This window comes from Cricetulus griseus, chromosome 3 (assembly GCF_003668045.3).
Source record: "Cricetulus griseus strain 17A/GY chromosome 3, alternate assembly CriGri-PICRH-1.0, whole genome shotgun sequence".
NCBI classification, from domain to species: domain Eukaryota; kingdom Metazoa; phylum Chordata; class Mammalia; order Rodentia; family Cricetidae; genus Cricetulus; species Cricetulus griseus.
In genome coordinates this window covers 94,567,293-94,628,240 of record NC_048596.1, presented here as the reverse complement: position 1 = coordinate 94,628,240, position 60,948 = coordinate 94,567,293, and the positions used below count along the sequence as shown (strand labels likewise).

Genomic DNA, 60,948 nt, shown 5'->3' with positions numbered 1-60,948 from the left:
AAGGTTGGGGATGGTATATTGTCCTGGGTTGAGATATTTCTAAACAATAAGATTACATTGGAAACAAAACCTCCAAGATGCTGACACACAGCTGGCAGCTTTGGCAATTATTGACATATTGTACCAGACATACTCAGTAGGAAATGATTTCTACTATAGAAAAGAGAATTACACATTTGAGAAAGAAATCAATGCTCAGAATCCATTAAGTATAGTTTCAATGTTTTCTTAAGTATATTTGTACTGCAAAGATTTTGAACTATAATGTTTAGTAATGCTGTTTTTAAATCTGTAAATACTATTTTACCTGTATGTTACTGGCACAATTGTTTTTTTTTTTTTAATTTTATTTTATTTTATTAGTTCTAGATGGGGAACAAGCTTATTTCAAGTCCCTTCTCCCTCTCCCTCCCCTCACCCCCAAACTTTCTCCCCCACCCCCAGCCCATCCCCCCAACCCCATCCACCCACTACTCCCCAGGCAGGGTAGGGCCCTCAACGGGAGCTCAGCAAAGTCCACCAAGTCTTCCTATGCTGATCCTGGGCCCTTCCCCATGTGTCCAGGGCCAGAGTGTAACCCTTCATATGGGATGGGCTCTCAAAGTCCCTTTTTGCACCAGGGAAAAATACTAATCCACTACCAGAGGCTCCCTGGAGTGCAGAGGCCTCCTTATTGACATCTATGTTCTGGGGTCTGGATCAGTCTTGTACAGGCCTCCTGGACAGCATCTGGGGTCGATGTGCTCTCCCTTGTTCAGGCCAACAGTTCCTGTGGGTTTCTCCATCCTAGTACAGACCCCTTCGTTCTTCATTCCTCCCTCTCTTCAACTAAATTCCCGATTTCGGCTCATTGTATATCTGTGGATGTCTGTCTCTGTTTCCATCAGCCACTGGGTGAGGGCTCTAGGATGGCATAAAGAGAAGTCATCAATCTCATTTTAGGGGGAGGGTTTTTAGGTTATCCTCTCCACCATTGCCTGGATTGTCAGATCGTGTCATCCTTGTAGGTCTCTGGAGATCTCCCTGGTTCCTGATCCCTTCTCGGGCCTACAGTGGCTCCCTCTGATATCGTTTCTCTCATCTTGCTCTCTTTCCTCTATTCTTCCCCCAACTCAATGTTTCTGCCCCTCCATTTCCTCTCCTCTTCTCCTCTTCTCTTGCTCTTATTGTAGCAGCTCCTTCCCCCCCCACCCTCATGCCCCCAATTAGTTCGGGAGTTCATGCCATTTCCATTCCTGGGGACCATTTAACCCTTAGAGTCCTTCATGTTTCCTAGTTTCTTTGGTGAAGAGCATTATATACTGGTAGTCTTTTGTTCTATGTCTAAAATTCATATATCAGTGAGTACATACCTTGCTTGTCTTTTTGTGACTGGGTTACCTCACTCAGGATGGTTTCCTCTAGTTCCATCCATTTGCCTGCGAATTTCAAGATTCCATTGCTTTTTTCTGCTGAGTAGTACTCCATTGTATAAATGTACCACATTTTCTCAATCCATTCTTCAGTAGAGGGGCATCTAGGTTGTTTCCAGGTTCTGGCTATTACAAACAATGCTGCTATGAACATGGTTGAACATATGTCCTTGTTGTAAGTACATGCCCTATTTGGGTATATACCCAAGAGAGGAATGGCTGGATCTTGAGGTACACTGATTCCCATTTTTCTGAGCAACCGCCATACTGATTTCCAGAGTGGTCTTACAAGATCGCACTCCCACCAGCAATGGAGGAGTGTTCCTTTTTCTCCACATCCTCTCCAGCATAGATTGTCATTGGTGTTTTTTATTTTAGCCATTCTGACAGGCGTGAGATGGTATCTCAGAGTTGTTTTGAGTTGCATTTCTCTGATGGCCAATGATTTTGAGCACTTTTTTAAGTGTCTTTCAGCCATTTCAGATTCCTCTGTTGAGAATTCCCTATTTAGTTCTGCACCCCACTTTTTAATTTCGTTGTTTGGTGTTTTGGTGGCTAGCTTCTTGAGCTCCTTATATATTTTGGAAATCAGTCCTCTGTCAGATGTGGGATCGGTGAAGATCTTTTCCCATTCTGTGGGTGGTCGTTTTATCCTACTGACTGTTTCCTTTGCCTTGCAGAAGCTTCTCAGTTTCAGTAGGTCCCATTTATTAATTGCAGACCTCAATGTCTGTGCTTCTGGCGTAATGTTCAGGAAGTGGTCTCCTGTGCCAATTTGTTCAAGGGTTGTTCCCACTTTCTCTTCTAGAAGATTCAGTGTGGTTGGATTTATGCTGAGATCTTTGATCCATTTGCACTTAAGTTTTGTGCATGGTGACAGGTATGGATCTATCTGTAATTTTCTGCATGTCCGAATCCAATTGTACCAGCACCATTTGTTGAAGATGCTGTCTTTTTTCCATTGTATAGATTTAGCACCTTTGTCAAAAATAAGGTATCCATAGGTGCGTGGGTCGATATCAGGGTTTTCAATTCGATTCCATTGGTCTATCAGTCTATTTTTGTGCCAATACCAAGCTGTTTTCAGAACTATGGCTCTATAGTAGAGCTTGAAGTCGGGGATGGTGATGCCTCCAGAAGATCCTTTATTGTAAAGAGTTGTTTTGGCTATCCTGGGCTTTTTATTTTTCCATATAAAGTTGAGTATTGTTCTTTCAATGTCTGTGAAAAACTGTGTTGGGATTTTGATGGGGATTGCATTGAATCTGTAGATTGCTTTTGGCAGGATTGCCATTTTTACTATGTTAATTCTACCTATCCATGAGCATGGGAGATCTTTCCATTTTCTGGTATCTTCTTTAATTTCTTTCTTTAAGGTCTCAAAGTTCTTATTGTACAGGTCTTTCACTTTTTTGGTTAGTGTTACCCCCAGGTATTTTATGTTGCTTGTGGATATTGTGAAAGGTGATGTTTCCCTGATTTCTTTCTCATTGGATTTATCATCTGTGTATAGTAGGGCTACTGATTTTTTTGAGTTAATTTTGTATCCTGCTACCTTGCTGAAGGTGTTTATCAGCCGTAGGAGTTCCCTGGTAGAGTTTTTCGGGTCACTAATGTAGACTATCATGTCGTCTGCAAATAGTGAAAGTTTTACTTCATCCTTTCCAATTTGTATCCCTTTGATCCCCTTTTCTTGTCTTATTGCTATAGCCAGAACTTCAAGTACAATATTGAAGAGATATGGAGAGAGTGGACAGCCTTGTCTTGTTCCTGATTTTAGAGGAAACGCTTTGAGTTTCTCTCCATTTACTTTGATGTTGGCTATTGGTTTGGTATATATTGCCTTGATCATGTTTAGATATGTTCCTGTTATTCCTGTTCTCTCCAAGATCTTTATCATGAAGGGATGTTGGATTTTGTCAAAGGCTTTTTCAGCATCTAGTGAGATGATCATGTGGTTTTTCTTTTTAAGTTTGTTTATATAGTGGATTACATTGATGGATTTTCGTATGTTGAACCATCCTTGCATCCCTGGGATAAAGCCTACTTGATCATGGTGGATGATTTTTCTGATATGTTCTTGTATTCGGTTGGCCAATATTTTGTTGAGTATTTTAGCATCGATGTTCATGAGGGATATCGGTCTGTAGTTCTCTTTCTTAGTCATATCTTTGTGAGGCTTGGGTATCAAAGTGATTGTAGCCTCATAGAAAGAGTTTGGCAATATCCCATCTGCTTCTATTGTGTGGAACAGTTTGAGGAGTACTGGAATTAGCTCTTGTTTGAATTTCTGGTAGAATTCTGCAGTGAAGCCATCTGGCCCTGGGCTTTTTTTGGTTGGGAGGCTTTTGATTACTGCTTCTATCTCATTAGGGGTTATAGTTCGATTTAAACTGTCTATCTGATCTTGATTTAATTTTGGTAAGTGATATTTATCCAGAAAGTTGTCCATTTCCTTTAGGTTTTCCAATTTTGTGGAATACAGGTTTTCAAAGTATGACCTAAAGATTCTCTGGATTTCCTCAGTGTCCGTTGTTATGTCTCCCTTTTCATTTCTGATTTTGTTAATTAGCATGCTCTCTCTCTGCCTTTTGGTTAGTTTGGCTAGAGGCTTGTCTATCTTGTTGATCTTCTCAAAGAACCAACTCTTTGTTTCATTGATTCTTTGTACTGTTTTCCTAGTTTCTACTTTGTTGATTTCGGCTCTCAGGTTGATTATTTCCTGGCGTCTACTCCTCCTTGGTGAGTTTGCTTCCTCTTGCTCTAAAGCTTTCAGTTGTTCTGTCAATTCTCTAATGTGACTTTCCTCCAGTTTCTTCATGTGAGCACTTAGTGCTATGAACTTCCCTCTTAGCACTGCTTTCAGGGTGTCCCATAAGTTCGGGTATGTTGTGTCTACATTCTCATTAAATTCTAGAAAGTCTTTGATTTCTTTTTTTATTTCTTCCTCAACCAAGGAATGGTGCAATTGGGAGTTATTCATTTTCCACGTAAATGTAGGTTTTCTGCAATTCGTATTGCTGTTGAATTCTAGCTTTAATGCATGGTGGTCTGATAAGATACAGGGGGTTATTTCAATACTTTTGTACCTGTGGAGGTTTGCTTTGCTGCCAACTATGTGGTCAATTTTTGAGAAGGTTCCATGTGGCGCTGAGAAGAAGGTATATTCTTTTGTGTTTGGATGGAATGTTCTATAGATATCTGTTAAACCCAGTTGTGTCATAACTTCTTTCAGATCCTTTGTTTCTTTGTTAAGTTTCTGTCTAGTAGTTCTGTCCAGTGGTATAAGGGGGGTGTTGAAGTCTCCTACTATAAGTGTGTGTGGTTTTATGTGTGGTTTGAGCTTTAGTAATGTTTCTTTTACAAAAGTGGATGCTTTTGTATTAGGGGCATAGATGTTCAGGATTGAGACTTCGTCTTGATGGACTTTTCCTGTGATGAGTATGAAATGCCCTTCTTTATCTCTTTTGATTGCTTTCAGTTTAAAGTCTAATTTGTTAGATATTAGTATTGCTACCCCAGCTTGTTTCTTGAGCCCATTTGATTGGAAAATCTTTTCCCATCCTTTTACTCTGAGGTATCGCCTGTCTTTGAATTTGAGGTGTGTTTCTTGTAAACAGCAGAAGGATGGATTCTGTCTTCGTATCCATTCTGTTAGCCTGTATCTTTTTATGGGTAAGTTAAGACCATTGACATTCAGGGATATTAACGTCCATTGTTCATTGGTTCTTCTTAGTTTTGGATTTATTGTTGGTGGTATCATTGCGTGTGGATTTTGCCCTTCTGTTTCTTTTTGTGTTTGGTGAAATTCGATTAACTACTGACAGTGTTTTTGTGAGTGTAGTTATGTTCGTTGGGTTGGAGTTTTCCTTCCAGAGCCTTCTGTAGTGCTGGATTTGTTGATATGTATTGTTTAAATCTGTTTTTGTCGTGGAATATCTTGTTTTCTCCATCTATAGTGATTGAAAGTTTTGCTGGGTACAGTAGTCTGGGTTGACATCCATGCTCCCTTAGTGCTTGTAGGGTATCTATCCAAGACCTTCTGGCTTTCAGAGTTTCCATTGAGAAGTCGGGTGTGATTCTGATTGGTTTGCCTTTATATGTTACTTGGCCTTTTTCCTTTGCTGCTCTTAATATTTTCTCTTTATTCTGTAGATTTGGTGTTTTGATTATTATGTGTCGGGGGACTTCTTTTTGTGGTCCAGTCTGTTTGGTGTCCTGTAAGCTTCTTGTACTTTCATAGGCATATCCTTCTGTAGGTTGGGGAAGTTTTCTTCTATGATTTTGTTGAATATGTTTTCTGTACCTTTGAGCAGTATTTCTTCACCTTCTTCTACACCTATTATTCTTAGGTTTGGCCTTTTTACGGTGTCCCATATTTCCTGGATATTTTGTGTTAGGGTTTTGTTGGACTTGAGGTTCTCTTTGGTGGATGAATGTATATCCTCTAGCGAGTCTTCAGTGGCTGAGATTCTCTCTTCCATCTCTTGAATCCTGTTGGATACACTTACATCTTTAGTTCCTGATCGTTTATCCAACCTTTCCATTTCCAACATGGTCTCATTCTGTGTTTTCTTTATTGTGTGTATTTCAGCTTTCATGTTTTGAACTATTTCAAGAGCTTCCTTCACTTGCTTGGATGTTTTTTCTTGGCTTTCTTTGGATTCTTTAAGAGATTTATTTATTTCTTGAATTTTTTGGTTTGTCTTTTCCTCCAATTCATTTAATTTTTTGTTTGTTTTCTCTTCTATTTCTTTAAGGGATTTTCTTGTTTCCTCTTTAAAGGTCTCTATCAACTTGCTGAGATAATTTTTGAGGTCCATCTCATCTTCATGCTCTGTGTTGGGCTTTTCAGCTCTTGCCGGAGTGGAGTCCCTAGGTTCTGGTGGTGTCATGTTGGTCTTTGTGTTGTTGAGTGAAATCTTATTCTGTCTTCTCCCCATATCCTTTTAGTGGGTGCGGGTGGGTTCTCTCTATCTCCTCTTGTGGCCCAGTGGTGTGTGGGGGCTAGGAATTCGATGTCCACAACTCTAGATGATCTCGACGCTCCTGGTGGTCTCCTCGCTAGTTCCTAGTTTCTTGGTCGTTCGGCGGAATGGAAGAGTGGGGTGCTACCAGATTTGGGGCACAGGGAGCTCCTCCCTGCCTGGGCTTGTCTGGCCCAAGCCGGCAGGCTCAGGAGGGGGTGGTGGGATGGGGGTGGTGGGGTGTTCTGGTCTGGAGTCGGGAGCGGGCAGGAGCTCACTCACCTAGTTCCAGGTCAGTCTTCGGCGGCGGAATGTAAGAATGGAGTGCTAGCAGATTGGTGGGGCAGAGGGCTCCTCCCTCTCTGGGCGTGTCTGGCCCAAGCCGGCAGGCTCAGGAGGGGGTGGTGGGATGGGGGTGGTGGGGTGTTCTGGTCTGGGGTCGGGAGCGGGCAGGAGCTCACTCACCTAGTTCCAGGCCAGTCTGCGGCGGCGGAATGTAAGAATGGAGTGCTAGCAGATTGGTGGGGCAGAGGGCTCCTCCCTCTCTGGGCGTGTCTGGCCCAAGCCGGCAGGCTCAGGAGGGGGTGGTGGGATGGGGGTGGTGGGGTGTTCTGGTCTGGGGTCGGGAGCGGGCAGGAGCTCACTCACCTAGTTCCAGGCCAGTCTGCGGCGGCGGAATGTAAGAATGGAGTGCTAGCAGATTGGTGGGGCAGAGGGCTCCTCCCTCTCTGGGCGTGTCTGGCCCAAGCCGGCAGGCTCAGGAGGGGGTGGTGGGATGGGGGTGGTGGGGTGTTCTGGCCTGGAGTCGGGAGCGGGCAGGAGCTCACTCACCTAGTTCCAGGTCAGTCTGCGGCGGCGGAATGTAAGAATGGGGTGCTAGCAGATTGGTGGGGCAGAGGGCTCCTCCCTCTCTGGGCGTGTCTGGCCCAAGCCGGCAGGCTCAGGAGGGGGTGGTGGGATGGGGGTGGTGGGGTGTTCTGGTCTGGGGTCGGGAGCGGGCAGGAGCTCACTCACCTAGTTCCAGGCCAGTCTGCGGCGGCGGAATGTAAGAATGGAGTGCTAGCAGATTGGTGGGGCAGAGGGCTCCTCCCTCTCTGGGCGTGTCTGGCCCAAGCCGGCAGGCTCAGGAGGGGGTGGTGGGATGGGGGTGGTGGGGTGTTCTGGTCTGGGGTCGGGAGCGGGCAGGAGCTCACTCACCTAGTTCCAGGCCAGTCTGCGGCGGCGGAATGTAAGAATGGAGTGCTAGCAGATTGGTGGGGCAGAGGGCTCCTCCCTCTCTGGGCGTGTCTGGCCCAAGCCGGCAGGCTCAGGAGGGGGTGGTGGGATGGGGGTGGTGGGGTGTTCTGGCCTGGGGTCGGGAGCGGGCAGGAGCTCACTCACCTAGTTCCAGGTCAGTCTGCGGCGGCGGAATGTAAGAATGGGGTGCTAGCAGATTGGTGGGGCAGAGGGCTCCTCCCTCTCTGGGCGTGTCTGGCCCAAGCCGGCAGGCTCAGGAGGGGGTGGTGGGATGGGGGTGGTGGGGTGTTCTGGTCTGGGGTCGGGAGCGGGCAGGAGCTCACTCACCTAGTTCCAGGCCAGTCTGCGGCGGCGGAATGTAAGAATGGAGTGCTAGCAGATTGGTGGGGCAGAGGGCTCCTCCCTCTCTGGGCGTGTCTGGCCCAAGCCGGCAGGCTCAGGAGGGGGTGGTGGGATGGGGGTGGTGGGGTGTTCTGGTCTGGGGTCGGGAGCGGGCAGGAGCTCACTCACCTAGTTCCAGGTCAGTCTGCGGCGGCGGAATCTGGCACAATTGTTTAATCATCAATCTATCTCCTGTTGTATTTGTAGAAGCATAAAACATTTTTTAAAAATAGGCACACAAATCACAAGTTAAAAAGGGGTATTTATGAATGGAATGCACTTGACCTGAAATAATTAGACCACTAGCCAAAGCATAATCTTAGGAAAGGAATGAAACTCTCTGTCTCATCAATAAATTGATTTTCTGATGTGTTACATTATGAGTGAGATGCCATTCTCTGTGACTTTTTAATTCTTTTAGGGTTAGGTGATCACCTTCTGTGCAGATTTAGCATTTGTTGAAAGTTGTTGCATCCCCGTATAGACTGCTGTTGAATTGTGTGTACACTATGTCTTTGAATAAACAAACTTACACTTACTCATCTTCTCCTAAGATGTTCAAGTAAATATAAGTGACCTCTATTCTTTCTAGTTTGATCGGACTTTTTGTATTTTCAATGAGTTCTTTAAAGGCTGGTGTCTTAACACAATTCAAAAAAATTTTTTTATCTTGTCTGTATTAAAAATTTTGATGGGAGGAATAGTGATCAGGAAGAGAAATGGAAGATTTCATCACAGGTTTTGGTTGAGCATGTTTCTTTTAACTACATATTAATCATTCAAATTTACTAATAAAGAATTGGGAGCCAAATGCTGGGGTGAAAACCTGCTAGCTCAGAGAGGCCAAGAAGCATCCTGCTGACCTTCATCTTCTGCTGATGTCCCAGAAAAAGAGATTTCTCCTATACCATCTCAAACAAAACTCCAGAAACTAATCATAATTCCTTTCTACTTCCTATGCTTCTCTCTATCCATCCTCCTGACTCCCTCTTACTCTCTATGGATTTTTTTGTTTACTTCCTGTCAACTGGTTGCTTGCTCCACATCTTAACCTATGGTTGACTTTATTTAATCCTGTTTACAATATTCAAGCAGAAAGCTCTTGGTTTAAAGGTGTGTGCTAGAGCTGAGCCACACCACCACTAGAAACAAGTTTTTACAATAAATAATTCAATCTTGGGGATCATGGTGTGATGAAATATCATGCATATAAAGTATTCATTAATTTAGAAAATGAAAAGTATCAATAAATGAACAAATTCACCAGTAACTTTAACAATTAATTGGCCTGAAACTTGAATACCCATACCCTATCCGAAGTGGTTCTAACATTGTGACTCTTGAAACATTTATGCTTTGGAGTAAGGAACATGTGTCCTTTTAGGAACTTTAGTGACTTGGCAGCCTTTTGAAGAGAAGTAACATATTTCTTCAATTAACTAGTGTGCTGAATTTTATCTTCAGTATTTCCCAGGACAGAAGATTTTTAAAAAATCATTTAATTTATTTTGTATAGGGTAGTAACCAATATGGACAATAGATATAAGGAATCCTTCAAAAAGATACAGTTTATCTTAAATGAATCTTTTGGAGGGACGTTGTTGTAATTCTATACCAGTGAGTTGACTAAGACTGGAGGTGAAAAAGCATCATTCTATTTTCTATATCTGTGAGATACATGAGACTTAGTTGTAACAAATATATCTTTACTTAAAATTACCATATTGTACATGATAAACACAATCTTATCAGACAGGTAAAATAAATTACTTTTTAAAATTAGCAATGGAGAAAAATGATGGGGAAATCATTTAGCTCATAAAAAAACCCTCCTCAACATCCTTTAAATTGCATATTCTTGAAGAGGTAATGGGAAACACTCATGTTTTCCTCCTTGTTATAGTTTTATTCATCATCCCTCTATTAACTATCAAAAGGTCAAGAAATTTTTCTTTTGTCACCTTGAATTTTTTTCAGCCTGAAATAATTTAGTGATGCTATCTCTGATTTGTTTGGTCTTCATTCCATAAAGTTTGGGATTTAGAGTTGGGGGGAGAAGAAGATAAAGATTAGCTACAATGATGTGAAGAGAAGGGGGGATGGTGTGACCTCCAAAATGATGAGTAAAGAAAGTAAAGAAGGCTGGTACATAAGTGATAATGATGGCAGATATGTGGGCAGTGCAGGTGCTGAAGGCCTTCTGCCGAGCATCTGCTGAGGACAAGCTGACCACTGCATGGAGGATCATAGTTAGGACACAGATATACAACAAATGTCAAATACTCCAATCAGAAGTGCAACCATGAGACCATAGATGACATTGATTTTGATGCTAGCACATGGTAGCTTTACCACAGACATGTGGTCACAATATGTATGGGAGATGACATTGCTTTGGCAGAAGGGCAAACGTTTAACCAAGAATGGAAAAGGAATCATCAACAACACACCTCTCAAGAAGGTGGCAAGTCCAGCTTTGGCAATGACAGAGTTGGTAAGTATGGTAGCACAGTGTAGTGGGTAGCAAATGGCCACATAGCGGTCCAGGGCCATGAGCAGGAGCACTCCAGACTCCACGCCTGTGAATCTGTGCACAAAGAACATCTGAACCAGACAAGCAGTGAAGTTAATTTCCTTGAGTTTGAACCAGAAAATGAAGAGGGCATTGGGAAGAGTGGTTGTGCAGGTAAACAGATCAATGAGAGAAAGCATAGCCAGAAAGAAATACATTGGGTGATGTAAGGATTCCTCATAATAATTGAGGTACATGAGGCCAAGGTTGTCCACTAGGGAGATGATGTATATTGTACAGAGTGAAAGGGAGATCCATGTATGCAATGCTTCCAGACCAGGAATTCCATTAAGAATGAAAGACTGTGGAGCTGCATTATGAGTTGTTGGAAGCAAGCATAGCTAGCTCAATGGATACACACTATTGTTCCAGAAATCTCTATCTTGAGGAAAAAGAATTAAAATATAAATAATTGATTAATATCTTTCCAGATGAAAACTTAAAAGTATAATAAAGTTACATTTGTAAATCATATTAGCTATTTTGAATACTGGTGACATTTAAAGTACACACTTATTGAATAATACTAGTATTCTAGGTAACAATTTAACAGATTTTGAAACTATGTAAGTGCAATTTTAAAGTCAAAGTCATAGAATTATAATATTTTTTATCATTAAATTGAAGCACAAAGTGGGAAACTGAGATGTTTAATAAGGTTTACTCTCTCTGTGTGTGTCTCTCTCTGCATCTCTGTCTATTTCTCTCTCTCTCTCTCTCTCTCTCTCTCTCTCTCTTTCTCACTCTCACTCTCTCTCTCTCTCTCACACACACACACACACACACACACACACACACTCAGAATACTCCAGTTATAAGCTTCTATACTCCTGCAAATAATTCCTTACTCTAGACTTGTAACTAGCTTTAACTAAACACAGAGATTTATCAGTTGGATTTTTTCTTTTTTGACGTAAGTACATGAGATATCAGTAGATGAGAAAACCAAGGGAGTCAGTAGACATTGGAGGGAGACATGGGAGGTTACTGGGGGAATATGGTTAAAATACAAGTAAATTAGTACAATGAAATCTATTATATGTAACTTATATATGCTAATAAAATTATTATTTATGCAAGATACCAGTACTCATTAGTCTCTTATTGTTTAACCTGCCTTGAAATAGTACACAACTTCCAGTGGTAACTTATTACATGTGAAGATCAGGAATCTTTGGCATTAAGTTAATTTTGTGTGTCAGCCTGAAATGGGAAGATTATCATCATTTCTCTTACATAGCTTTGTCTTTGCATTGCAGTTCATTCTATATCAATAATGTGATTTACTGTGCATTATCTAAGAAGAGTTCATTATGAAAACACTATACTATCAAATCAATAACTAGTAAGGAGATTGGATAATTAGCAAATTAAAGCCCAGGAACTGATATGTTCATTCCCAAGTCTTACAAATAATTTAGAGTGGACAATATGAAGAGAAGACAATGCTTCTAAACTCATTTTACAAAAACCATCACCATCCTGATACCAAAAGTTGATAAACCTTCCAGAAAAAAGAGACGAGAAAAAGAAAGTAAAGAAAGGAATAAAGAGAAAGAAAGGAGAGGAAAACTATGGTCAGTATCTTTGATACAGCTAAGTGTAAAAAGTTTCTCAGCAAAATGCTAGTAAATTAAGCAGCACATTAAAAACATCACTTATTATGATCAAGTTGATTGAATAAGAGAAGACAGGTTTGTTCAACATACCATAAAAGTCAATAAATGCAATATGGCATTGCTATAGTAACTTCAACACATGGTTTTGGAATAAAAACAGTCACATGGCAAATGGAACAGAATAGGAACCCAGAAATACATCCATATCTTAGTAACCAAATTAATATTTCAATTGAAATAGAATCACATCACTTCCCCCCTTCCGTCACCCAGACACTCTAATATACTCATTCTCAATCCTCTTCCATGTCACTCACCATCAAGTTGACAGTATCTAATCTTTCTAAACTATATTTGATATATGTGTATATGCTTATATGTAGGTATACAAATGTATATAAATTCAATCTTCTAAGTCCATTTTTGCTTTGTGTTTCTGTTTCTGTTACATTTTGAAATGTAAATGGTTTTAAAGCTGACCATTCTGTTGGACAACCACTAAGGAGGCCCATCCCTGAAAGAGGCTAATTCCCCTTCTCCCGGGACTCAGTAGTTGCATGTAGTCCTTTGTCTAGGAACAGGACCTCCCAAAATGAATTTTTTAAAGGATGGCAACAGCATATAACTAAGAAAGCAAATTACCTTTAATAAATAGTACTGGGGCATGTTTATGTCTACATGCAGAGAATTGAATAAATCATATCTACATCTATTGCCAAATGCAAGATTAAATACAAGTGTATTGGAGACATTATGATGTCCAATTCTCTCCATACATCTTGGAGGACATATAAGTGTCATTCTTTAAAAGAGAACTAAGGGCTGTCAAGAGCATTGGGTGGGCTCCTCTCATTAGACACAGAATCTTTTTTTGGTTTGCCTACTAGTAGAGATTGACTTTGGCAAATCTTGTAATTTTTTCTCACCCAGACAACCTATGGGTTGCACTAATCAAAATTAAGCCAATGCCAGACTTGTGGGCTAACAGCCTTTGTGATTCACTCTCTTATTTGTTTAATTTATTATTAAATGAAACAGTACAGCATGTTAAAGCTCTGCACAGCCCTCTCTCCTTTTTTCACCCCTTTGGTAACAATAAGTATATTACCTGATCAAGGTACCTGAGCTCCAGGATCTCGTGGAAAGCCCAGAGACTGATGCTATGACTGGTGCCTCTGCTGGGTCCTCATCCCCCACTAGGCAGCCATTTGATGAAAAGTGTTTGCTGCACCCATGCTTGCCTCTGGCTGATGAAACACAAAACAGACCACTTGGTCCCAGGTCAGAAACATTTTTATCTTAGGAATTCAGGGAACAAAGTCACAAAACATAATCTTATGATTTATCTGACCTCTTCTTCCCCAGTCTACAGGAGAAGAACATCTGAATAAGCAGGTTCAAGAAGGGGATGTTTAGACTCTCTTATATGATTTCTGTTAAGCTGTGACTGTCATTTTGCACATAAATAGCATTTTTAGATCTAATATTGGTGGTTATACATGGTAAAGGGAAGTATCAGTTCTTTTGTATTATGGATAGCCATCTATTTACTATTCATTAATTATTATTTAAATTAATTGTGAACTTGATCACACTTTTATAATGAATCTACAACCTAATACTATCACAACTGTTTTAACTAACAAAGAGAATATATCCAACAGCTTCTCCAAGGACACAGAATTTTGTGATTTCTGTCACTCTCACAACTTCATTTCAATAGTGTTAGAAATCTAAACACTTCTACTAGGACAATTTATATTTACTCATCCCTTCATTGCTCTGTGAATTGTTTTAGTGAATTGTCCAAATCTGTTACTAATTGTTTTTTCTTGAGTGAGGAGAGTGTCTAATTTAAAAGTACACTCTGGCCAATTAAAGTTGTGCTGATTACAAGTTGTCTGATGTATTGAAGAAAAGGAAGGAAATAGTAAAGGGAGCCTAATGGTTAGAGAATAAGTGCCGACCCATTTATCCACTGCTTTTATGGATCTTGGTGAGTTTATTGTACAATCGTGCATGTCTATTTCTGGTACAAATGGTTGATAAAATGAATAAATAACTGCAGGTTTTGGTATATTATAAAAGACATGTTGAGAGCATCCCACCCTGAGATGAGACTCCCCATCTCACACAGTGCTGTATCTACTTTGAATGTGCCATGAACATCTTAATTTTCTCAGACTAACACTTCACAGATAGTATCCTGGAAAGGTAACTTCCTGATCTTTTGTTTCTTGTGATGACATAGGTAGATTGAAATGACACCCAGCTTTGTTGCATAATGAACATGGGATCTGATTCCCTGGACAGCAGAGATCAATCTTTACCTTAAATAAAGCTTCAGAGAAGGAGTCCAAGGCCTGCTCATGTCAACAATATGACTCAGATTATGTATGATGACAGAAGCTGGCTTCACCTTAACACTCTGTGTGGCCCAGCTGAGATTCCATGGGAAACTTACATAATCTTGTACCCTCTGAAGACCAAGTTTCTATGTAAAAAGGGTCAGCAGTCTCCAGGGACCACACAGCCTTATGGGAAATAGTGACAAAAGGTGCTGCATGTATGGGGAATTAAAAAAAATCCCTCTTTAATTGTAGCCAGCCCCTAAAGGAGAGATTTTCAGGAACTCCCATCCCATGGTGGGATTAGAAGTTAGAGATTCCTGTTTAAAATAATTAGAAAAAAATACATTCCATGGTGTGTGTGTGTGTGTGTGTGTGTGTGTGTGTGTGTGTGTGTGTGTGTGAAAGTCTGTTTCATTTTGGCAATTTTTGTTTTGTTGTTTGTTTTAATTTTTGTTCTTTTACGCTTGTTTGTTTTTAATTTTGAGGGAGGAAAATACATGAAATTGGGTGAGTAGGGAGGTAGGAAAGTTCTTTGAGGAGTTGAGGGAAGCATGGTCAAATTTTTTTTTGTATGACCAACTAACAATCTAAGCAATAGAGGAGAGGCTACCTTAAATGCCCTCCCCTTATAATGAGATTGATGACTGACTTATATGCCCTCCTATAGCCTTCACCCAGCAGCTGGTGGAAGTGGAAGCAGTCACCCACAGCTAAACACTGAACTGAATTGGAAACCAGTTGCAGAGAAAGAGGAGAGATGGGCAAAGGGGTCAAGACCAGGCTGGTAAAACCCAAAGAAACAGCTGACCTGAACAAGGGGGAGCTCTTGGCCTGCATACTGATCACTGGGAAACCAGTATGGGACTGATTCAGACCCTATGCATGTGGGTATCAGTGAGGAGACCTCAGAATCTATGGGACCTCTTGTAGTAGATCAGTACTTATCCCTAGAATAGGAATGGACTTTGAGGGTTCATTGCACATAGAGGGATACTCTCTGAGCCTAAACACATGGGGGAGGGCCCAAAGAATATGACAGACTGGGAAGACCCCCCCTATGGAAGGCCTCACCCTCCCTGGGGAGCAGAAAGGGTATGGGATAGGTAGGGTGTTAGATGGGGGGGTGGGAGGGGAGGAGGGGAGGGAGAGGGAACTGGGATTGACATGTAAAACAATTTTGCTTATAAAATAAAAGAATGTATGATTTGTTAAAATGAAATTTAATATAAGGTTATCAATGAAAGACCCGCTCGGAATGCTTCTGCATGCCCCCTGCCCCTCTGTCTTCCCCGCCTGTGCCGGTGCTGGGTGTTCTCTCTGGAGCAGGCGGGAGGAGCAGTTGACTGAGGGCAGCGCGGCGGGGACTGAGCAGGGCCAGGGTTCGGCCAGGGGCTGGAGAATGCAGCGCGGGCAGGCGCCTGGAAGGGGAACTTGAGCTGGGAGAGCAGCGGTGCTGCTTGTCCAGGAGCTGCGAGCGGGGAGCCGCCTCCAAGGCCAAGGACACGGGGGCCGCGGAGCTGCCGGGGCCTCCCAAGCCTTCACCCCGGCAGGGCTCGCGCCCCCGGCCCGCCCCGCCTGGCACCGCGCCTCGGGGCTGGGGCCGAGCAACGAGCACCAGGTGGGCCGGCCCGAGGGCGAGAGCACCAGTTAGGCCGGCCCGGGGCCCCGCCCCCACACCCCCACCCTCCGTCCCAAGGTCAGCTATCCGGACTCGGAGGGAATTGAATCTGTTGTACCAGACACCAGACCTTGAGAATATGCTGATCTGGAATGGCTCTGTGTCTCATTTGAACCATCCAATAGAAATGATTCTGTATTTCGCCTCATTTGAAAGACTCTGTGTTTCACCTCATTTGAATGACTCTATACTTTGCCTCATTTGAATAACCCTGTATAGCGCCTCATTTACATTGACCAATGGGAATAGCTCTGTACAATGCCTCATTAGAATTATCCAATAGAATCCCTGCTTCTAGCTTGCGCCTTTTTCCCTATATAAGGACCCCTTTCCCTTGGCTCAGCGCGCTTAGCCACACAGAAGCTAAGTCGCCCGGGTACCCGTATTTTCAATAAAGCCTCTTGCTTTTGCATCCAAGTCCGTGGTCTCGCTGATTCCTGGGTGTGGGTCTCCTTCTACGAAAGTAACTCTTCGGGGGTCTTTCAATCAATGTATGTGATTTCATGGAAGACTACTTATTAGTGTGAATTCTAAAATAGTAGGGGGTCATTGGTTAAAAGAAAAGAAACATTGGACAGATATTTTGCCTCCATGGTGGCCTCTCTCCATCCATAGATACACTGGATCATATAAGAGCCCTGGATCGTTTACAAGAAGTTCCACATGAGGGCCCAATGTGTGATCTCTTATGGTCAGATCCAGATGACAGTGGAGGATGGGGCATTTCACCACGTGGTGCTGGCAACACCTTTGGACAAGATATTTCTGAAACATTTAACCATGCCAACGGTCTCACACTGGTGTCTCGAGCTCACCAGCTTGTGATGGAAGGACATGATTGGAGCCATGATTGGAATGTGGTTACCATTTTTAGTGCGCCCAATTACTGCTACCACTGTGGGAACCAGGCTGCTATCATGGAATTAGATGACACTTTAAAATATTCTTCAGTTTGACCCAGCACCTTGTCATGGAGAGCCTCATGTGACCCGGCATACCCCAGACTACTTCCTGTAAATTCTTCCCCAGGACTTTTCTTTGTATGTGGAAGTATACCTGATATATATATATATATATATATATATATATATATATATACAATCTGTGTGTTTCTGTAACAAATTGTGATATGTCTTGACATTAAACTACATCATGGACCAAACATGCCATACTAATGATGTTTAGCACAATTTGAGACTGAACTTACTACACTGTGTTCTAGATCAGTCTGCCTGCTGTGTTGTAGGAACCATTCTTCTTGGCTGGTTAAGCAAAAAGGGGTCACTGACTGTTTCATCTCCTTTGCACTTGGAAATTTAGTTACAGTGTTTAACTGGCATGGATTAATAGAGTCAGAGTTTTATTTTTAAGATTTCACAACCTGACTTCCACTTAATTCATTACCTTGTATTTTATTGAAATATGTAACTAACTGAAGAAGAGATTCTTGGGAGTATGTTGTCATAACATTAAAAAGATTTCCTTTCATTTAAACTAAGTTACTGTTTGATGTTGATCTGCATTATTTCTGTATATTTGTCATGACAGTGCTTGCACCCTATTTGGTGTACTGAACAAATAAACTTTCAAATTTAAACAAAAAGAAAAGAAACATTAATAAAGATATTTTAAATAACATGTATTTCTATACATGCTTTTGACAATTTGTATATCTTTATATCTATTAATGTCTATTTTTTTTACTAATTATTATCACCATAGTTCTTGGGTTTCCTTTTGTCATGGAGGGGTATCTCTGAACAAAATAGGCAGAAGTCCTGGGATTTTTCTCTTTTGTGTTTCTTTTTCTTTTTTAAAACTTTTTACTGAAGGTCAGCATACAACACTAATTGCTGTGGAATACAGAAAAGCTATGAAGGGTTATTGTGCTAAGATGGCTAGGGATAGTTGAGAATTGCAAGTTTACCTTATGATATAATTTTAACTAATTCTTTAACTTTAAATTTTATTTTTTATTTATATTGATGTGTGTCTTTGTGACTACAGGCAACTATGGAGGCAACAAGAAAGTGTATGGTCTCCAGGAACTGTAGTTTCAAGCAGTTGTGAAGTACCCAACATGGGTGCTAGGAATCAAACTCTGGTCTTGTGTGAGATAAGCAAACCCTCTTAACTCCTGAGCTATCCTAAGCTCCTCCTTAACTTTTTTGGTTTTCCATGATTTTTATCTTCGATTGGTCTGATGTGTAATATCCAGACTTAGCAAACTAAATCAGGGTGAGTCACTTAATAGATGCAAGTAGTGTGTAGATACTCACCGTGATTCAATGGAATACAACCCAGTGGACATAAGAGAACACTTAGAGGAAGGCAGATTATGTGAGAAGCTAAGATCACTGAGACTACTTGAACAGAGCCCATAATTTGTACATTAATTGAAAGGGAAAAACATCAAGCACTAACTACCTTAGGACTACGAGTAAGCATGTGTCAATAGAGTTTACAATATAGAAAAGAGCCAAGTCAGGACTAGAAATTAAGTTTAAGAACAGCCTTCTGATTTAGTCATTGGTCATAGGGGAGTGTATTAGGACAAAAGAAATTAGGCTATGTTAAAATAAAATTTGTCTATATTTATTATTTTTTCATTTTACTTATTCTTCTATCATACAATACATTCCAACTACAGCCTCCCTTCCCTCCACTTCTCTCAGCTACCCTCTTCTTTTTTTTTTCAAATACATCCTTTTAATGACTGTGTTTTTCATTACAAAACTAATTTAGGCCCATTCTTCATAGCTAAAACTACATAGAAAAGATAAAAATTCCTTTAGTCACACAAATTAATATTTTTTGATGCACAGGTATAGACCAAAATTGGTAAAGAAAATCCAGCTGACACAACGTGACTGTGTGCTAATGTGACAAATGCTCTTGAGTGTCTTCTCAGTCAGCGGTGCTTTTAAAAAATATTTTATTGTTCAAATTAGCAACAAGCTTGCTTCAGATGTCAATCCCTTCTTCTTTTGCCTCCCCTCCCTCCCAACATCCTACCTGCCCCTAGCCACCCCTCCTCTTCTTGTCCCTCACATCCACTGCTCCTTCATTTCCCTTCCAAAAAAGCAGATCTTCTAGGGATATAAACCAAACACAGCATAACAAAATGCAATAAGACAAGGCTCAAACCCTCATATAAAAGCTGCATGAGGCAACCCACTAGGAGGAAAATGGTTCCAAGAGGAGGCAAAAAAGTCAGAGACACCCGTACTCCCATTGTTAGGTGTCTCACAAAGACCCCAAACTAAATAACCAAACATATATGCAGAAGACCTAGTGCAAATCCATACAGACTCTGATTGCCTATGAACTCCTATGAGCCCTGGTTAGTTGAGTCTGTGGGACACATTGTCCTGGTGTCCTTGGGCCTTTTGGCTCCAACAGTCCTTCCTATCATTCTTCTATAAGCTCACTGAGCTCCAAGAGGAGGGAGCTGCTGGAAATATCCAATTTGGGCTCTCTCTCTCTGCCTAATGTTTGGCTGTGGATCTCTGTATCTGCTCCCATCAGCTGCTAGAGGAATTCTCTCTGATGATGATTGGGCTAGGCAGCAATCTGTGAGTATAACAGAATAGCATTAGGATTCATTTCACTGACGTTTTTGCCAATTGTGTTAGGTTCTACCCTAGGTCTCTGACCCATCCAGCATCCAGACCCTGGCCATCCAGGCAGTATCATGCATGGGCTCCCTGTTGTGGCTTGGGCCTCAAGTTAGAACAGTTATTTGTTGTTCACTTCCACAAGCTCTCAGCCACCATTGCCCCAGAACATCTTGTAGGCAGGACAGTTTATGGGTCAATGGTTTTGTGGCTGGGTTGGCTAGTTAGGTTGGATGTATTTACTATCTGAAATGACAAAATCATTTAAATTTGTTTTCCAAATCCCTTCAGTATCAATCTTTGCACAAGGAAATGTTTAAGAGAAAATCTAACCAATGAAGTATATGAAAGTATATATAGCACTGATTGCCAAGTTCAAAAGAGCAAGTATGTGTGTTTATGCAAACATGCATTTTCTATACATATTAAATAATTGATAAACTCAGAATAAATATAAACTAAATAGAACACACCACAGTGTAACTTTTTACAAAATATATGAATCTGTGTCTGACCTTCTCTGTCTCTGGCTTTTTCAAAATTTTTGTAAACTATGAGTACATATAAGTGTCTGTGTATATTAATGTATATACATTTGCATGTGTGTACAATAGATGATAAAAGTGGTAATATTAACCTGGGATCAAATAAATGAAATGAAAAACATTTATATGACTATCAAAGCTATTGTTCATAAGATATATGTAGAAGAACACATAAAACATCAGTATCATTTTTTTTTCGGGACAGGGTTTCTCTGTGTAGCTTTGGAGCCTATCCTGGTACTCGCTCTGGAGACCAGGCTGGCCTCGAACTCACAGAGATCTGCCTGCCTCTGCCTCCCGAGTGCTGGGATTAAAGGCATGTGCCCCCAACGCCCAGCCATTTTTCTTATTTTTATTTAAATTTTTATACAATATATTTTAGTCAATTTTTTCCTTCCTGAAACTCATCCTAGGTACTTAGAACCACCTCCCTTCCCCAAACAAACAAACAAACAAATGACAACAATCAAAACAAAACCTCAATAAGACAAAAATACCTAAACCAAAACAATAAAAATTATGTAGTTAGTTTTATGTTTACCATCTACTCCTGGGCATGGGACCTGCCTACCCTTGAGTGTCGTTACTATATCTAGTAACAAAAAATGGAGAAAATTGGTTTTCCCTTTCTCTGTGGGTGTCAATAGCATCTTGGTTAGGGATGGGAGTAAATGTTCTGTTCCTCTTCTTAATGCTGGGATTTGATTTGGTTTGAACCTGGGCAGGTCTTGTGTGTGTGCTGTCCCTAAAGGCCTTTTGAAAAACTATGATATTATTTTCCTTTAGTCTCACCAGTGTTTAAAGAACTATAAGTGCAGAAATTATCACAAGAATCCCAAAGGTTCTATTCTTTTCTCTGGGTCTCTTGGGAGAGTGAACTGAAAAGACCCAATCATGCACACAAACTCAAAATTATGCATTCCTCAAAAGTCCAGCTGTGCTGCCTGCAAGTAGAACCTGACTGTTGGAGAACCTCTGATGCTCAGTCATGAACAGTAATCTTGTCTTTGTTGACACTAAGGTGAGTTGGGATGACTTCCAAAAACTCTTTCTTTGGAAAATTAAAAGAGATGTAGTGATTGGGCTGGAGTTGTTGATAGTACAATTATATATAACTATTCATTGGAAGAATAAAAAGAAGTATGACCTTCCTAAACTATGACACAGATTTTAATCTACTTGTAATTTCACAGAGAGAGTGAAGTTCTGGCAGTTTTAGGTTCCTATAGGAGGAAAGTGTTTTCACTAACTAGTAGACAATTAGGCTCAGGATTGCTTCTAGTGGAATGGCCTGGGCAGAGAAATGGGAATCTGCCCAAGATTAGAAAACCAGAGAGTAGAAGGTGTTGGGAAGACTTGGTAGGAGAAGACCTCCTATAGAAGTCTCTCACACAACCAGGCATCACATAGCATCTGTGTGAACTGGTAAGGACATGAAAACCTGGCCATCTCACAGACAGGCTCCCTCAATGAGGGTTCCTCAATGAATGAATGACTCTCTCTAACTTCATGTGTTTGCTTAGTCTCTCTCCCTTAAAATACAATCAAAAACAGGAGATTTTCCTATCTTGCATGTGAGCATGTGGTTCTTCCAATCTCATGAGCTTGCACAGCTGTTTCTCAGCATTAGGCTCTATCCACTACAGTGACAGAAATCAATGAGCTTTCAAGTGGAAACTTATACTTTGCTATCACTTTGCTTTTGTGAGCTAAAGTAATTTTGAGTCCCCTGCACCTACATTCCCTGACTTATACAACAGTACAGTGAGGATAATATTTATCTATACTATCTAGAATGGAATAAAGGAATCAGTCTACCTAGAATACTAACACACAGAACATAAGGGATTTATCTACTTGGTTGATTAATGCAACCTGAGAAATGAGAATGCTTTAAAGAATGTTGAAGATGATAAACAATTAAAACATTTCTTATAACATGATGTTGATTATTGTAACAGATTATTTGCATTGTGACTGTATTCCAGGAACTGGCTGGAGGAGTTTTTCTCATCTAGCTATTGTAACATGTCTACAGCACAGAGCAGAACTTTTAAAACATTTTCCATTTATGACTCCCTTTCTCTTGGGAAGTTTTTATATAATCACAAGTTCACAGGATTGTAAAATAAAAATAAAAATACAAACCAAATACTTTAAAATAAATCAGAATGAAATTTATTTTAAACTAGATATGATATGATATGAATATAATTTTACCACTTATTAAAGACAAAAGAAAATTTGTACTAAGGAGGTATATTGGTTATTTATTTTCTTACTGTGGGACATAGAGCATCTTCTGCATGTTTTTTGAAGTTCATGAATTTTTTTTATAATTGCCAAGACTGATAAAGTTGCTTCAGAAAACTATGTAGCACAAAACAGAAATGGGTTGTTCATGATGATTTTAGAAACTGATAGAAATTCAGTTCAAATCATTTAATGATTTTCTTAATGAAACTGAAGTCAGTAATCTAAATAACAATATTTAAATTCAAACATTATAATACAATACAATACAAAGAGATACTAAATTGATGCATGCTGAGTAATGATGGCAGTAAAACATAAAAAAATCTTTGTTTTTGTAATTAAACTATTATTTTTCTATGAAAGCCAAAAGACCTTAAATGAACAATTAAGAACACTACAATCCATAACAAGAAGTATTATTGAATCTGAGTCAAGATGACTCGGGTAATGTTATTATTGAATGGAGTGAGGGCTCACATGGTACAAAGTGTGCACATTGTGTCCAGAACCAAGGCTACATACAGTGAAGTAGCCCAATGCAGCATAGGTGAGCACTGCTATAAATACATCAGATTCATTAGGTTTGACTGTCAACTTATAATTGGAAGTTATACATTCTGAAAACTTAATCTTGGACAGGTTTTCTGTGATCCTCACATTCACATACAGTTACAACCAACATAAGAAGCCATGGCATATAATGCTGCCATTACTCTTTGAGCCTTACCATTATTCAAGGAAAGCTTGTGATTTTTCTCTTCCATACTTCCATAATCAACTTAAGAGATAAGGTTTAATTCAGACTCTTGGTTCCGACATTCTTATACCAAATAGTCTGCTACTGAATTTTCAGAGATGGACACTTAACAAATTGCTTTCCATTCTTTTGCATACATTATAGTACTATAAACAGTCCACCTGATAGAAGATCATTGCAGTTCACTGAAACTTGAAGCAGGAAATTCTACATATGCATTTTCTTTGACTGAACTATCCATCTCTTCTATCTTGTCTTCAAGTATTGAATTCTCTATTTCACATTTTTTTCCATCTGTTGGTGAAGCTTATCTCTGAGGTTTTGACTTGATATCTTGAGTTTTTATTTCCAGCTTTACTTCAGTTTTGGTTTTCTATGGTGGTTCTATTTCTTTCTTCTTTCATATCCTAAAGTTTTTTCATTATTCTAGTCAATTATGTGTGTTTTCATTATCTTCATTAAAACATTTATTGATATCCACTCAAAGGGCCTTGAACATTCTCATATTACTATTTTGAAGTCCTTGCCTTATGCTCAGAGAAATTGCTTTTCTTGGACCCTGTTACCATAGGTTTCTGGCTTATGGAGGGAGACACATTGTCTTTTTTGTTTTTGCATTGGGACATAGACATCTGGAGTTATGATGTGTAATGTGTATCTTGGTGTAGATATCTGGTTTTGTTGGGTGGTATTTGGTTGGGTGGGTGTTCTGTACTTAGGTAGCTGTTGCCCTCTTTGGATCCTACCCAAGTGTGGCAGTGGGGATTTCCCTGGTAGAGAGTGGCTCTGGGTCCCCAATAAGTGTGGCAGATGAGGAGTCCCTAGTACAGAGATGATCTGTGAACTGGTGAGAATCACAAAGGAATGGAGATGAGCTAGAATGAAAAGCTGAGAGTGGCAGTGAGAAAGAACTAAGGGACACTGGAGACCTACACCAATAGGCAGGATCTCCAGGGGATGGGAATGGGCTGGGAGCAGAGGATCAGGTAGGCAGACTGCAGCAGGATTCGAGGCAAGTGTGGAGAGAGAGCTGAATGGAGAACAGGAAGGACAATAAAGGTCACCTACCTGTGTCTAGTGTGTCCACTGGTGGTCCCTGGTAAAGAGAACTTCTGCAAGTCTGCAAGAGTCCTACAGGAATGGAGATGAGCTAGAAGGAAAGGCTGATGCATATACTAATGAAATGGAAAATACAACTGACTAATTTGTCTGTGATTTATTGAATGTCCTTTTTTATAGCACTGATATTTGGGACATAGTGACGGTTTCTTTGGTAGTTTATCAGTTTTAATTTATAAGTCAGCAATTCAGACCAGTAGTTCATGTTTCTCCGTGTATCCTGGCCTCTTTCTTCTGGTATTGTGGCTTGGATGCACTCTGACTTCTGGCTGTGTTGGAAGAAGAAGAGACAACTGAGGCAGCGTTCCAAAAAGAGCAATTCTCCCACGGAAATTCTAGCAGCTACTTGCTTGGTCTTCTCATTGTAAGGATCTAAAAATGAGATGTCCCCTCAAATTCATTATAGATTACAATGTTTTGCCTAGATAATGAGAAATATATATTCAATCTTGAAGATGTTAATTAGCATTTCTTTCAAAAGTTAAACTTCAATTCCTTCTTATAATGAATTCTTCAAAACCTCACACTATTAGTTCCCTGGTAAAACCACAATAAGTCTGGAATCTGAGCAGGATGGAAAAAAAATTACTTAATTGACTTATGTCAGTCAAGGGAAAACTCATCTGACAAGGTGCTCTAAATTGAGATTGATCTAACAATACAGGTAGCAACAGAAATAGTGATTGATGTTGGTATTTATTCAATAGTCACTATACACAATCCTTAGCACAATATTTTAAATGGTCCTGTTGGAAAATCCAAGCAACACTGTTAGCACAGTGCAATCATAATCTCAGTGCAAGCAGATAATTTTGGGGAGTGGGTGACTGAGTGACTTGCCATTGTCACATGTTTTGTGATGTTAACAAATAGGATATGAAGCTAGAAGAATGATTACAAGGAAGTTTAGTCACTTCTAGTTTCAGATATCACAAGGAAATCATCTTAGTGATATTCTTTTGCATTTATTTCCCTAATCCTATACTTACTTTTGGTTTGTATTCTGTCCCAGAACACTGACACTGTTAAAAAATGTAAAATGTTCTCATCCTGCCGGCCATCATGTCTGGAGCCAACAGCTCCAGCTTGACCCCAGAATTCTTTGTTCTGAATGGTATTCCTGGGCTGGAAGATGCACATGTCTGGATCTCTCTGCCATTCTGCTTCATGTACATGATTGCTGTTGTGGGGAACTGTGGGCTTATGTATCTTATCGGCCATGAGGAGGCTCTGCATCGGCCCATGTACTACTTTCTAACCCTGCTCTCCTTCACTGATATAACCTTGTGTACTACCACTGTACCCAATACACTGTGTATATTCTGGTTCAACCTCAAGAAGATTGGATTTAAAGCCTGCTTGGCCCAGATGTTCTTTGTGCACACCTTCACAGCTACAGAGTCTGGTATGTTAATGCTCATGGCCCTTGATCGCTATGTGGCCATCTGCTACCCTTTACGCTATGGGACCATCCTGACCAACCCTGTGATTGCCAAGGCTAGTCTTGCTACATTCTTGAGGAGTGTGGCATTCATCCTCCCTTTCACTTTCCTCACCAAGCGCCTGCCTTATTGCCGAGGCAACACCATCCCTCATGCCTATTGTGACCACATGTCTGTGGCCAAGATATCCTGTGGCAATGTCAAGGTCAATGCAATATATGGTCTCTTAGTTGCTCTTGTGGTTTGTGCATTTGACATATTCTGTATCACTGTGTCATACACAATGATATTGAGAGCAGTCATGAACCTGTCCTCTGCAGATGCTCGTCACAAAGCCTTTAGCACCTGTACATCTCACATCTGTGCTATTGTGATCACTTATGTGCCTGCCTTTTTTAATTTCTTCACTCACCGTTTTGGAGGACACACTATTCCCCATCACATCCATATCATAGTGGCCAACCTCTACCTGCTACTGCCTGCTACCATGAACCCAATTGTTTATGGAGTCAAGACCAAGCAGATTCGGGAAAGTGTAATCAAATTTTTCAGTGGAGACAAGAGTGGCATTACTGAAATAAAAGGATTACAAAACAAGTAAATTTCTTGAAGTGTGAAAAATATTGAATAAATTCATAAAATACACAGGTGAATGGTGCTAATTTATCTAGTGTGTCCATTTCAATTGATTGAGGTATGTAGAAAACAGTGCAGAAGAAATTCATAACAAATGTGAATAAGATGGTTTTAAGTCAATCTTATTTGTAAATTTTCCAAAATCTTTGCAATTTTAAGCTGTAACATTTTCCCTGAGGAAAAAGCATTGCAGAAAAAATAATTCAACAGATAGTGTATTTGTGTATTGTAGAGTTTATTTTTCATAGTTTCTATAGTCTCATGTTTGCATCATTTTTGAAGAGGAAGATATCATAGTACGGTACAGACATACATCCTGTTCACTCATGGCAACTTATTATTGCTATGACAACAACTGGGCCAGTGTCATACATATCTTCCAACTTCTAATTTTGATACACTGGAAATCTACCATTTGAATTGCTAATTTTATTAAATGAAGTGTATATTTCATACACAAAAATGTTTTTGAGTTCTTTTTCTCTGTGTTATCACTCTGGAAGCTGTATTTAAAGTAGGTCTAAAACATACTTTGTTATGTTATAGGATAAGCAGGGGAAATACTATTAGTAAATTTGTAAGTTTAAGCCGGGCGGTGGTGGCGCACGCCTTTAGTCCCAGCACTCGGGAGGCAGAGGCAAGTGAATCTCTGTGAGTTCGAGACCAGCCTGGTCTACAAGAGCTAGTTCCAGGACAGGACTCCAAAGCTACAGAGAAACCCTGTCTCAAAAAAGCAAAAAAAACAAAAATGTAAGTTTATTCATCTATTCACTGATTCTCTATGAGAAACCCACTTCATATCCTTGGATCTCAGGGTATCAATGTAGATCTTTACTGTGGAAATCACCAGAAGAAGCATGTACTTAAAGAAAAGAAAAAAAGACAAGGGTGAGTGTTAAAATGGACACCATACGGAGGAACCCAAGCCTTAGTAGGAAAGAGGGAAATGTTCTGAAAAATTTAGATTCAGTGGGTACCAGGGATTAAAATCCCCCTTTTCCCTCAATCTCTAGAGACTGGACTTTGACCACTTAGTTACTCTTTCTAAATTTAATCCTCATGTTTTCCAGCTGTCCAAATAGTTCTTCTCACAAAGAGGAATCTGGCCAACTCTGTTGTCCTCCACAGCACATAGTATGGTTTCTTATAGACACTAGCAACTTCAATAGCTGTGCTATTGTTGTGAGCAGCTAGCTTCAATTCTGATTCATTCTGCACATTATAGTATGAGGAGAAATCTTCTATGTACCAAAAAAGTAGATGATTTTTTTTCCTATGGAGAAACTTGCATTAACTGGTCACACATATGTTATCAATGTTGGCCACCGAGTTTTTCTGAGTATGTCCCATGTGACCGACTCCATGTTAGACACAGAAAACAAGTGATTCATAAATTATAGTCAATTCCTAGTTAATAGAGGATAGAAAAGGTAAAGAAATGACTATGGTAAAACAAAAACACACTAATTGTACCTCGGAGATTATTGCAGAACTCAAGACTATCATTTATTGATTTCAGAGGTGAGTAAAGACTTTACTGGGAAAGAAAGCTATGAGGCAAATCATGACTGTGTGCAAATGTTTAAGAAGCAGCAGATGGGAATTAATTGTCAAAATAAACAATGTCCAAGCAAAGACAATGGCTAAGTAATGAGCATCAGGACTTCATATCCACAAGTAGAAAGGAGGAGGAACAAAAGATGTGGCCAGAATTGTAGTTAGACTGAATAGGGAAGAACCTTGGGTATTGTCTTAGTGTTTTATTGCTGTGAAGAGACACCATGACACAACTCTTAGAAAGGAAAACATATAATTGGGGCTTGCTGTTTTTAACAAAATCTCAATTGTTCAATTTTACCAATAAAGACTCAGGAGCTAGATGCCCAGGTCAAAGCCAGAGAAAGCATCCAGCTGACCTTTCTTCTCTCTGCTCACATCCCAGAAGCCTCCCCTCTCTTCTCCTGCCCTGTCCCCAAAACTCCTCAAACTAAAATGTCCCTCCCTTCTACTTCCTGTGTGTCTCTATATCCATCCTCCTGACTTGCTCTAACTCTCTGTTTTGTTTTGTTTTGTTTCAATAATCCTTTATTCACTTCATGTCAACTGGTTGCTTGCTCTGATTCCTGACCTAAGGTTGACTTTATTTAATCCTGTTTACAACACTCAAGCAGAAAAATCTTGGATTAAAGGTGTGTTCTAGGGCTGAGCCACACCACAATTAGAAACTATTTTTTTTCAGTAAATAAGGCAATTTTGAGTTTCACTGTGTGATCAAATATCCTGCAACAAGGGTGGCTTACAGTTCATCGGTTCAGTCCATTGTCATCATGGCAGAAGCATGGCAGCATGCAGGCAGGCATGGTGCTGGAGAGTAGCTGAGAGTTCTACATCTGGATTGGCAGACAGCAAGAAAAGAATAACACTGGGCCTGACTTGAGCTTCTGAAACCCCAAAGCCCACCCCCAAGTGACACACTTCCTCCAACAAGGCCACACCTACTCCAAAAAGGCCACACTTCAATAACGCCATTCTGCATGAGTCTGTACGGGCTATTTTCATTTAAACCACCACAGGTGTGGTTCTTGAGCAGATGGTGAGTGCTTACCCCCTTTCATAAGAAGTATCTCAGAATAGCTGGCTCTTGTACAGCTGCTGCTCGTTGGTAACCACCTGTCTCTTAGGGCCTGACTCCCTCTCCAACTTCCTACTTCAGTTTTTCTTTTCTTTTCTTTACTCACTTGTTCAGCATCCTAAGTCAGGTTCTCTAAACTCGAGGCACTTGTGTGTGAATGGTGATTTCTTATGTCTTCTGTACTTGTTTTCTTTTGATGTTTTCACCATCCTCATAAAAAAAGATTTAACATTTACATCACCCACAGTAGGCATTAATCATACACTGTATTAGCCATAAATACTGTATAGTCATTTGTTCTGAAAGTAACTATGAAGATGGTACTCTAAATAATATGTACTTAGGCAAACTAGGCAACTGGCATGTTGATAATTAATGACTATCACACCAATATCAGTTAGCAGGATTGAGATTTACATGGAAGCCCTCTGGGTCCACTGTATTGCATTTTAATGATTATTATGCACTTTCCCACTTTCCTCACACCTGAGACTGCAGAGTCTATAGCATCATTCTAGTGATTGCAAAGATGCTCTGCTATGAGGAGAAATATTAGTTCTTTATTCCACTTAAGGTTTTGAAATGGGCATTTCTGCTACTGTTAAGCTGCAGTTGGCCCTCTTTGTCTGAAATCTCTGGATTTGTAGAGATAAAAAGGAAAACTGAATCTATATAAAAATGCACAGATCTTAGCTTTGGTTATTATTCTCTAAATACTACAGTAAATCCTATCTACATAGTATTTACATTGTGCTAGGTATTTTGGGCAATGTCGAGCTGATTTAGAATCGACTGGGTTATATGCATAGGGTATATACAAACACTATACAATTTAAAATAATGAACCCTATCATCTTCAGATTTTGTAACTTAAGTGAGTCCTTGACTGTGTTTTCCTGCAAAATTAATGTATCAAAATAAATACTGGAAGTGTACAGGAGACTGCAGGGAGACATTTTAGGTTTAAAGAGAAATCAGGCACTAGGGAAATGTCTGGAGATCTATAAAGATGACACCAACTAACAATCTAAGCAACAGAGGAGAGACTACCTTAAATGCCCTCCCCTGATAATGAGATTGATGACTGACTTATATGCCATCCTATAGCCTTCACCCAGCAGTTGGTGGAAGTGGAAGCAGTCACCCACAGCTAAACACTGAACTGAACTGGAATCCAGTTGCAGAGAAGGAGAAGAGATGGGCAAAGGGGTCCAGACCAGGCTGGTGAAACCCACAGAAACAATGGGGAGCTCTTGGTCTCAAGACTGATAGCTGGGAAACCAGGTTGGGACTGATCTAGACCCCATGAATGTGGGTGTCAGTGAGGAGACCTCAGAAATCTATGGGACCTCCTGTAGTAGATCAGTACTTATCCCTAGCATTGGTGTGGACTTTGGGAGCCATTCCTCCTAGAGGGGTACTCCCTGAGCCAAAACACACAGGGGTGGGCCTAGACCCTATCCCAAAGGATACAATAGACTCTGATGACACCCTATGGAAGGCCTCACCATCCAGGGGGAGCAGAAAGGATATGTGATAGGTAGGGTTTTAGTTGGGGGGTTGGTAGGGGAGGAGGGGAGGGAGAAGGGAACTGGGATTGTCATGTAAAACAATCTTGTTTCTAATTCAAATAAAAAATAAATAAATACTGGAGGGTGATTGTAGGGAGATACCCTAGCCCCGCCCAATAGTCCTGGGACAGGTACCAGGTGGACCCGGGACTCGCCCATAAGGGCATGGTGAAGGAAAGCCGGGGTGACATAAGGGAGCTTCTTAAGGGGCTGCACTTGGGGACCCTGGCCCTTTTGTTCTGGCAGTGCTTGCTGGGTTCTATAACCTAGCTCTGGCCTGTGTTTTGCCCTGGTGTTTTCTTGAATAAAGAGACTTTAATCATAACAGGTGGCGACCAACGAACTCTACGACCCTGAAGAGCCCATGGGGCACCCAGGAGAATCCAGCGAGTTCCCGCTGTGCGCGGCCAACCCCCGCCTGCGCATTCCCTCCCCTGCCCTCTCCTCCCCCAGGCCCCGGTGCCGCGCTCGCGCCTAATCGCGCTGCCGGGACCTCTGACTCCTGCCGTGGTATTTCCACACCACCGGCGTGAGACCCACCCACCCGCCTGCCCCCAGGAGACCCAGCCTGGCTTTGTCTGGCCATCCTGCTGCCTGGAGAATTCTCCCGCGCACTCACTTTAGCTAGCTACGTGTGTTTGCTTAGGGCCTGAATGCAGAAGCGACCTGCGCACACAGCAGAGGGTTTTCAGCTTTCATCCACAGGGAAAGCACGCGCTTCACGCTGCTACTACTCCCCTGTTCCCGCCTGCCTGTCAACACCTGCTGCCGCCATCTGCTGGGCCAGACCCTGGCAGGGTAAGCCTTTCAACTCTAGCTGTGGGCACAGCCACCTGCCTGACGAAAATACCCAACAGGTAAGTTCTAAAGAGTTCCTAGCAGCAAAAGTAGATTTCTGTGAGTCAGATCCTACTCTAGATAGACGCACTGCGCCACCTGCTGGCCAGCAGTGGTTACTACAACCGGAAATGGAATTACCAATAAATATGGCTACATTTCCTTTGCAGTTAGACATATATAACATATCTTATGCTTATATGCATTCACTGCTGGAGGAGCAGGCTGACTTGCAAAATATTGGCTTATAAGTTTTGTTAGCTGTGACTTTCTTGATTCATGTGTCGTTGTTCCTCAAGAACAGAAGGAAGTTTGATCTCTCTACCCACTTGCAGGACATACAAGCCTTATGTAGCCAGGCTCTAAATGAATCAAAACTTACCTATTCGTTGCTTCTTGAGCTGTTACAACAAAAACTGGATGATCGGCTCCGTTCAATGTTCTATACGATACAGGCAGATCTGTCTATTACTCAAGCTGAAGTGCAGCACATTTATAACAACATAAAAATAGACAGATGCTCCATCTTAGAGTCTTTACAAGCCGATCGGGCAAAGGACCGTGATGAGATTCAGGAACTTATTCAGACCTTACAGATCAAACAGACTACAGACCATGAGGAACTAAAATCTAGTTTAGGGATACTACAAACTAAACAGGCTACAGACCACGAGGAACTGAAATCTAGTTTAGGGGTGCTACAAACTAAACAGGCTACAGACCATGATGCCTTAATGGCTAGGCAGGCAGCAGACTGTGAATCATTGGAGATGGTATGCAGCCGCTTAGAAACTCAGCTAGGCTCTCTCTCCTATTCCTTTGTTACTAAGGTACAAGAGACCCAGAATAGGCTTCAACAATCAGATAATGCCACTAAATCAATAGCTGGGAAATGTGAGAGGGACTATAATGAACTTAGAACTGAGTTTCAAAGCTTACAGGAGAGTTACAGACCAGGGTTGCCAAACTGAAAATGTCTACCGAATTCATGGCAGAGATTAATCGCAACCTTGATTTTAAATTTCAATCTCTGGATGGCTATTTCCAGGCCACCCAAATGCTAGCTAGGGATGAACATATTACTCGTCTAGAAAATCTTACAGGAGAATTGTCGAAGCAAATCGTGGATTCCGCATCACGCCTTGAATCTTTTATGGTGGATGAGATTAAAGCCTCGCGTGAGGAAATTCTGACCCGGCTGACATATCTTGAACAAGAAGACACTGAGTCACTCCGATCTGAGAAGCACAATTCGAGAAGGTATTTCAATCACCCTAAAGCGGTTACACACATACCTTTAGTATACCCAGCCATGGTGGTGGACAAGCAACCATCTAAAAAACACTCCCAGGGGCAGACAGCATATACATGGCAACCAACCCAATTAAAGGATCTTAGGCATATTAAGGAATCGGTTGTCTTGTATGGTCTTCATAGCCCATATGTAAAACAGCTGTTGCATTCATGGGCCACCTTTAACAGGGTGACGCCCTCAGATTGGGTAGGATTGGCATCAGCTGTCCTTGAGAATTCCTGCTTAATTGAATGGAGAGCATTATTCAGGGAAGAAGGAGGGCTCCTAGAACGGCAAGCCGCCAGGGACAGAGTTGATGTACCCCTCCAAAAAATCCTAGGAGAAGGTATTCAGATTCAGGCTGAATATGATGACCATATGCTGTCCCTATGCAGGACAGCAGCACTAAATGCATGGGACAAGGTTCATGAATCAGGAGAACAACTAGAAGCTTTTACAAAAATAGAACAGGGACAAAGAGAAACATTTAAAGACTTCTTAGACAGATTGACCAGAGCAGTAGACAAACAGGTAGTAGATCCAACGATATGACATTCAATTGTGTATAGCTTAGCTTATAGCAGTGCAAACCCAATGTGCAAAAGAATACTTTTGCCTCTAACGATCAGCTCAGCTCCACTAGAAGAATGGGTTTTGCATATTGCCCATGTTGACTGTAACATACAAGATGCTGGAATCTGGGCAGAAGAAGCTGTCCCAAGAAGTTTCAACAAACAACAGGAGATTAGAAAAGATAGCAACAGAAGGACTTGGGAAGGAAGAGCACCTTACAGTGGCTCACACAGGTACCGTGAGGTCAGTGCTCATCTCCATCTTGACCCAGAGCCTCGCATAGGAAGAACATGCTCCAGGAGTTCATGGAGGCGTCAGGAGAATAGATGTTTCAGCTGTGGTAAAATAGGACATACAAGGAAAAATTGTAGACAGAGAAATTCTAACAATTCCCCACGCGACAGGTCATTGCCCTCTGGGTTATGCAGGAGATGTGGTAAGGGCAAACACTGGACTAACGAATGCAGATCAACTAGGGATGTTCAGGGGAACTTATTGGCAAAGGGAAACTTGGAAGGGGGACTCAAGCAGGCCCCTGCCCCGAGAACAGTTCGATCATTCCCAGTAACAGTGGAAGACACTCTCTCGCAGGACAAATAGATAGTTTCTTGACTATGGTGGAAAATGATACTGCTCTAGAGGGTAGTTTAAATAGTGATGAAGAATCACATGTGACTGGTGAAAATGACAAACGCATATTTTGGCAAGCTTCTATTAATGATAAAAGGCCTCAGTTGAAAATTAAAATTAATAATAAAGCTATTTCTGGCTTAGTGGACACTGGAGCTGATGTGACTATTATCACTCAGAAATGTTGGCCTAAAAAATGGCCACTTAAAGAGGCAAATGTACAATTTTTAGGAATTGGAACTCTATCTAGAGTTCGATGGAGTGTTAACTCAATGGTTTGTATTGGACCCGAAGAACAAAAAGGAATACTGAAACCTTATGTAGAAGATATTGCTATAAATTTATGTGGTCGTGATTTATTACAGCAATGGAATACTCAAATTAACATCCCTCCAGTGTCAGATACGAATTCTAGACAATCGCGGGATAGTAGAAAGTATCTGGTAAGATGCCATGAAAAATGGTTACCAACTATCCAGGCTGTACAGACACTAAATACAAATGACAGGCCCTCAGAGGAACCAAAGGCCCTGCCATTAAAATGGCTTACAAATGAATCAGTCTGGATAGGGCAATGGCCTTTGACCTCTGAAAAGCTTGAGGCTCTAGAAAAGTTAGTACAGGAACAGCTAGAGGCTGGTCACATAGAGTAATCTACCAGCCCTTGGAATTCTCCTGTATTTGTCATCAAGAAGTCAGGTAACTGGAGAATGCTGACAGACCTGAGAGCCATAAATAAGGTAATTCAGCCTATGGGCGCTCTACAGCCTGGAATGCCATTGCCTTCCTTAATACCTAAAGGATGGCCGATCATAGTAATTGACCTGAAAGACTGCTTTTTCACTATACCATTACAAGAAAGCAATAGAGAAAAGTTTGCATTTACAATGCCAACTCTTAATAACTCACAGCCAGTTCGGAGATACCAATGAAAGGTTTTCTGTCAGGGGATGCTAAATAGCCCTACCTTGTGTCAACAATTTGTACAACAACCTTTGAAAATAATTCGTAAACAATTTCCACAATCTCTTGTTTATCATTATATGGATGATATTCTTTTAGCAGATTCTAGTGAGGAAACTTTGGAATGTATGTTTAAAATGGTGAAGGACGTTCTGCCTAGATGGGGTTTACAAATTGCCCCAGAAAAGATACAAAGAGGAGATTCTATTAACTATTTAAGATATAAGATAGACTTACAAAGAATCAGACCTCAAAAGGTACAAATTAGAAGGGACCGTTATCAAACTCTTAACAGTCTTCAGAAGCTACTGGGAGAAATTTCTCAATTACAGACAATTATTGGTGTGGAAGGACATGACTTAAAGCATTTAAAAATGGCACTAAAAGGTGATAAGGACTTAAACAGTCCACGAATATTATCTGCTGAGGCAGAAAAAGAGCTACAATGGGTAGAAAACAGAATATTGGATGCGCATGTAGATCGGATAAACCTTGATCTAGACTGCATTCTGGTTATCTTGCCATCCAGAGAATACCCTTCTGGGATTCTGATGCAGAGGGAAGACACTATATTGGAATGGATATTCCTGCCACATAAGCAGAACAAAAAGTTAAAGACATATATAGAAAAGATTTCTGATTTGATTTTAAAGGGCAAATTAAGACTTCGTCAGTTGACTGGGAAAGACCCAGCAGAGATTATAGTACCTTTAACTAATGATGAAATTTCCTCCTTTTGGAAGGATAACGAATATTGGCAAATAGCTCTCACCGACTTTTTGGGAACAATTAGTAACAACTATCCCAAAACCGACAGAATTAAATTCATAAAAAAGACAGTTTGGATTCTTCCACGCATTGTAAGACAAACTCCCATTTCTGGAGTTCTTACCTTCTACACTGATGCTAACAAAACAGGTAAGGCTGGTTATAAAGCAGGTGAGGTAAGTAAAGTAGTTCAAAGTCCATATACGTCTGTACAGAAAGCAGAATTATATGCAATTCTCATGGTGCTTATGGATTTTACAGAACCTCTTAATATAGTTACTGATTCCCAATATGCAGAGAGAATCGTCTTGCACATAGAGACTGCAGAATTCGTCCCTGATAATACTGAACTAACCTCGTTGTTCTTGCAGTTACAGGAAACAATCAGAAACAGAAATAACCCACTGTACATTACACATATCAGATCCCATACGGGTCTGCCAGGCCCACTGGCACAAGGCAATGATGAGATCGATCGTTTATTGATTGGCACTGTGCTAGAAGCCTCAGAATTTCATAAAAAGCATCATGTAAATAGCAAGGGTTTAAAGAAGGGCTTCTCCATCACTTGGCAACAAGCCAAGGAGATAGTGAGAAACTGTCCTACTTGTTCCTTTTATAACCAAACTCCACTGCCAGCAGGATGTAATCCTAAAGGCCTTCAGAGGAATGAGATCTGGCAAATGGATGTCTTTCACTTTACAGAATTTGGAAATTTGAAATATGTGCATCATACCATTGACACATTCTCAGGTTTCCAATGGGCTACTGCTCTCAACTCTGAAAAAGCTGATTCCATTATTACACACCTACTGGAGGTGATGGCAGTTATGGGCATACCAGCGCAGATTAAAAACTGACAACGCTCCAGCATATGTCTCCACAAAAATGGAACAGTTCTTCAAATATTATAACATTAAGCATGTCACAGGTATACCACACAACCCTACAGGACAAGCAGTCGTTGAAAGTTCTAACAGGATGCTTAAGGAGATGCTCCATAGGCAAGCTGGTAAGTCAAAACCCTCCAAACATAGATTGCATAATGCTTTATTAACGTTAAACTTTCTTAATGCCAATGACAGTGGACAAACAGCTGCGGAAAGACACTGGACTACAGAAAAAAATTGCTGAACTGAACCAACCAGTGTATTTTAAAGATGTGCTGACCTCGGTATGGAAACCTGGACATGTGTTACGTTGGGGTAAGGGTTTTGCATTTGTCTCCACAGGAGAAGAAAAACTTTGGATACCATCAAAATTGATCAAGATTCGAGTTGAGGAAGACAACCCTCTCGACAAGGATGACTGACAGGTATTTACTGAGGAACCCCCCTCTAGAAGTCAAAGGACACTACATGTGTGGATACTTAAGGAAAGAACGTAGCTATAACCATCGAACAAAAGGAACGTGCCATACGGTAAAATTTACAGCTGTCTCTCGAATAACTCTATGTCTCTTCATTTCCTAGTCCCTATTCAATTAAATCGATGCTGGATTTAGAGTTGGATTTGGCTTTCCTACTCTAAAATCCAAACATGTTATTTAACAACATTTAAAAGTTTCTGTGTTATATCAAGAAGCCAATTGCTGTAATTGCTTTTTCTTTCACACCCTCTCATAATTGTTGTCCATCAAGGTTTGCCTTTCCCAGTACACATACATGAACAAGCGAACATTTCTCTGATGACACTTATGTTTGAGTCCCATACAGCCTGACAAGAACAAGAACCAGCCTGACAGCAATCCCTGCATGCTCCGGAAAAGAATTGGACTACACCTCCCCGACTGCACTGGATTCAACTCACTCCATTTCGACTGACACTCCAACCAGAACCTCGAGTAATGACTTCAATCAAGTTGAGGATTTCAATGTAGATCTTCAATCAAACAAATCTCATCTAACATGGACTAGACATAACTCATTAGAGACTTTCCCTGTACTGGCATTTTTTTTCCACAGGGCCCCCACATGACTATCATCGTCCCATTTCAGCAGGAAGTAACCTAGAAGATGCTACGCCCCCGTTCCCCATTATTGTTTATTAGGGTAGTGTAAGTCTAGTTAAGAATAACCTTCTTATTGTTTAGAGTTGGGATTGGAAGAAGGTGTTCAAGTTAGACACTTTTTCCACATGACTTTAAGACTTAGCTGGAATAGACATAGGATGTACCATAGCAGATTATTGTATCTTCTTGTATTACACCCTTATGATTGTTAGTTTTGGATATTTTACACTATTAAGTTTTAATCCTCTTTTAGACTAAAAGGGGAATTGTAGGGAGACACCCTAGCCCGCCCAATAGTCCTGGGACAGGTACCAGGTGGACCCGGGACTCGCCCATAAGGGCATGGTGAAGGAAAGTCGGGGTGACATAAGGGATCTTCTTAAGGGGCTGCACTTGGGGACCCTGGCCCTTTTGTTCTGGCCACGCTTGCTGGGTTCTATAACCTAGCTCTGGCCTGTGTTTTGCCCTGGTGTTTTCTTGAATAAAGAGACTTTAATCATAACAGGTGATAAACAGTATGTACAACCCAGTTCACAAATTGTTACTCCCTAGTCACTTATTATACACTTGTTTTTGTACCTGTTGCCAAACAATTATTTTCTTAAACAATGCAATATGTAGAGCAGTCAGTAAAGGTGCAGAAGAAAAAGATGAGAGAGAGAGAGAGAGAGAGAGAGAGAGAGAGATGAGAGAGAGAGAGAGCCACTGACCACACTTGCAAAGAACAAAGGTTCACCTCCCCCTATGCACACACACTGGCAGCTCACAACCATCTGCAACTTCAGTTCCAGGGCATCCATCACCTTCTTCTGACCTCCATGGAAACTGCATGCATGTGGAGCACAGATAGGTATACAAGCAAAACACTAAAAAACAAACAAATCCTTTTTAAAAAAGAAAATGCACATCAATTGATTTGGGTGTTTTGAAAAATTGAGTTTCAGTAACTAAGGGGTGTTGATACCAAGGTATTTTTATAACAGTGCTTTTGTTCAACCCCAGTCAACATTGAAATTTTTCTTATAAAGCTTGTCTACAAAGAGATATTGGTATCTGAAAAAGTTTATATACTGATCATGTAATGCTCACATTTGAACCATCACTTGTAGCCTAATTATGTTCTGTGAAACAAATGTTTAAGGGATAAAAATCTGCACTTAATTCACTGTAGAGCCATGAACAAGACCGAATATTATGTTCATGACATACAGGTGGTATTAAATGGACTTAGTGTGTTATAAAAATGACATACTAAGTTGGGGTAAAATATTCATGTCATTTCATGCATGCATGCAATGCTCAAAAATAAATACCTATAAAAACAAATGAATAAAAGAGGGGGAAATAAATGGACATTTCAGAAATTAACAGATTGTGGAGAGTCCAGTCCAACAGATACTTCATATATGGAAGAGGGGGCAGGAAGTTTACAAGAACCAGGATACCAGGAAATCTGCCATGAAACAGTCTTGTCTAGAAATGGCTGCACAAACAAGATCAGAACAATGACAATATTAATCGACATTTTAACATGGATGGGGAATTTTTCTTGGAGTCCCACTCCTAGACAAAGAACTACAATCATTGACTTCAGGAAGAAGGAGAATTACCCCCTCCTAGTGATGAGATCCTTTTTCAGTTGTCTAGTACAAAGTGATCAACTTTGATACACACCACCAACAAAAAAAAATGTACTCAGAAGTACAATGCATATTTGTATAAGAATAACAAAGAAAAAGAGACAATCAAATTGAACATGAAGGGACATTCAGGAAGGGTTTGAGGGAAGGTAGTTGGGAGAGATTGGATGGAGGAAAGGGAAAGAGTTGTGTAAATATGCTTCAATTAAAAACATATTTTAAAATTTAAAAAAAGAGAAGAAACTACCATGGTAGAAAACACTTAGGTATGATCTACTATGCTCTTCAGAAAATAAACTGGAGAAAGTTAGATAATAACTATCAGAAGAGGTAGATGTTTGCTAAAAATATTTAGCTCCAATAGCAAAATGAAATAGAAACCTTTACAAAACAGAACAAGGGAAGGATTGGCACAGTTTGGTTGCTCTTGTTTCCTGGGAAATGAATTACAAGAGCTAACAGCTGGATCTAAGACAGAGAGCCTAGATAAGTCTACACTGTACTTTTCATCACAGAGATTTTAAAGAGTAGAAAAAGGGGTGATTGAGAAGTGGACAAAAGTAGCATAGGGAAGCACTGGCAGAGGGAAGGAGGGACACCAAGGAAACCCACTCTACTCAGCACTCTGAAGAAGGGACATCAAGAGTACTTTTTCTTTTTTATTAAAGGCTTCTGCTGATCTGGTGGCTTCACGACCTCAGACACTATATGAACTTCACTTCTGATAAAATTCAGAGCATATATCATGGAGAGATACACCAGAATACCTGTAGGATGCAAGGCCACTTGGAACCAGAACTGTGTGGTGTTCATCATGGTGGAAGCCAGAGGCCGCAGTAGAACATGCATACAGGTTCTAAGAGCATGCCAGACATTTGAGAGGACTGTCAGGGAATGTAAAGAACCTCCCAAATGATGGAACTAGAACCTGTGATATAACCTTCCAAAGGATGGCTTAGGAGGGTGACTGGCATCTGGTACCCAAGAAAGAACACCAAGGTTTAAGACCAGAGCTAGCAAGTAGGGGAGAGACCACTTCAGAGTCTACACCAAATTCAACTGTTTCTCTTTCACTTTTACGTCTCTTCTATTTAATGCAATTTCAGTTTAGCAGGCCATTTCTATATTCTACACTATTCTCTCTCTATCTCTTCATTTTTAGATTCACTGTCATTTTTCTCCATCATGAGTAGAAAAAAAAGCAAAATAAAACTAGTAGTATTGGTGAAATAGGGATAGTAGAGGAGGGACAATAATTGGGACAAAGGCCACAAATGAAGCTGTGGACCAAGGCAGAATGAGAGATACATGATCAAATGATTGCAGCTTCCCAGCAGCTGAAACATGGAGACACCAAGAGCCAGCCTGTGTTCTTTGTGAAGTCATAACAAATGGAGAATGAAAAAGAAGTGGAAAGAAAAGGGAAAAGGGAGGAAAAAGAGAGAAGGGTGAAATGAGGCAATCAATAATATAGGATGTGAAAGTTGAATTTAATAACAAGGTATTAGTACTAAAAAATAAGCTGAAATATTGTAAAAGTTCAATAAGTCAAATAAAGTCTTCATTAATCAATAAATAGACCAAAGTGAGGACAAAGTGACTAAAGACAAAACAAAGAATCAAAATGATAATGACAAAGATAAGCAAATAAAATAGAAATAGAACATAGGTGAACTATGGGCCAGTATAAAAAAAGAACAAGGTTTTTGCTAGCCATCCGCCATGGTGGGTGGGTGAAAGACCCATGCTAACGTGGGGTTAGCTCATTAAACAACAATAAAGCCTCATTCAGTTTGCAGCAAGTTTTCAAATCTGCCTGGTGATTGGGGTGGGACCTGCAGTCCTGGGCTGGGACCCCGGAGGCCTGAGTTTTTCCGGGGGGGTCTAACATTTGGGGGCTTGTTCTGGATTTGTGACCACCCCTCACCTGAGTGGATTCGATCTTGGAGGTAAGATGATTGAGTTTGCAACTTATATGTTCAATGTTATGTCCATGTTCTGTATGTCTCTTGCTGTTTTGTTGGTTTGGTGCCATGGCTTGAATTTGATCTGTACCTGCACAGGACTTGTACTTGTATTTACTTGTACTTGTATTTGGAATTTGTAATTTGGACCTCAGGGGGAAACAGATGTGTTTTGAGATTCTGAAGTCCCGCCCTGGACAAAAGTCCAAGGGTCGTTTGATTTGGACCATAGGAAAAGCAGACATGTTCTGGGAACCCTTGGTTCCACCCTGGATGAAAGTCCAAGGGTTGTTTGTAATTTTGGTTTGGGGCACCATTCTTTGCTGCATGGTTTGTCCTGTCTGATGTCTGTTCTGTTTTTGTTGTTTGCGTCTGTCTCCATACTAACTACCCATCCCTGTATTCCACCTCATCTGTGTTGGGCACCCAGAGAATCACAGACTGCTGCCCTGAGGACACCCAGAAGGTACGAACGGAGGCCAAGGACACTTGGACCCTCCTCAGTTAGCAGGGATTGTAGCCTCCTGGTTCTGCCACCTGTCTTCCTGGCGCCATTACCTTATAAGCAGCGCAGACGGATTGGGTTGGCCTCTGTTCTTTTCTGTTTATTCTGTCTCTGTGCTTTCATCGTTGTTTTCAATTCAGGATCCACCACGACACCCCCTTTCGTTGAATCACGTGGTGCCACACTAGGTAACTTTCTTCTCCAGTCTCTGTTTCTGTACCGTTTCTGTAAGGCTTGGAGGGTTGGAATGGGCTGGGTGGCTCAGCAGGTTTGTTATCTGTGTTATCTGATGTGTTGCGGCTGAGTCCCCTGAGCTGCTTCTCTGAACTCCAACCACTGCTGCAGCCCTCACAGCTGAATCTGGCCAATGTGAGTCTGTTTTCCTATCTTCACCTGCTGGTCTGTGAGGCATGCGAAGTGGGGCCATCTCTGCCCCAACTGCCAACCTGCCGTGGGTCCTGGCTTGCGGCAGGAGTTTCCCTGCTCTGAGGGAACATGGCTGCAAGGCCGCCATCTGCCTGGCTGCCCCGCCTTCTCTGTGTTCCACACACATGGTATGCAGGGGGGCCTCGGGGGTCTTTTTCCCACCCCTGCATTGGAGGAGGGTCTGGGATTACCAGCAGCACATCCCCCCAGGTCTCTGCCCTGAGGACATGGAGCTGGGGTATATAAACTATCTGGTCTGATTTGGATGTTCTAAAAAAAAAAAAAAAAAAAAACACAATGGCCTTAAAGTTATTAAAAACTATAAAAGGGACTTTGGTAAGAATTTTTATGTTGACTGAGAAATGAAAGAGAATATACTAAAATAATAAAGAGAGAAAGGAAAAGAGAAATTTGTCTAAGAATGTCTAAGGAAATCAAAGAAATGAACGAAAGGTTTACAGAAAGTTATAAAGGGTTAAAGCAAGTCCTAGAAGGTCAGAGGAAAATTGTCAAAGGTCAGAGAAAAGGTTGTTAAAAGAGAAAAATGTAAACTGTTTGCTATAGTTTCTCATGTCTACAAGTAGTAAATTTTAAAAATTGATAATACAAATTAAAATTTTAACCATATTAAGTTAATTCTGTTTAAAAAGTCCTGTTTATTTCTCAAGTAAATTACGTATACTAGTTTTAAAATGTTCTGTTTCCTGGCATAACCTAAGTTCTGTTACAAGCATATAACTAAAATAAATGTTGAGGGTCACCACCATTTTGTATCCAGCCACATGGCACAAAATGACTGGTAGCTATTTTGCTAAAGTTAAAAAAAGATACTTAAACTGCCATCTTGACTAAAGATGACCAAATGGAAATTAGAGGTACCATCTTAGAAACAAGTTTTTCAGTTAAGATTTAAAATGTTAATGCTTCTATATATTACAGAAAGACATTAAGGGAATTTAAATTTCTTTTTAAAACCAGTTTTTTAAATGTTTATTTTTTAAATGTCTTTTTATTAATGTTTGTACTTAAAGAGCTTCAATTCAGGTGGAACTAGGGGAAAATTAAACCAAAGTTACACATCCTCTCCCAGGTGCAGAGTCTGAAAAAATTCTGATAGAAATATTTGCCTTTCATTTTATTTATCTTGCTCACAATTCAGTCTTATGACATCTCAACACCTACTATATATGTGTATCATCTGTGTAATTTTTATTTACACATAGGTATATATTCACATGTATTTTAAGGTTTTGAAAAAGACATGACAAAAACATAATCAGATATAACATCTAAGAGTAATTAGAAAATTTTCTCTAGTTTTTGTTTTTGTTTAATGATTAAATTAATGAAACGTATCTACATCTAATGAATAAACCCAGATAAATATTTGTTTTGTGTATATTTGTATATCATACACCTATATGTTTTAGTGGTTTCATTCCTACTATTTTATTGTAAAGGGAATGATACTAACAGTTTCAAAACAAATGGTAAATAAAATGAAAGGCAAATATTTCTATCAGAATTTTTTCAGACTCTGCACCTGGGAGAGGATGTGTAACTTTGGTTTAATTTTCCCCTAGTTCCACCTGTGCTTTAAGGTGAAATAAGTGCTAAAATTATCTCAAAATCCCAAAGGATCTTATCTCTCCAACCACTGTCTTCTGAGACACTGAGATACAAAGACCCAATCAAATGAACACCCTCCACACTGGAGAACACTCAAAATGATACAGCAATGTTGGGTGAGGGTAGAAGCCTTTATGTGCAGTCTCTCCGGCATGTACACTGCTCTGGTCTTTCTTAGCACTGAGGTAAGTTTGAGTGATTTCCAATGACTCTTACTCTCAGAAATTGAAAAACTTTAAGTCCAAGAAATCCAAGAGATGCAGACAACAGAAGTTCCACCAACCACCACAGCACATTTCCATTTATCTGGGAAAGAAGGGAAGAAAGGGTCCCATAACTGTGAATCGACAGTAAAAATGACTCCCCAACTAACTGGAGACAATGAAATTTGGGCAGTCATGTGTTGCAACAAGAAGGAATTGTATTTTCTTTACCTTGACTAATGGATAGCTATGCTCAGATTTGCTTCTAGCAGAAATGACCTTTGTGTGGCAAGTAATACAAAACAAGACTTAACTAGCTGAAGGAGGCTCCTCTTCAGAAATCCTCCCAAGCAAAATCCCCCACACAGCCAGAGGCCACACAGCATCCTTGAACAGGAGTCTCAGACAAGACTGCAGCTATCTCACAAACATCTGCTGTATGGAGATTTTCCCCCAGTGAGAGACTAACTCTCCCTGGCTCCTCATGTCTGCCCTGTCTCTGCCCTAAGTTAAAATTAAAGGTAAGGTTTCTCTGTTTTGAATTTAAAAATCATGTTCTTGTGTCATCATAATTTACTAAACTTGTTATATTCAGCTGATGAAAGTGCCCATCAATGTCTGGATCTGTCACTTGAGTCACAGACAGAAACATTGTGTGTGTGACTGCAAATTCTAATTTTCATTTGATCTTTGGCTTGTCACTTTGAATGTTGTCACTGGGCTTTCTAATCTACACAATGTAGACATAACATGAATCTGTGTTATTTAGGTTTGAGCACAGGAATCAACCTGCTCTGCAATATTTGTACCCTAAGTGTATGGGATTTTGCCTATTTGCTTAATTACTATATTTCCCCAAATTAGAATGGTGTCAGAAAGTCTAAGACAATGTATGAAGACATTGAATAGGATATGCCTTCTCCCATAACTTATATTAATGTAAGAGCTAATATACATCAGTTATTAAATTCCAGTCACTGAGAAGCTTATCTTGCTGTATAAACAAATCTATGGTTTGTAGTACTGGAGATTTCTTCCCTTTAAGCATTCTAAAATTGTATAAAGAACCATTTGCTTCTTCAAATGCAGGCCTAGCCTGCTATTTTGTGTTGCAGTGAAACTCTAATTCAAAGTCAGGGTCCATACATCTCTACTGTATGTATGTTATAAAAAGAAGCTCATATTTTTTAGAGATGACTTTTAGGAACCTAGAATTTTCTTCTTTGAAATATATTTTAGTGCCATAAATAGTACTAAAATAACTGTAAAACACTGGAACCCAGAAACCTGACATAGGAAAATCAAGACAAAATTCCTTTTACTGAGGAAGGCAAAGGAAGAACTGAATTTGATTTGTCTGTGATGTGATGGGCACTGTGGATAGATTTTGTTACTTGCTATGCTTGAGAGACAGTGTGGATTTCTGTGTTTGTTGAATAGTTTTAAATTGCAAGCAGAATGCAGACCCAATAGTTCAGATCTCTCCAAATATCCTGACCATTTTTTGATGTGACTTCTGTACCCTATGACTATGTCGGGATCAGGACACTTAAGGTACATTCCAAACAAAGACCAAATTCTCTTACAGAAATTCCAGTACCAATAGCTTAGTAAACTTTTAGTAATAGCAGACTTTCAGGAAATCTGAGAATATTTGCCTTGATTCCATTCCAGATTTAAAGTATTTTTCCTATCTGATACATAGGGACAAATTGCAATTGCTTAGATGGCATTGAAGATAGTATTTCCAGCTGGAGATGGCTCAGCTCTCAAAGGCTAGGCTCTCAATCAAAAACACAAGAAACTAGCAATTCCTTTTGTAACAAGGTTCTTGATAATAATAATGATTACTGCTTATATTAATGGAATATTCCTTATTCATAGTCTTAGTATATTGTTTAAAAATATCCCTTTCCATAATCTTGTCAACACTCTGAACTTGGTGGACTTGTTAAATCATTGTAGAAAGTGAAAGCTGAACCATAAATTGGTTAATCAATTAGTCAGCATCAAATCATGTCAAGTGAAAAATGGTAGTAAACTATGAAGTTATAAAGAATGTTGCAAACATTTTTAGTAATTTCTCATTTTAATGCTATCATTTTTTTTAGTTGCCCTACTTACCTTTTATTTATATACTTTCCCAGAATACTGGCACTATTATTGGATATAAAATGCTCTCATCCTGCCAGCCATTATGTCTGGAGCCAACAGCTCCAGCCTGACCCCAGACTTCTTTATCCTGAATGGTATTCCTGGGCTGGAAGCTGCACATATCTGGATTTCTCTGCCTTTCTGTTTCATGTACATGATTGCTGTTGCAGGGAACTGTGGGCTCATCTACCTCATTGGCCATGAGGAGGCTCTACACCAGCCCATGTACTACTTCCTGGCCTTACTCTCCTTCACTGATGTCACCTTGTGCACCACCACTGTGCCCAATATGCTGTGCATATTCTGGTTCAGCTTCAAGGAGATTGGGTTCAATTCTTGCTTGGTTCAGATGTTCTTTGTCCACATGTTGACTGGAATGGAATCTGGTGTGCTCATGCTCATGGCCTTCGACCGTTATGTAGCCATATGCTATCCTCTCCGTTATACCACCATCCTCACCAACCCTGTGATTGCCAAGGCTGGTCTTGCTACTTTCTTGAGGAGTGTGATGCTCATCTTTCCATTCACTGTCCTCACTAAGCGCTTGCCCTATTGTCAAGGGACCCTTATCCCTCACACTTACTGTGATCACATGTCTGTGGCCAAGGTATCCTGTGGCAATGCCAAGGTCAATGCAATCTATGGCCTTATGGTTGCTCTACTGATTGGTGTGTTTGACATTTGCTGTATCTCTGTGTCTTACACTATGATACTTCGAGCAGTGGTGAGTCTGTCCTCTGCAGATGCTCGTCACAAAGCCTTTAGCACCTGTACATCTCACATCTGTGCTATTGTGATCACTTATGTGCCTGCCTTTTTTACTTTCTTCACTCATCGTTTTGGAGAACATACTATTCCCCACCACATCCATATCATAGTGGCCAACCTCTACCTGCTACTTCCCCCTACCATGAACCCAATTGTTTATGGGGTCAAGACCAAGCAGATTCGGGAAAGTGTAATCAAATTTTTAATCAGAGACAAAATGGGCATTACCTAAGACAAATGCATTTTAAGACCAGTTAAAATTGCTTATGATGAGGAAAATAGTGAAGAAAACTGTCATAAAAGATGAGTGAAGTAGCATTATGCCATCTAACATGTAAATGTTCTAAAGCCTTTTTGCAATTATATCTTATGATATTCTTTGTAAGGAAAAATCTGCCAAAGTATAGAATGTAGAAATAAATACACAATATACCCATTCCTTCTATTTTAATTTTTACAAAATTCTATATAAATAGAAGCAATGAATGGAAATATAATGAAATGGTGGATGTAGACTAAATGTCAATCTGTGTTTAGTATGTAAAAGATAAGCTTGCATTAATTTGGGATAATCTTGTCCTCTCCACTAAGGGCAAACCCTATTTAGATCAAGTACATTACTGCTGTAGAAAACATGGGTTCAGTGCTGCTGCTGCTGATATATATATATATATATATATATATATATATATATGACTATCCCAATTCTAATGATTTGACAAACTAATGATCCTCTCTAGTTTTGTTAAATGACTAGCAGATGTATTCTTCCCTGCACATTCATTTTTTAAGCTTCATGAAAAATAAATCTATGAGACTTAAATTTTTGCTATTGATTAAGGAGGTAAAAATCATAAGGTTACTATAGTATTTGATATTATTTCACTCATTTTGAGACACTAAATACTATTAACTCACACTATTAGTTATAAACTAGATCTAATTTGAGTAATGCAGAGCTGAATGTCAAATAATTTCAAGTTGCTGGGCACTGAGTATAGACACACTAGCCAGGGAAATATGAGTTGAAACATGTATGAAAAAGAAGAAGAGATCATTAAAAATGGATACAATTTTGAGGAATGACATTTTAGTGGACAGCTATTAGAGAGAATATTTCATTGGTTTTGGAGTCAATTAGTCTGAAATTTAAAATCTTTGATTTCTAAGGATTAGTCATTGTCATGTTAATGAATTCCTATATGTCTATGAATGTCAACTTCTATATGTCTTTCAAATACGACAAATGCTAACTAATAAAATAATCTGGATAATTAAGTATGCCAGTTCTTAAAGCAATAATACAACATGGTCTCTGGTGTATTCTAATCATGTAATTAATTATGCTATTATTTATGAGCTAATGAGAAATCTCTCCCAAGTACAGGATTAGTTTTCTCTCTCTCTCTCTCTCTCTCTCTCTCTCTCTCTCTCTCTCTCTCTCTCTCTGTCTATTTCTCTCTTTTATTTTATTGATTTTTTTGAGAAGGGTGTCTTTGTGTAACAGCTATGGCTGTCTGGGAATTACTGTGTAGACCATGCTGGCCTTGAACTCACAGAGATCTGCCTGCCTCTGCCTCCTGAGTGCTGGGAATAAAGGTATGTGCCACTACTGCCTGGCAAGGATCAGTTTTCTATGGCTGAGCTTTTGTTGACTTCTCATATTCATGCCAGTAAAGGCCAAATACTTTATTTCTTTTTTTCTTTAATTTTTCCCATACACTATATTTTGATCATATAATTCCCTTCTCCAAACTCTTCCAGATCCTCCTTACTTCTCAACTTCATGTTGTTTCTCTCCTTTAAAAGAAAAAACAAAAGCAACCACCACCAACAAAACCAAAAACAGTAATACAAATACTCCAAAACAAAACATACACTAAAACACACAGAGTACATTTTTGTTGGCTAGCTCCTCCTGGCCATGGACTTGTCTTGGAGTGTGGTTGATATGCACAGTGACATCTTATTGGAGAAAATTGATTTTCTCTTTTTCATCAGGTATCAATTGCAAATAGGCTTTTGATTATGGGTGGAACATTGTGTCTACTTCCCCTTTTCAGTACTTGGGTTTTGTCTGGTTTGAACCTGTACAGGTCTTGTATGTGCTGTCACAATCTCTGTGAGTTCATATCTGTATTAGTCCTGTTGTGTCTGCAATGCACTGTTTCCTTGTGTTCATCTAGCCCTTTTCCTCACAGGTTTCTGAGCCTTGAGAGGGAGATGTGGTGAAGACATGCTATTTAAGATTGAGTCAGTGGAAGAACAGAGGAGAACAAGAAAAAAGATACCATAATAGAGCAAGTCATTTTAGGTTTAAAGAGAAATCTGGCACTAGGGAAATGTCTAGAGATCTACAAGGATGATCCCAACTAAGAATCTAAGCAATAGTGGAAAGGGTACCTTAAAAGCCCTTCTCTGATAATGAGTTTGATGACTACCTTATATGCCATCCTAGAGCCTTCATCCAGTAGCTGATGGAAGCAGAAGCAGACATCCACAGCTAAACACTGAGCCAAACTCCTGGAATCAAGTTGCAGAGAGGGAGGAGTGATGAGCAAAGGGATAAGACCAGGCTGGAGAAACCCAAAGAAAGAGCTGACCTGAACAAGGTGGACCTCATAGACTCCAGACTGATAGTTGGGGAACCAGCATAGGATTGTTGCAGACTTCCTCAGCATGGATGTCAGTTTGGAGGTCTGAGCAATCTTATGGGACCTCTGGTAGTGGATCAGTATTTATCTCTAGTACATGAATGGACTTTGGGAGCCCACTCTACATAGAGGGATACTCTTCTCAGCCCAGACACATGGGGGAGGGTCTAGGCCCTGCTCCAAATGATATGACAGTCTTTGAAGATCTCACATGAAGGCCTCACCCTCCATGGGGAGCAGAAAAGGGATGGGATAAGGAGTCAGGGAGCAGCAGAGGAGGGGAGGGAGAGGGAACTGGGATTGACATGTAAAACAAGCTTGTTTCTAATTTAAATTTTAAAAAAGTAAAAAAAGACTGAGTAATCCAAAGTTATTCCATTTTCTGCACATTGTGTGATTATGGGTGTCTGTGTTAATGTCCATCTACTGCAAGACGAAGCTTTTTTGATGAGCACCAGTTTTGTTTTTGTTTTTGTATTTTTTAATATCCTCTATGTGCCTGGCTCTATATCCTTTACTGAGACAGGTTAATGATTATAGAAACTGTACTGAATTCTTCTAGTTGAAACAGAGATGTCTCCAGATGACTATAATTACAACTAAGTGGATGCTCATGGTTTTTATTAGATTCAGTGAGTGAAGGCTTTACAGGGAATACGGCCTGTGAGATAAGTCTTTAATGTATATAAGTCCCTACAGAGTAGTGGAAATAAGCATTATGTGTTAAATGTCAAGGGTAAGGAAACTTTTCAGTTATAAAGTTTCAGACAGTAGGAAGAACAAAAACATGATAAGAAAAGCAACAGAAGGCCTGTTTGGGAAATGTTTCTTCACAGGACACCAGACACAGTCAACTCTGCCTCTTGCCTTTGAGTTAACAAGTTTTCATAACAATTAACTTTAATCTATTGCCAAGTAGACAGTGTCTTTGATGGTTTAGAGTTCCACCAGAGCCTCTGCCTCAAGTCCTCAATTCCTCTCCCTATGTCTTCTCAGCCTGTTTTGTTTTCTGAAAAACAACAATAAAATAGAAAACAATTACCCTGTTTCTACTAGTGTTCTGATTGTACCCTTATATGTTCTTTTTAGGACTCAGGATTTCCTTGGGATAGTGAAGCCTTTCCATGTTTTCCTCTGGAACTACTTTTTTTAAGTTATAAAAATATTTTCAAGATTATAACAGCCACAATAACACCAAAACATGTTTTCCAGCAATGTATTTAAAATTTATGTTCATTTAATCCTAAAAGCAAATTTGAAAATTACAATAATTTTTTACACAGCGAAAGAGAGGCACAAGGATACAGAGAGGTTAATGGCTTAATGAAAATAACAAACAAGGCATTGACAGAACAGGGATTTTTACAGAGGCCGTGTGCTTCTAGCATCTTGCATTTTAATGACTACAATATGCTAGATTTCCCCCATCATGTCTGAAAATGTACAAAGTTTCTAGCATAATATTTATGATAGCAATAGTGAAATATCCTTGGTACTAACCCTGATCTGGGGGCAATGACAAGTGTTTTGAGATTAACAGGAAGGCTCAGCAGTGTGGCATCCATGCCATGACTAAGGTTAATGGAACCTCCACTTGGTGTCCATGCCACGACTAAGCCCAGTATCGGGTGAAAGCCTGGATATTTAGTTAAAAGCAGAGCTGTCCAGCTGCCTGTGTTATGTGCATCTGTCCAACTTTATTCGTCTTCCTTATTGCAGGGGAAGAGCAGCCTTATATACACTTACAGCACAGTGGAAAAACCCCAGGTGTAATAGCTCATGGAGAAAAACCAGGTGTAAGAGCTAGTGGAAGAAGAACTCCTGTTTTTCCAGGTGTAGTGGGGTGAGGCTGGGGATGTAAGCCAGGACTAGAAAGCAGGATGCACCTGTGGTTATTGGCTGACAAGCAACTCACAGAGACTCTATGGGGGCTGGGACCCAACACAGCAGGTCAAGTCCTTGCTGTGTAAGCCTGGTGAACTGAATTAGACACCTGGACCTTGCAGTGGAAGGAGAGAAGAGATTCTTCGAAGTAGTCCTCTGACCTTCAAACACTCATGTGCACACTTGTACACACCACATAAGCAGTAATAATAAATAAATAAATAAATAAATAAATAAATAATGCTTGCAAAACAAGGAACAGCCGGAAAAAGTCAGTGATTCTGTTATTTATAAAATATTCTACTGCCTGGGTTTGTTTTCTTTGTTAGTGGTGACATAGGTTTTTTGTTTTTTGTTTGTTTGTTTGTTTTGTTTTTTTTATGTCCGTTCCTTAAAGGTGACCAAGTTTTAAAAAATATCTACACTGATTAATATACTCACGAAGACATTCCAAATACCTAGTATTGATTATTCTTGTAACCCTCATGTGGTTACACAGCATTTTCTTTCTAATATGTAATAATATTTACATATATTACCGTATATATTACCATCTCCAAATATGGTTATGTTCTTTTGGAATGTGCAACCATAAGTCACATTTTAGTTAAGTATATACACTTTTAGATATAAGTTTCTCAAAAAGTAAAAGTTGTACTATTAAATAGATCTTATAACCCCTGATATCATATATATATATATATATATATATATATATATTATATATATATGATCCATTATTTTAAAGGAAATATTAGGAATGAGAAAATGTATCATTTGTTAATATGCTGGCTTTCCAAGAATTGAAACCAGACTTTGATGTGAGAAACACTGAGAAAAAGGCTAGGAGTGTAGGCAACTGCATACTTATACTCTCAGCCCTGGAGCTGAAGAGACAGGAAGATTCCAGGGCTTGCTGGATAGCCAGCCCAGTCAACTTGATAAGTTCTGGGCTAGTTATCTCGGAAAACATAAACAAAGGAAAGAAAAACTGGAAGCTATCTGAGGAACATCCCAGAGATTGTCCTCTGGCTAACACACTTATCTAGTTATAATATAGAGGGAGAACAGTGAATTTTGAAGATGACAGTTGAAAAAAGAACGTCCTTGTGTCATTTGGCAGTCATGGATGAAACTGGAAGTCAGGTTCTGTGAATAAATGATGTATAAATCATCTCCCAACACATGTTTTTGAATCTAAAATGGTGTGGGATCTCATCTCCATATACAAACAAATTAAATAGAGGAAAAGGGAACCTACTTAGTTAACGATGATGGCAACAGTCTTTGTTCTCAGAAACAAAGTCATTTCATATGGGGAAAGGCTGTGTATTTTTATAAAGTTGCAACATATACAGATGTTTATGTCCAATATTCTAGATTCTAGAGAAAATTTTTAGAGACAGAGTTTTACTTTATAGCTCAAGCTTTGCTGAATCTCACCTGGTGTCCAGGTCTGCCTGAAACTCAGAATCCTTTTGCATCAGCCTCTGAAGTACTAGAGCCACAGCTGTTGACAACCACACCCTAGTTTTTGAAGATATTAGATGCTCCAAAGAGTTAAAAAGTTTACAGGTGGATAATAGGCCTCTTTCCTATTGACTTAAATGGCCTAGGCTCATTTTTTTCTTTTATTATTTAGAGAATACTTTATTAGTTTTTGTAATCAAACCCACATAGATAAGACCTTACATATTTAATACAGTGCATTACCTCTGCACAAATGGAAAAATTAAGTTCAACATTTCGAGACCAATATAACTGTTAATTTCTGTACAATGCCAACTCAACACAGTAAACTGGGATACTTTTTTCCAAAGGTCACAGCACAGCTAAAGTTTCCAAAAATTATATATATATATATATATATATATATATATATATATATCAATAATAGCAGTATGTTATGCATCAATAGCAGCAACAGCTTTTCCAGGTTCTACAGTCATTTGACATCTAGCACACTCCATTTAAAACAACAACAACAACAAAAAGTAAAAAACAACATCACAGAAAACAGCACAGTTCTGTTATTCTTGTGGTACCTGGCACAATTTTTTTTAAATTAGATTCTCAATCATCATCTGGAAGGAAACCATTCTAAGCAACATCATTAAAACAGCTCTGATAAAGCAAGTCACTATTATGTATCATAAAGCAGGTCCACATATGAGTGAGTACATATCATGATTGTCTTTATGTGATTGGGTTACCTCGCTCAGAATGGTTTCTTCGAGTTCCATCCATTTTCTTGCAAATTTCAAGATTCTCTTGTTTTTTTCTGCTGAGCAGTACTCCTTTGTGTAAAAGTAGCACATTTTCTCTATCCATTCTATGGTTGAGGAGCATCTTGGCTGCTTCCAGTTTCTGGATATTACAAATAATCATCCTTGTTGTATGAATGTGCTTCTTTTGGGTATATGCCTAGGAGTGGAATTGCTGGATCTTGTGGTAGACTCATTCCCATTTTCTTGAGGAGTCGCCATACTGATTTCCACAGTGGCTGTACAAGTTGGCACTCCCACCAGCAGTGGAGGAGTATTCCTCTTTCTCTGCATCCTCTCCAGCAGAACTGTTGTTGATGTTTTTGATTTTAGCCATTCTGACAGGAGTAAGATGGTATCTCAGAGTTGTTTTGATTTGCAATTCCCTGATGGTTAATGATGTTGAACACTTTCTTATGTGTCTTTCAGCCATTTTAGATTCCTGTATTGAGAATTGTCTATTTAGTTCTGTACCCCATTTTTTAATTGGATTGCTTGGTGTTTTGGAGAATAGATTCTTGAGTTCTTTGTATATTTTGTAGATCAGCCCTCTGTCAGATGTGGGGTTGGTGAATATCTTTTCCCAGTCTGTGGGCTGTCGTTTTGTCTTGCTGACTATATCCTTTGCCTTACAGAAACTTCTCAGTTTCAGGAGGTCCCATTTATTAATTGTTGATCTCAGTGTCTGTGCTACTGGTGTTATATTCAGGAAGCAGTCTCCTGTACCGATTAATTCAAGGGTATTTCCCACTTTATCTTCTAGTAGGTTCAGTGTGGCTGTGTTTATGTTGAGGTCTTTGATCCATTTTGACTTAAGTTTTCTGCAGGGTCTATCTGTAGTCTTCTACATGTTTTCATCTAGTTATGCCAGCACCATTTTGTTGAAGATGTTCTCTTTGTTCCATTGTATATATTTGGATTGTTTGTCAAAAGTAAGTTGTAAACGATCAGGAACTACAGATGTAAGCATAATCAACAGAATACAAGAGATGGGAGAGAGAATCTCAGGAGCTGAGGACACACTAACAGAAATAGAATCATCAACCAAAGAAAATCTTAAGTCCAACAAATCCCTAACACAAAATATCCAGGAAATATGGGATACTGTGAAAATACAAAACCTAAGAATAATAGGTATAGAAGAAGGTGAAGAAATCCAACTCAAAGGCACAGAAAACATATTCAACAAAATCATAGAAGAAAACTTTCCCAACCTAAAGAAAGACATGCCAATGAAAATACAAGAAGCCTACAGAACACCAAATAGACTGAACCAAAAAAAGTCACCTTGCCACATAATAATCAAAACACCAAACATACCCAACAAGAGAAAATATTAAGAGCAGCAAAGGAAAAAGGTCAAGTAACCTATAAAGGCAAACCTATCAGAATCACACATGATTTTCCCTTGGAAACTCTGAAAGCCAGAAGGTCCTGGCTACCTACACTAAAAGACCATGGTTGGCAGCCCAGACTACTATACCCAGCAAAGCTTTCAATCATTATAGATGGAGAAAACAAGATATTCCATGACAAAACCAGATTCAAACAATACATATCCACCAATCCAGCCCTACAGAAAGTACTGGAAGGAAAACTGCAATCCAGGGAAGTTAACTACAACCAGAAAAATATATGCAACAGATAATCCCAATTTACCAACAGTCAAAAGGAAAAAGGGACAGAATCCCACACATAATCTCACCACCATCACTAAATCAAAAACAAACAAGAATAAACAATAATTAATGGTCATTAATATCCATCAACATTAATGGTCTTAACTCCCCTATAAAAAGACACAGATTAGCAGAATGGGTAAGAAGACAGTATTCTCCCTTCTGCTGCATACAAGAAACTCACCTCAACCTCAAAGACAGACGGTACCTAAGAATTAAAAGTTGGGGAAAGATCTTCCAATCAAATGGACCCAAGAAACAAGTGGGGTAGCAATCCTAATATCCAATAAATTGGACTTTAAACTAAAAATCAGTCAAAAGAGATGAAAGAGGTCATTTCCTACTCATCACAGGAGAAATCCATCAGGATGATGTCTCAATTCTGAACATTTATGCCCCAAATACAAAGGCATCCACGTTTGTAAAACAAACATTACTAGAACTCAAATCACACATAAAAATGCACACACTTATAGTGGGAGATTTCAACACCCAACTCTCATCACTGGATAGGAAACACCAGACAAACTTAACAAAGAAACAAAAGACCTAGTAGAAGTTATGGCACAATTGGACTTAACAGATATCTATAGAACATTCCACCCAAATACAAAACAATTTACCTTCTGCTCAGCACCACATGGAATCTTCTCTAAATCAACCACATACTTAGTAAAATAGCAAACCTCACCAAGTACAAAAAAATTGAAATAACCCCCTGTGTCTTATCAGACCACCATGCTTTAAAATTAGAATTCAACAGCAACTTGAACTACAGAAAACCTACAAACTCATGGAAATTAAGTAACACCCAATTGCACAATTCATGGGTCCAGGAAGAAATAAAAAACAAATTAAAGATTTCCTAGAATTCAATGAGAATGCAGACACAATATATCCAAACTTATGGGATACTCTGAAAGCAGTGCTAAGAGGATAGTTCATAGCGCTAATAGGAGAATAATCACACTAGAGAATTAACAGCACAATTGAAAGCTTTAGAAAACAAAGAAGCCAATACACAAAGGAGCAAGAGCCAGGAAATATTCAAATTGAGGGGTGAAATCAATAAAATGGAAACTAGGACAATTTAAAGAATCAATATAACAAAAAGTTGGTTCTTCGAGAAAATCAACAAGATAGACAAACATTTATCCAAACTTACCAAACAACAAAGAGGGAACATGTAAATTAATAAAATCAGGAATGAAAAGGGTGACATAACAACAGACACAGAGGAAATCCAGAGAATCTTCAGGTCATACTTTGAAAAACCTATATTCCTCAAAATTTGAAAATCTAAAGGAAATGGACAATTTTCTGGACAGATTTCACTTACCAAAATTAAATCAAGAACAGATAAGCAACTTAAGACCTATAACCACTAATGAAATTGAAGCAGTCATTAGAAGTCTCCAAACCAAAAAAAGCCCAGGCCAGATGGCTTCAGTGCAGAATTCTACCAGAAATTCAAAGTACAGCTAATACCAATTTCCTCAAAGTATTCCACACAATAGAAGCAGAAGGGTCATTACCAAACTCTTTTTATGAGGCTTCAATAACCTTGATACCCAACCCACACAATGACAAAACTAAGAAAGAGAACTACAGACCAATAACCCTCATGAACATTGATGTAAAAATTCTCAATAAAATATTGGCAAATCGAAACCAAGACCACATCAGAGAAATCATCCATCCCGATCAAGTAGGCTTCATCCCAGGGATGCAACGACAGTTCAACATATGAAAATCCATCAACGTAATCCACCATATAAACAGACTGAGGAAAAAAATCACATGATCACTAGTTGCCAAAAAAGCCTTTGACAAAATCCAACACCCCTTCATGATAAAGATCCTAGAGAAATCAGCAATTGCACGAACATAACTCAACATAATAAAAGCAATATACAGTAAGCTGACAGCCAACATCAAATTAAATGGAGAGAAACTCAATGAAATTCCTCTAAAAACAAGACAAGGTTGTCCACTCTCTCCATACCTCTTCAATATTGTCCTTGAAGTTCTAGCTAGAGCAATAAGACAACAAAAGGAGATCAAGGGAATACAAATCAGAAAGGAAGAAGTCAAACTCTCACTATTTGCATACGCTACAAATAGTCCACATAAGTGACCCGAAAAACTCAACTAGGGAACTCCTACAGCTGACAAATGCCTTCAGCAAAGTGGCAGGATACAAGATTAACTCAAAAAAATCTGTAGCCCTACTATTTATGGATGAAACAATGGTGGTGAAGAAATTAGAGAAGCATCACCCTTTACAATTACCACAAACAACATAAAATACCTTGGAGTAACACTAACCAAAAAAAGTGAATGACCTGTACCATAAGAATTTTGAGTCTCTAAAGAAAGAAATTAAAGAAGATACCCCAAAATGGAAAGATCTCCCATGCTCTTGGATAGGCATGATCAACATAGTAAAAATGGCAATCTTGCCATAAGCAATCTATAGATTCAATGCAATCCCCATCAAAATCCCAACACAATTCTTCACTGACCTTGAAAGAACAATTCTCAACTTTATATGGAGAAACAAAAGACCCAGGATAGCCAAAACGACTCTGTACAATAGAGGAACTTCTGGAGACATCGCCATCCCTAACTTTAAGCTCTATTACAGAGCTATAGTCCTGAAAACAGCTTGGCTTTGGCACAAAAATAGACAGGTAAAATGGAATGGAGTTGAAAACCCTGATATTAACCCACACTCCTACAATGACCTGATTTTTGGCAAACTTCTATTAATGATCGAAGGCCTCAGTTGAAAGTGAAAATTAATCATGAAGTTATTACTGGCTTAGGAGACACTGGGGCAGATGTGACTAATATTACCCAAATGCCTTGGCCTCAACAATGGCCTATTAAAGAGGCAAATGTTCAATTTTTAGGGTTTGAACTCTATCTATAGTTAAACAGAGTGTTAACTTGGTGATCTGCATTGGACTGGATGGACATAAAGGGAGACTAAAACCATACATGACAGATACATTTATAAAACTCTGGGGTCATTACCCTTTACAACAATGGAATACTCAGATTAATATTCCTCCAGTATCGGGTACAAATTATGTACAATCTTTAGATAGTAGAAAAGATCTGGTAAGACGCTGTGGAAAATGGTTCCCAACCATCCATGCTGTACAGAAACTAGGTACAAATGATGGACCTTCAGAGGAGCCAAAGGCCCTGCCATAGAAGTGACTTACAAATGAACCTGCTTTGGTAGGGCAATGGCCTATGACCTCTGAGAAACTAGAGGATTTAGAAAAATTATTACAGGAAGAGGTAGAAGCTGGAAAATTATAGGAGTCTACCAGCCCTTGGAATTCTCCTGTATTTGTTATCAAAAATAAGTCAGATAAGTGGAGAATGCTGACAGACCTGAGAGCCATAAATAAGGTAATTCAACCAATGGGTTCTGTGCAACCTTCAATGCTACTGCCTTCCTTGATACCTAAAGGATGGTCGATCATAGTCCTTGATCTGAAAGACTGTTTTTTTCACAATACCATTACAGAAAAATGATAGAGAAAATTTTATGTTTACTGTACCAATTCTTAATAATTCACAGCCATTTAGGAGAAATCAGTGGAGGGTTTTGCCACAAAGAATACTAAATAGTTCTGCTATGTTCACACATGGCTTCCTATCCTAACCATCATCAAAGAGGCTTCCCCCAGCAACTGATGGGAGAAGATGCAGAGACCCACTGCCAGAATTTAGCCAGAGCACAAGGATTCTGGCATAAGAGCAGAAGGAATGATTGTAGGAGGAAGAGGGTTCAAAGACACCATGAGAACTTGCCCCATAAGATAACAGGGCTCAAAGGGTCTCAAAGAGACTAAAGAATTAATCAAAAAGACTGCATGGGTAAGAGCTTAGTTCACCTGCATATACGTCATAGGTGAACACCTTTGTGATTTTCTGGAAGCCATAACAGGGGCAATGGGCAAATCTCTGAACATTTTTGCCTGATCTTGAGACCCTTCTCCACCTACTGTATTGGTCATCCAGCATGAATATGAGCATTGGTGCCAAGTCTTATTGTGTCCTCCTATGCCCCATTAGGTTGATATTCCAGGAAGGCCTAATCTCCTCTGAAGAGAAATGGAGGATGAAGGGAATAGGGGAGAGGGGAGATGTAGCAGTAACTGGGAAAAGTGGAGGAAGGGGGAACTGAAGTGCGAAAGTACTGTACAAGAGAAAAACCAATAGGAAGGAATGAAGCAAGGAATGAAGGAAGAACGAAAGGTAGGAGGATTGCAAGGAAGGAAGAAAGGAAGGAAGAAAGGAAGAAAGGAAGGAAGGAAGGAAGGACTGGAAGGAAGAAGGAAACATGATTTACTTGAAATGATTTCACCCTCATACCAGAATTTCTATCAGTGTGCTGATAAAATCTGAATTTTTGAGAACGCCAACTGCCACCCCTGTTAAAGTGAATTCAGCAAGCTTTATTTCCTAGGCTCAGAACTGGATCTACAATATGAGAATTTAGAATACAGTGTCGGTTAATTTACAGGCTCTCTTCTGGAGAACTTTACAAAATGAGATCTTTGTAACAGCATGATTTGGAAAGAGATGTTTACAGAACCTGATAACAGATTAGATTACTTGACAACTAGTGTGACAGAATGTCTCAAGGTTCCTTGACAGGACACCCCATCATCCTGGGGTAGAGTCCAACTGTAGCAAAAAGAACAACTTATTCTGACCTTAAAACAAAATGCCTTTGACACCAATATGTAGTCAATCTGCTCCATCAGGATGCCCTGTTCATTCCAAAGAACTCCCAAGTTTATTTCTTCATTTGGTTTTCTTCATTTTTTTTTCTCTGTGCAGATTTGGAAGTGGTAAACTAGCCCTGTAGACCAGGCTGACCTGGAACATCCATAGATCTGCCTGTGTGTACCTCTTGGGTTTAAAGGTGGAGCTTTTCCAGTAAAATCTGGTATAGAAATCACACCTGAGCTGTCTCATTCTGGTCAATCACTCAGCTTCTGTAATCCCTGAAGCCCACCTGGGGCTGGAGGCTCTCTGCAAAGGCACACAGACCACACAGCTCCACAGTCTGATTTTCTCCATCCAGTCAAGGCCACTTGATGGTTGATGTCAGGTATTCTCTAGAGATTTAGAATCCTCTGACTGAAAAACAAATGTCCTTGAACCTGCAAGGTGTTTGTACTTAGAATGTCCCTCTGAAAATGATAATAATGTTTAAACTACAACCTTTTTTTAAAGTGTATATGAGGATGGAGGATTCCTAGCATTTCACCAACCTAGTTGT

The 60,948-nt window shown here is 39.8% G+C and overlaps 3 protein-coding genes and 1 pseudogene across 3 annotated transcripts; 3 read left to right on the top strand and 1 right to left on the bottom strand.

Annotated features, from left to right (window-relative positions):
• Nucleotides 1-9,953: 9,953 nt before the first annotated feature.
• On the bottom strand, nt 9,954-23,398 carry LOC100772900 (olfactory receptor 52N5). Its single transcript, XM_027405025.1, is given in 4 exon segments — nt 9,954-10,249; nt 10,252-10,878; nt 18,064-18,087; nt 23,362-23,398. Coding segments are annotated over 4 exon segments (984 nt in total).
• On the top strand, nt 12,143-17,233 carry LOC113834603 (annotated as a pseudogene).
• Nucleotides 23,399-25,572: 2,174 nt separating the features above from the next.
• LOC100770882 (olfactory receptor 52N2) lies at nt 25,573-26,553 on the top strand. The gene has a single exon (XM_027404979.1). It carries the CDS (start codon nt 25,573-25,575, stop codon nt 26,551-26,553), a length of 981 nt encoding a protein of 326 aa, XP_027260780.1.
• A 19,878-nt stretch (nt 26,554-46,431) lies between these two features.
• On the top strand, nt 46,432-47,388 carry LOC100760842 (olfactory receptor 52N2). Its single transcript, XM_027404980.1, has one exon. The coding sequence runs from the start codon at nt 46,432-46,434 to the stop codon at nt 47,386-47,388; it is 957 nt and encodes a 318-aa protein (XP_027260781.1).
• The last annotated feature ends 13,560 nt before the right edge of the window (nt 47,389-60,948 follow it).

Bases quoted from the DNA above. Each gene is read 5' to 3' on its own strand.
- LOC100760842 (XM_027404980.1), top strand. From the start codon at position 46,432: ATGTCTGGAGCCAACAGCTCCAGCCTGACCCCAGACTTCTTTATCCTG.
- LOC100770882 (XM_027404979.1), top strand. From the start codon at position 25,573: ATGTCTGGAGCCAACAGCTCCAGCTTGACCCCAGAATTCTTTGTTCTG.